The following is a 72089-nucleotide window of genomic DNA, read 5'->3' as shown; positions in this document are numbered from 1 at the left end:
TATTTAAGAAGATTGAAACGGATGAAAAAACCAGTTGAAAATTATTTTTCTGAAGTATGATATGTTTACATATCGCTCACTCCTTTCAACAACGTCACATATCAAAAAGGTTGATTTTTCAGGAAAATGTTTTTAAAGTTTAAGAATATGATAAAATGTATTGAAAATAAATATCAAGCCACTTGTTAAACTTTTTACTGTGCAACAGATCTTTTTAGGTAACACATATTTATTTTTTTCTCTATTTGAAAAATATTTAGTACATTAAAAAAAAAAATTAAACAATCCCTTTTCTTCAAAATGCAAAAACAACACTTTCTGCCCTGTAGCGGGTAAATAGTGTTAAAAATATGCCGCTTTTGCTGGGATATAGTGCATTTTCTGAGTATTCCGAAAACATGCACGACTAAAAATTGATGATTTTTGATATATAATGTTGTTGAAAAAGTCAGCGATATATTTACATATGATGTAAAATTAATTACAGATGCATTATTTAATAAACCTTCTTTTTCTTCTTCTTCTTGGTGTAGGGCTTGTGGCCTGTTTTTAAGAGAGATTAGCCTCCTGCGATGTCCATTCCCAGCCATCGATCTATCTCTTTGTTGGTCTGCCTGGGAGTCGTTGCCCGTACAGTGCGATGTGGGGGAGTCTGGATTGTTCCATTCTCCTCACATGCGCATACCATTGTCTCCTTCGTTGCCTTCCCTGCCTAACGACATCTTCGATCTCGCATATTTCCCTGATTCTGGCGTTTCTTATTCTATCTCGAAGACTCTTGCCCGATAGGGTTCTTAGAGTCTTCATTTCTGACACTCTAAGCGCGTGTCTTGTGCCAACGGTGTCCGATCTACTTTCGATCCCATACGTCATGATGGGTCAGACACAAGTTTTGTAAATCTTCATTTTGCTGCCGATCTTCATCTCAGGATTTTTACATATAGAATTTTAAGGCATCCTGAAATGGCTGCAGCAATCTCAGGATATTTAATAAATGTTGATCATAAAAATATCATAACATTGTGTGTCTGGGTTTTCCGGAAGTTATTTGTACATTTTTCGACATTTCAATATTTATCATTCTTCTTTAAACCCTTATCCGCACCCCAATGGTGCATAGGGTACTGTATCAATGGTTATCTTGATCTTTAACACATGAAGGAAAGGTGATCAGCCCTCCCCTTCAGGTACCAGTCCAGGGTAATATTGAATAAATATTAGAGTGAAAAGATCACTCATTTATTTAAACCCCCCCCCTGGGAATCGAACCCGGGACTTCCAGAACGGTAGCTTAACACGCTGACCGTTACACTACAGAATAAATAAAATATTAATAAATAAAATGAATTCTTAAATACTTCTGTTATGTTTATTAAAAGCAAAGAATGCAGAGATAAGCATTATCGATAAAATTAAGAAAGGTACGTTAAGATGGTTTGGGCATGTGAATGAGTGAGAAAAGGAAAGTTAAACAAATTTATGAGGCTAGTGTGGTTGATCAAAGAAGCAGAAGAAAACCGAAGAAAACTTGGCGTGATCAAGTATTTTAAATACTCGAAAGTGGTCAGGTCGGGAGTCGAAATATTTGACGAGTATATATGAGAAGATGTATGAAATTGTAAAAGGCCAAGATTGTGTGCAATTTCAGATTGGAAGCGGCTTGGTAAAATATATGAAGATAGTTTATATAACTGTATAACAAATAAAGAAATCATACGGATGGAAGATAAATACTGTCAAAATATTTGTCACTAAATAATATTATAGATACAACTCGAGTAATTTTGGTTGGAAGATATTGCTTCATAGCAGTAAGCCCGCCGATGTACAAACATTTCTTTTGTACAAAAGATATAATATAACAATAACAAAAATCATTACAAAAAATAGTTAAAAATATTTTGTATTACAGAAATATCTACAGGGTGGCGCAAAATTCATCACCCCATCGAAAAATGTTAAAATTTTTCCAAAAAGCGTAGTACGTCAGTCACATTTGGCATTTTTGAACTAGACAGCTGCAGTATACAAATAAATTTATCAAACGGGCACAAATGTGTATCAACACTGGCGCCAGCCACTTGACGGATATCGTATTTTCCACTTAACGGAAAAAAATTTAAGGTCCAAATAAAGATGTCAATCACTCAAAATCATTTTTTTGTATTTAGTAAAAAAAGGCAATGTTAATGAAAATCGGATGATTAATTTTATAAAATAAAATATAAATAAAACCCTTATCTGCACCCCGATGGTGCATAGGGCACTGTGTCATATAAACGCAATGTTATCTTGATCGTTTACACATGAAGGAAAGGCGATCAGCCCTCCGCTTCAGGTACCAGTCCATGGTAATATTGAATAAATATTATAGTGAAAAAATTACTTTTATTTATCTTACCCCCCCTGGGAATCGAACCTGGGACCTCCAGAACGGTAGCCGAGCGTGCTGACCATTACACTACGGAGGCGGACAAAAATTAATTTTACGCCACTTTAAATCTGTTTACATGTTTGATTCACTAGTGTCAAATATGATTGACGTACAACGCCATTAGCAAAAATTATGGCATCTTCAGATAGGGTGATTATTTTTGCGCCACCCGTACTACGCTTTTACCATATTATAGAATTAAAACCATTTATTTATAATAATTCATTTATAACATCTTGAGAGTGTCAAAATACTTGTTCACAAATCTGGATTATCTCCGATAATAGGAGTTATTTTTCGTATTACTTTTAAATAATAAAAATGAAAATGATATTTTATGTCGTTTCTCTTGTGTGTGATTAATATAATCCAGGATTTGGACCTCACATACTAATAAAAGAGTTTCTGCTCAATAAAAAGCTTCCTTTCATCTCACCACTTTTCATGTCAATAATGGGTAGAATTGGGGATCGTTACACTCGTGTTAAGTGATCACTTAAATCAGCCTATGACGGTCGTAAGCCCCGTAAATGCCCAGACTTCCATATTCTTCTTCATCTTTGTTGAGATATCAAAAAATATAAAAAGTCACATTTGAAATGTTGGACTTACTGCCTTTTTCCTCAGCACCCAGACATTGGTCTTACACCACATATTAATAATATTAATATACACTTTCGTACATATTACCAATTTTAGCGTTTACCAAGTGTTGCCAAATGCAGTAATACTGCGTAGTTACCTCATTTTGAGCTAATTACAAATATAAAAGTAATTTCGTCATAGACAGTCGAAGAACGACCTGTTTTGTTGGTTTTAATATTCTTCCGATTTCGAAATACGAGTCTTATTGTGCGTTTTATAGACCGCAAATTGGAGTTGGCGTAGTATGGTTGTGACGCAACGCTCCGAGTGAATCATGCTCACTTTGGAAACAGCCCAAACCACTATAACTCGGAAAATATATTAGTTTTACTAACGTAAAAAAAATCTCTATGTAGTCCAATGTTCCTAATAATAAATCTATGAATAACACTCTCCTTATCATTCATCGTTCGCGTTCTGTAATACCATTTTTAAAAACACTCCTTCATAACTAACGGTTTCGGAATAATTATTCCATCATCAGATCAATTTTTTATTAAAATGAAATTGTTACGGTCTGACATTTGTACAAAAATAAAATTTCGAAAGAGAGAAAGAAGACAAATGAATCACAATCGGAATGTTTTTATGGCTTAAAAGTGGATTTTTAGGGCGTAAAAGTTGAATTTATTTATTTTTGTATTTTTTTACATGGGGACCTTAAAATTTGGGGGTGATATTAAACATAATGTTACACGTGTGTAAAGTGATCACTTAAACCAGCCTATAACGGTCGTAAGCCCCGTTAATGTCCAGACTTCCATATTCTTCTTCATCCATGTTGAGATGTCAAAAAATTATGTAAAAAATAACTCCTGATTGGAAATAATCCAGATTTGTGAACAAGTATTTGGACACACTCTAAATGTTGAAAATAAAGTTCATTTAGTAATTTCATATTTTTATATGTATTTTATAAGAGAAATAAAAAGTTCTACTGATTAATGTTTTATTTTATTTTTATTTTATTATTATTAGCTCTACCACGCATTGCTGTGGCTCGTCTGGTCAGATAAAAAGAAAAAAAGGAACATTGAAAAAACATAAATCTTTAAGTTTTTCAGAACATATTTTTTATTATCTTATCTATTTTTTAAAGTTAATATATTTTTCCTCTGAGTCAACCGCCTATGTAGTGTTTGTCTCTAATGTATATTATAACAGTTCATAAATTTTTATATTGCACAAAAAATGTTATTTTTTTTAAAAAGATGGTTAAAAAATATTAAAAAAGAAAACTTTTTAAACACAAGACAAAAGATAATAGGATATTTTCTTTAATATGGCGACCTAATCACTGAACATAATTATAAAGAGGAATATCTGTTGCACAGTAAAAAGTTCAATAAGTGGCTTGACATTTCTTTTCATACATTTGATTATATTTTTAAACTTTTAAAACGATCACCTGAAAAATCAGGTTTTTTTATATGACGTTGTTGAAAGGAGTGAGCGATATATGAACCAATTTCGAAACTTTGTTCTTGAATGATTAGAACTTCACTAGAGACGTCTATTGGTGAGATGAACAGAAAGTCTTTTATTAGTATGTGAGACCCGAATCCTGGATTATAATCGCTCAGTTTTCATACATCCAATGAATGGGTGTTAGTAAACAATGAATTATTTTATTATTTATTGATTCGGCATTAAGTTTGTGGAATGACATGATTATTTTAATTAAATTAAACACTTGACTAATCCACTGAATCTGTTACAAATAAAGGTCAAGTCATGAATAATTTAGAAATATATAAAAATTTAAATTCAGATAAAACAATAATTAATAATATACTGTTTCAAAATACGTCACCATTATAATCAATGTTTCCTTTTACAAAAAATGTTGTTCCTTAACCCCCCTTCCTATATTTATTAACCTTTATATACACCTTAATATATTTTTATCCGCTAGTTTTAATTTGTACCAGAAGATGAAAACAATTGTCGTTTTCGAAACTAGTCGTAAATAAAATAAAACTCAATTCAGTGGATTATTCAAGTGTTTAATTTAATTTTAAAAATGAATTATTTTGATCAAATTCAGTCAAGGAAGCCATTTTACCTAGTATTACGTGTCGGACTCATCAGTGAAACTATAATCGGTGAATATAAAACAAGAAATGTCAGTTTGGGAAGAAGTTCTGTGCAAATAGGTACCAGTGAAAATGTGAATGCGTTTCCTCACGCAGATCTTTAGTTACGCTCTGTTACGCTGGGCCAATCTCGTTACAAAATACCTGGTAATTTTGCTCAAGTAACAGTTTTTCTTTTATGACAGGCGTCACAACTTGAGATGAAACGCATGCAGTGATGGGATTCAAAAATTTCAAGAACCGGTTCGCCCTTTAGGCGAGTGTTTTTTGCCTAGAAATTTCACTCATGAATTGCATGAAATTATAGTTACTTTAAACATAAAGAGTAAATCCACTCACGAGTAGGCTTAGGCTATGAAACTTAAAAAATTGAAGCCTGAGTAAGGTCGTGATAAGCGGTGTTGCATAAGCCGTAGATAGATTTCAGAGTCACTTGGACGTTAGGTAATTCAAAAAATAAATAAAAAATCGCTCTTTAGGTACTACCCCTACCACCCCCCCCTTTAAAAATTGTTTTTACATTATTTATTGTGTTTTATTCTGCACATAAATAGAAAATTCACATAATGACTGAGAATGCTCCGATTATCATAGTAGGTACAGATTAAATAGCCAATTAAAAGTAACGTAATAAAGTTGTAGAATATTATTTTTTGACATCTCATCAAAGATGAAGAAGAATATGGAAGTCTGGGCATTTATGGGGCTGAGGACCGTCATAGGCTGGTTTAAGTGATCACTTTACACACGTGTAACATTCACCAATTCTACCCATTATTGACAACCACACTACTCAAATTCTTGGAAGTTCTATATATATATGAACCAATTTAGAAACCTTGTTCTTGAATCACTAGAACTTCACTAGAGACATCTATTGGTGAGATGTAAAGAAGCTCTTTATTAAGCAGAAACTCTTATATTAGTATGTGAAGTCCGAAACCTGGATTTCAATCACACGCATGAGAAACGCCAGAAAATACCATTTTCATTTTTATTACTTAAGCTTATAATTTGACCAGACAATTTATTTACATTATTTTGAGTGTGTCCAAATACTTGTTCACAAAATCTGGATTATCTCCAATTACAGGAGAAATTAACTCCTGTAAATGGAGATAATCCAGATTTTGTGAACAAGTATTTGGACACACTCAAAATGTTGTAAATGTTGTAGAACATAAATTATAATATATATAGAAGCTCTGTAACAAAGTAGGTATCTACATCCTACATGAAATAATATTTTAAAAAATAATGAAAAAAGTATAGAAAAGAAAATAAAAAATAATTCAGTGAGTTTTGTTTAAACACTTCCGAATTGCCTTTTGGTTGTCGTCTGCATACTTTGATTTTCCTTTTTTAATCCTAGTGTCATCAGCTGTGTCGTTACATTTCCTTAATCAAGTTTATACTGATGCAACTGGGTCCCAGGTATCTAATGGGACACCTATCAAATCAATCGTGCTCTCAAACGGAATATTGTATGACAACAAAGGGTTAAGGACCGGTTCGGCGAACTATAAAAATTTGTAAAAATAGTAACGCGTTTATGAAAAGCAAACTAGAAAAAAATCCTTATTACCGAGAAGAATTAATATTTACCCCATTTGGGGTAATTTACCCCTACCACTGTGGTAAAAGTAGAAATGCCTAGTAGATTAATTAAATTAAATATTTTTTGTAACTATATTGAATATAAAAATTAAAATTTATTTCAATGATTAAAGAAAACACTTCGTTTTTTACCACTTGAGTTTTATTATGGACTACATGTTTCAGAAGTTAAACTTCCATCATTCTGGTCTGTATAATAACTAAAATATAAAACTGTTCTATAAATAAGGAGAGAGGAAAGTAAGGGGAAGGGGTTAGTCAAGGGATGGAGTTTGAAAACAAAGGAAAAATGGAAAGCAATGGTGAAAATTTTTGAAACAATATATTATTATTAGAATTATTAAATAATATATTGTTTCAAAATTCTTCACCATTGCTTTCCATTTTTCCTTTGTTTTCAAACTCCGTCCCTTGACTAACCCCTTCCCCTTACTTTCCCCTCTCCTTATTTATAGAACAATTTTATATTTTAGTTATTATACAGACCTGAATGATGGAAGTTTAACTTCCGAAACATGTAGTCTATAATAAAACTCAAGTGGTAAAAAACGAAGTGTTTTCTTTAATCATTGTAACATGTCTTACCACAAAGTTAATGCCGAAACAATAAATAATAAAAAATTATTTGTTTAAATTAAGAGGTATGTTAAGATTGTTTGAGCATGTAAAACGAATGAGTGAAGAAAGAACATCATAGATTACATAGACACATAAGAAAATTTAGGCACACTTAAAATATTGTGAAATTTTAAGAATTTTTCCATTTTCTGTAATGCTACCGGTACATACTTAAATAAATGCAAGTAATATATATTTTTTAACAGAGCATATGTTACATATCTCTTTAATCAACGCAACGCTCGCTTAAGTGTATTTAAACGACTGGATGAGTGTAATTAAATGAATAAATGTTTTAAATTAATTTCACTTTCGAAAAATTTGCACAATAGAAATAATTGGACCTATCGAAACGTTGCTCAGTCAAAAAAGACATACTTCACATAATTCACCCAGCGTGAATTATCACAAGAATTGTGTACGCAAGTTATGTTATTTTATTATTTTTAATTTTTTATTTATCTTTTGCAGTCACCCAGTGAGAAAATGTTTCTGCCAGTGTCAAAAGTCTTATTTTAATACTTATTAAAAACAAAATACTAATTACTGGCAGTGCACAACGGAGTCCTGGTTCTAACTCTAATGTATGGAAGTGAAACATGGAGTTGGCAAACGAAGGATGAAAGTAGACTGAATGCAGTCGAAATGCGATCTCTCAGAAGAATGTGCGACAAAACGATGTATGATAGATGTGCGAATAGTGAAATAAGAAAGGAATGCAAAACTGAGATAAGCATTTTCGATAAAATTAAGGTGTGTTGAGATGGTTTGGACATGTAGAACGAATGAATGAGGAAAGAACGGTAAAACAAATTTATGAGGCGAATGTTAGTGGGAAAAGAAGCAGAGGAAGACCGAGAAAAACATGGCATGATCAGGTATACCAAATACTTGAAAGTGGTCAGGTTAGGAGTCGTAACAATCGGCGGGTATGTATGAGGAGATGCATGAACGTGGAAGAGGCGAAAAAAGTTTGCAAGGACAGAGTGGTGTGGCGCTCTATTCTCTCTGCCTACCCCTGCGGGGAAGCGGCGTGATGGTTAGTTAGTTAGTTAGTTAGTTTTATTTATTAAAAATAATAATAAAAAAATGAGATTACAAAAAATAATAAAAAAAATAACTCCTATAATTAGAGATAATCCAGATTTGTGAACAGTATTTGGACACTCTCAAAATGTTGTAAGTATTTTTTTAGTCCATGCATTTTGGATACCTGACTGGGTTCTATTTTATTTAAATATGTTAAGCAGCTGGTTGATTTGGGTATAGGAAATGTATTGGAAGGACTTTACTCCAAACTAAGTTATGTCAATCGGCTCCGCATGTATTTTGTTGTGTCCTGGTGTAATATAATGATGAATTTCTCTGATATTAATGATTATTTGTGATTGTAATCATTAGTCATCGGTGTAAAGTTGTTCTTTAAAAAGAAACGCACGGTCTAATTATAATGCATGTACTCGTTGCACACCAGAGAATTTAATAGCGTGAGTTCGACACCCGGAAAAGAACCAAATCACGAAAGTGCATTCGCAATAAAGTGCACTAAGCAGATTGACAAGTTTGCGAACATTACCAAAAAAATAGCAACAATCTTATATTTCTTCTTCTTCTAACTCCTATCCGCACCCGATGGTGTAAAAGGGACTGCATCACAATGACGCAGTGTTATCTTGACCGTTACTTACATGAAGACAAGGTGATCACTTCCGCACTTCAGGGACCAGTTCAGGGTAATATGAAATAAATATTTTAGTGTAAAATCACTAATATTTATTTTCAACCCCACCGGAATCGAACCCGGAACCTTCAGCACGGTAGATAAACACGCTAACCATTACACCACGGAAGCGGACAGATATATCATACGGACCATCTCAATACACCTTTCTTAATTTTATCGATAATGCTTATCCCAGCCTTGCATTCGTTCCTTATTTCATCATTCAAACTTCGTCAAATTTGAGAAGGACATTATCGACTTTTTGACTATTTTAAATTTTATATCATAAAACGGAAAAAAAACTCCAAAATGTTATTTTTATTGTGCATTGCACAGCGAATGTTTTAGAATTTAGTACGTAAACCCTGATGATTTCAAGATTTTTGTCGAAACCGGTTGGATGAAGTGTACCACTAAAAAGTGGTTAAAACAAAGTTGTTTTATTTTATAAAGTTTATAAAATGTACCACAGAGTGTATGCAAAAAAACTTTCAAGAAATTAAATGAAATTACTTAAATATATTATAAAATAAAACACATAAATCAAAATAGGTTTCATTGTTCAACGCAGTGTTTGTTGTGGAGAAGCGCGTAAGTGAAATTATTAACACTCCGTTTCTGTTAAAATGATGAAATTCGTTCGCGTTTTTGACCATCCGAATAATTTATAATTTTTTTCCAAATTTAATTAATCATTATTAAACATACATGATGTTTTATTTTTGTGTCGCTTTTTCACCATAACTGTACATGAGTTTATTGAAATATTAAATATTTTATAGATGCATCACATGTAGGTACATAGTAGTAAAAACATATAAATGTAAAATATCGTTTATGATCCAGTAAAATCTTCTAAGATTATCTTTAAGATTTAAAAGAGAACAAATTTTATATAGATTTTTATTCGGTGTTTTTTTTAATAATTCGGTAATTTTTTTTTAATTTATTGAATTCAAGTTATGTGCTAAAAATTAGTATTTACTAAGTTAAACTTAAAGTAAACATGAATAGATTTTACCACAAAGTGACTGCCGAATCAATTAATGATTTTTTTTTGTTTGTCTACATATTTAATATTCATTTTCATATTGACTGTGCATGGATATACAATATAATATATCGCTCACTTCTTTCAACAACGTCATATATCAAAAATCGTCAATTTTCAATTGTGCATGTTTTCGGAATGTCCAGAAAATGTACTTTATCCCAGCAAAAGAGGCATATTTTAAACATTATATTTACACGCTACAGGGCAGAAAGCGTTGTTTTTGCATTTTGAAGAAAAGGTATTCTTTAGTGATTTTTTTTAAATATACTAAATATTTTTCAAATGGAGAAAAAACATTCAGGTTTTACCTAAAAATATCTGTTGCACAGTAAAAAGTTCAATAAGTGGCTTGATATTATATTCTTAAACTTTAAAAACGATCTCCTGAAAAATCATGATTTTTGACATATGACGTTTTGAAAGGAGTGAGCGATATGTAAGACTATTTGTTGCAATAAAGTACATATGAGGCTAGTTTCATTTTATTTTTTATTTGTTATATTTAAAAATGCGAATAATAAAATAAGCTTGATAAACCTGATAAATGAAACCATTTGTCATCGAGTTTCTGACGTCTTCGTTCAACGAAAACATAATCTACATTTATATGTATATATGTTATAAATATGTAGTTTTTATCATTTTAAACCAGAACATATGTGACTTATCAAGATATTGGGGAAAAAACTTAGAAATATTAAGGAAAAGTTTTTTATTATATCAACTTATCATATTTTCATGGTGAATGTCATTTACAACATTTTGAGTGTGTCCAAATACTTGTTCACAAAATCTGGATTATCTCCAATTACAGGAGTTATTTTCATATTATTTTTTGACATCTCATCAAAGATGAAGAAGAATATGGAAGTCTGGGCATTTACGGGGCTTACGACCGTCATAGGCTGGTTTAAGTGATCACTTTACACACGTGTAACATTCACCAATTCTACCCATTATTGACAACCACACTACTCAAATTCTTGGAAGTTCTATATATATGAACTAATTTAGAAACCTTGTTCATGAATCACTAAAACTTCACTAGAGACATCTATTGGTGAGATGTAAAGAAGCTTTTTATTAAGCAGAAACTCTTATATTAGTATGTGAGATCCGAATCCCGGATTATAATATAAGAGTTTCTGCTTAATAAAAAGCTTCTTTACATCTCACCAATAGATGTCTCTAGTGAAGTTTTAGTGATTCATGAACAAGGTTTCTAAATTAGTTCATATATATAGAACTTCCAAGAATTTGAGTAGTGTGGTTGTCAATAATGGGTAGAATTGGTGAATGTTACACGTGTGTAAAGTGATCACTTAAACCAGCCCATGACGGTCGTAAGCCCCGTAAATGCCCAGACTTCCATATTCTTCTTCATCTTTGATGAGATGTCAAAAAATAATGTGAATGTCATTCATTCATTTATATTTATTTTAAATAAAATATCCCCCATAAGCATTGTAGATATATATATGTTGATATACAATATACACTACTGTAAGTAGTTAATTTTACTGTAATATAGAAAATCTACTACACTCTATGGCTAATTTTTTTATTTTTATTTTTTATTTCTTAAGTTACAGTAAACAACACATTTATTTTTAAATTCTTACACATTTTTTCGTTCTTCATACATTCTCAGGCATCTCATTATACATTTTCAAACCTTTATACATTAAACAATTTTGCGACTCGGCTTTTTTCAATAATGGCAGTCGTATTTTATTCTTATTTCTAGTAATATGTTCATGAAATTTTTGCTTAAAACTATTTTATCCTTAAAATATTTGGGTAATTTATCGTTAAAAAAATTATGTATAGAGATCAGTATATTAAATTTTAGTCTCTTTTTTAAAGATAACCAGTTGAGTTCTTCTCTTATGTTTTCTATATTATTTTATCTATTTTTCTTAAGTACTATTCTCTTTAATTTATTTTCTATAATCTCTAATTCTAATTAATTACGTTATAATAACTAGTAAAATATTAGTAAGCAGAGAAAACCCAGATATGTGAACATGTATTTGGGCACACTCAAAATTTCGTGAATCATTTTGTTCTATTAATTACCTTTCTTACGATAAAATAAAAAAAAATTGTACTCACTAATTTGGATTCTTTTTAACGAAATTTTCAAAGACACGTTGTATTGGTACATACCCTAATAAGCTATCGGACCTCGGTTTGAAATATGTAGGATCAAATGAATTTAACCTAACAACACCACATAATTGTTTTTATGTACGAGTATGTCTTACTGTGTATTATTCAATATCAATTATCATATTACTTCTCGTATAACCGCAAGAAATCTTTAGTTTAATATTTTTTTCACAATTTTTATGGTGTTTTTCAATTGTAAATTAACCTGCATTGAGTGTTGCGTAAATTATTATCATTTTTATCCGCCTCTGTAGTGTAGTGGTCAGAACGCTCGGCTGCCATACTGGAAGTCCCGGGTTCGATTCCCAGGGGGGGGTCTAATAAATAATAAATATTAGTGTTTTTTTTCACTCTAATATTTATTCAATATTACCCTGGACTAGTACCTGCAGTGGAGGGCTGATCACCTTTCCTTCGTGTGTTAACTATCAAGATAACACTGCGTTTATATGATGCAGTGCCCTATGCACCATTGGGGTGCGGATAAGGGTTCGAAACGAAACGTTTCCTATGGCTTATCGTGTAATCCGGAATGTATCCTATTCGGGAGATGTGCTCAGAAGAGGAAAGCACAAGCTACTGCAATTGATCATCAAAGGTAAGGTCGAGGGTTGAAGAGGGGTCGGAAGAAGGCGGATATCCTGGCTCCATAATATACACGAGTGGACAGGAGAACGGAGCGTCAAGGAGCCGTTTCGGACTGGCCAAAATAGGGACGCATCCTCATAAGTAATAGTCAACGTCGGGGGGACTCGACACGACACGTAAAAAAGAAGAAGATTGTACTTTTACTTACACATATAATAATAATAATACAATACGATATATGTTGAGATAAGCATTATTGATAAAATTAAGAACTCCTTTCTTCCTTGGGTAATATATCCAAAATAAAACGTCTTCTTAGGACATTATCAAAAACTCTAATAGAGTGTTTGATAATGTCCTAAGAAGATGAAACGCGTCACGTATTAACATATACATAAATAAATGTAGAATTCAATCCAACAAACCTTAGTTTATTTTGGATAGATTACCCAACAATTCAATATGGAATTCTACCAACTGTCTGCAGTTACAATAAATATCCTTTCTTTCTGTTGAGATGGTTTAGAGATGTGCATCGAATGAGTGAAGAAAGAACAATAAAACAAATTTATGTGGTGAATGTGGTTGGCAATAGACGCAGAAAAAGACCGAGTAAAACTCGTCATTATCGAGTATTTCAAATACTAGAATGTGGTCAGGTCAGAGGTCGAAATAATCAGCAGATGTGTATGAGGAAATGCATGAATGCACAAGGGGATTTTTTTTTGTAAATAGAGATTGGTGTGGTATTTTATTCTCTGCCTACCCCTGCAGTTAAACGGCGTGATAGTTAGTTAGTTAATAAAAGATGAATTTTTAAGATATTTATAAACATTATATTTATCATATTTTTATGGAATAGGCGTATGCTTTACGTGGATATACAGTATAATATAATAGTATTACTTTAACCAGAAAAATATGTGACAATATATAAAATAATAAACAAAAATATGTAACAAAATATAAAATAAACAATCTCTATTTAAATTCAATTTTCTTATACAAAAAACATATTCAGTGAACCACTATTAAACCATGTAATACATTTATATGATTTATTCTTTTATATAAACGATAAATTTAAATGCTGATTTAATTGATGAAAAATATTTATTTAAACACCATGAAAAGTGAGCTCAAATAAAATAAAACATGAGGTGCGCTCTTTTCCACTCGTCGGTATCTTTTCCAAATGTTTCTCAATTTTTACAGATGTATAACGTTAAAAATGAATTTATACGAGTATTACCTCCCACAAAGTTACTTTGGGGTAGTATCAATTCATTTTTAATTTAAGCTTTCCTTGATGACTTTAAAAAAACAATGGTTTTACCCACTTGAGTTATATTTATTTTATTTAACAGACTAGTTTCGGAAACTACAGATGCAAATCTTTGGGTCTAAATATAAAAACAATATAAATTATTATCTGATAATTGTGTTTTCTTTTCAGTTTCATCATCTCTTACCTTGTTTGTACTTTTTTTTGTAAAAATTGTAATGACTAACTAAAACAAACAAAAAAACCTATGAACTGCACGGCTGTCCAAATTTAAAACACAGTAAGGGATATTTTTTTGCATTTTTGGACTAAGTAGAGTCTACTTAGTCCATAAATGCAAAAAAAACCTACTACAAAAAATGTCCCTTACTGTGTTTTAAATTTGGACAGCCGTGCAGGTAAAGGATAATTGCGAGCGATGTCAAAAAATAAGGAGCGTTACAGATCGAGTCAAAAATCGAATGACAGGATATTTTACAGGTAAACTGTGGGGAAAACGTAAATGCGGGTAATAAATGTAAGAAAATATATCGGGACTGAAATAATTACACAAAAATGTCAAATCCGGGTATCAATCCGAATTATTTTTTATCTCTTTTCTTATTACGGTTGCCTCAAATCAGCTTAGCTCAGTGTGAGATAGGGGTTGTATATATGATGATTAGTAGCTCACAAGTTGTCATTCGGAGTTGACGTATTTGCTACGCAATGCACAATGAAAACAAGATTTAAGAGTTTATTTAAATCATATTTTTTAAATTAGTAGCTCACAAGTTGTCATTCGGAGTTGACGTATTTGCTACGCAATGCACAATGAAAACAAGATTTAAGAGTTTATTTAAATCATATTTTTTAAATTAGTAGCTCACAAGTTGTCATTCAGAGTTGACGTATTTGCCAAGCAATGCACAATGAAAACAAGATTTAAGAGTTTATTTCAATCATATTTTTAAATTAGTAGCTCACAAGTTGTCATTCGGAGTCGACGTATTTGCTACGCAATGCACAATGAAAACAAGATTTAAGAGTTTATTTAAATCATATTTTTTAAATTTGTAGCTCACAAGTTGTCATTCGGAGTTGACGTATTTGCTACGCAATGCACAATGAAAACAAGATTTTAGAGTTTATTTAAATCATATTTTTTTAAATTATTAGCTCACAAGTTGTCATTCGGAGTTGACGTATTTGCTACGCAATGCACAATGAAAACAAGATTTAAGAGTTTATTTAAATCATAGTTTAAATTAGTAGCTCACAAGTTGTCATTCGGAGTTGACGTATTTGCTACGAAATGCACAATGAAAACAACATTTGAGAGTTTATTTAAATCCTTTTTTTTAAATTAGTAGCTCACAAGTTGTCATTCGGAGTTGACGTATTTGCTACGCAATGCAAAATGAAAACAAGATTTAAGAGTTTATTTAAATCATAATTTTTTTAATTATTAGCTCACAATGCACAATGAAAACAACACTGAAGAGTTTTTTAAATAATATTTTTAAAATCATATTTTCATATGGTGTACGGAGTGCGTGGAAGTTTTTGGTAAGAGAAGGGTAATTAACTATGAGTATTTCAATGTTATACAATTTAGTACATAAACTCAATAAAATTTCTAAAAAAATAAAATGGCGATATTTTCTGGTGGAATCAATTGTTGAACACTCTCCAAACTGTATTTTGCACATTGAATAATGTCAACATTGCTGTTTTCAATTGGTTTATATTGTGGTATGTTAATATAACACTCTCCTTATCATTCATCGTTCGCTTGGTAAAAATAATCTCGAAAAATAGGAAATAAGCAAAGCAATTAATAAAGTCTTGAATGTAATTCGCAGATACTTTGTGGCACATTTTATCCACTTTTTATTGCTACACTTTATAAAACCATAAGGAGTTTTTTAAATCATATTTTCATAAGGTGTACGGAGTGCGTGGAATTTTTTGGTAAGAGAAGGGTAATGCACTCTGAGTATTTCAATGTTTTAGAATTAAGTGCATAAACCCTGATGATGACAAGGTTCTTGTCGAAAGCGGTTGGATAAAGTGTACCAATAAAAAGTGGTTAAAACAAAGTTGTTTTACTTTATAAAGTTCAATTAATAATGACGTAATAAAAATAAAAATAAAACCCTTATCCGCACCCAATGGTGCATAGGGCACTGCGTCATATAAACGCAGTGTTATCTTGATCGTTTACACATGAAGGAAAGGTGATCAGCCCTCTGTTTCAGGTACCAGTCCAGGGTAATATTAAATAAATATTACAGTGAAAAAATCACTTTTATTTATTTTACCCCCCTTAGGAATCGAACCCGGGACCTCCAGAATGTAAGACCGTAACAATTTCATTTGAATGACCTGGTAATCACGAATAATTGTTTTTTAAAGTGGTACTACACAAAGTGAACGATGAATGATAATGTAAGTGTTGCTCTTCAAACTTGTTAATCGCCTTTTTTTGAAATATGAAGTACGTATCATTTTATTAATTAATGCTTAAAATAGCATTTCATTTATTGAAAAAGTATAATTGCATAAAAACAAACACCATGTATTACAGTACCAATTTTGATATAACTTATGCGCGTTTCTTTGTAGCGATGCACACACGATACCGCATGCCTGTTCCATTCTGAAATCTTCAAAAAGAAAATAGAGATTTGATACACATAGTAAAAATGGTAAAACCATACTAATGTTGATAATTTTCAGTACTTTCAGTATCGCGAGGCTTTTTTGCGAAGTGTTGCAATTTTCCCAGTTGGAACTACAACATTTTGAAGAGCTGTGTTTGCGACATAAAAGGCTGGAAATTCTAGAGTTGATCGCAGTCGAGCGTCATCAGTGCTAGAAGCCGCACCGCTTGAAATTCGTTCCTCCGGCAGCCTAGGCCAGTTTCATCAAGTTTTCTCAACCAAAAGGTGCTTATTACCAAACAGCTTTCTTTGTGTGTTTTACCCGAATTCTGTGTTACCTTTAGTTTGATCATTTGCAATTCTCGAGTGTTTTAAGTTGTATTTGTTTGTCGTGCTGCTTCGAGGTGAGTTTGAAAGTATATTACGAAATAAGGAAATGTACGGGAATTTGTACATTATTGCAACGCTCGCTTGGAATTCAACGTTTTTGCAATATATGACCGGTGCGCGCCTATTTCGAAGATAATTCCATAGATAATGTTTTTTTCTATTAAGTTCTGAGATAAATATCTCATAAATACAGCCAAGAATGAAGTAAAACTCAACAAGTTGATAATCACCAATCACCGAGATGATTTTTTTCAATATAACTTATAATTTATACTTTCATCAATTGATTCGGCAGTCACTTTGTGGTAAAACCTATCAATTTTTTAATTTAAGTTTTACTCAGTACGATGTTTGAAAATGATCTGTCACAATAGATTTTTATTTAAAGTGGTATGTACTAGAAGTAATAAAAATAAGTAAGTAAAAATTATAATTCATATATTAAATGTTTAAATCAAGCACTGATTTTTAGAGTCTACTAAATTGTATTTTATTGTTAAAAACACATAAAAATTAAATTTGTAACAATTGTTTCGACCTATTATGGCATTTTCAAAGTAAGGTTTAAACTAAAAATTAGTTTGAAATGCCATAACAAGGCGAAACAATTGTCACAGTGACTTTACAAATCAGTGTTTGATTTTGACATTTGATATATAAATTAAAATGCAGTTCTTTAAATTAAACGCCAAATCTATAAATAACTTTTAATACCATACAGCATTATTAACTTTGTGGCATATGATAGTGGAATAACACTCTTTTAATAATTTGTTTTACAAATTATGTCAAGAATTATGCAATACTTTGGTAAATTTAAATAAATTTATAATTACGAATCATTAAAGTGATTTTTTTCAACATTATACATACTTATTAACTTTTTATGTATTTTTAAAGTATTTTTTATTATGTGGCTTATCATCGTAAAAAAACAAACTATTTTTGATGTTATTTTTTGACATCTCATCAAAGATGAAGAAGAATATGGAAGCCTGGGCATTAACGGGGCTGACGACCGTCATTGGCTGGTTTAAGTGATCACTTTACACACGTGTAACATTCACCAATTCTACCCATTATTGACAACCACACTACTCAAATTCTTGGAAGTTTTATATATCGCTCACTCCTTTCAAGAACGTCATAAATCAAAAAACTTGATTTTTCAGGAGAACGTTTTTAAAGTTTAAAAATATAATACAATGTGTTAAAAATTAACATGAAGCCACTTATTGAACTTTTTACTGTGCAACAGATCTTTTTAGGTGAAACCTGAAGGTTGTTCCTTCATTTGAAAAATATTTAGTTTTTTTAAAAAATAATTAAACAATACCTTTACTTCAAAATGCAAAAACAACACTTTCTGCCCTGGAGCGGGTAAATATTAAGTTAAAAATATGCCTTTTTTGCTGGGATATAGTACATTTTCTGGGCATTCCGAAAACATGCACAACTGAAAATTGACGAATTTTGATTTATGACGTTCTTGAAAGGAGTGAGCGATATATGAGCCAATTTAGAAACCTTGTTTTTGAATCACTAGAACTTCACTAGAGTCATCTATTGGTGAGATTTTTGATGTTTTTTCAAATTCTATTATGAATTATGCAATGCTATAGTAAATTGAAACGAATTCAGGACAACCAATCACAATCAATATGGTCACCCACCAAGTTGAAGTCAGCAAATCAAATTATTATTGTTGCATACCTGTAATTTCAAAATAATATTTCTTTACAAGGTTAATGAACGACTCGTCACGGGTACTGCCTAGTGTAACGTTCATAAAAATATAAACCGTGTAATAAAAATAAATAAAATAATAATAGTTCAAATTGAAGATTTTGATTTTGATAAGATGATACCTTATTTTATGTTTTTTTTTAAAGCATCATTTCTTCTTCTTCTTCTTACCCTTATCCGCACCCAATGGTGCATAGGGGACTGCATCGTATTGACGCAGTGTTATCTTGATCGTTAATTGCATAAAGGCAAGGTGATCAGCCCTGCGCTTCTTGTACCAGTCCAGGGTGATATTAAATAAATATGAGAGTGAAAATCGGCCATATTTATTTTGACCCTCCTGGGAATCAAACCCGGGACCTCCAGCACGGTAGCCAAACGCGCTGACCACTGCGCTACGGAGGTGGACAAAACATCATTTACTTTGTATCAAATAATAGTAAAATAACACTCCATAATTAAAATATAACCTTTTTTTAAATCATTATATTTATCATAATTTTTATTTTATTGAAATTTTTTTTTTTTTAACAAAGTTGTATTTCAATTATAAAATGGAAAATCACAAAGTTAGTGCTTCAAATCTAAATTGTAAATAGCGCTCTTTTTATGATAAGTTTTACAAATTTATAATTTATATTTGAAGCACTAACTTTGTGATTTTACATTTTATAATTAAAATGTTACTATGTTTTAAAATCACTATTTATAAATTATAGTGATTTTAAAACAATGTTACATTTTAGTTATATATTTACGAATTCAGTCAATATTTAAGCAGTACTTAAAAAAAACTAAATAAATTAAGAATAATAAGGTGATTTTTTTACTTATCAATAAGGTGATTTTTTAAACAGTACTTAAAATGCCCATTTTTTGTATTTTAAAAGCATTAATTATTTTGTGGTATGGTAATACAACACTTTTCTTATCATTCATCGTTTTAATACTGTTTCAATACCTCTTAAAAATTCTACTTTACGACTGCCGGTTTTGGAATAACCATTCCATCGTCCGGTCAACTATAGACTATAGTTTGCCTGATGAGGAAATGGTATTATATATGTATTGATGTAGGGTTATGACGTATTTTCACGGAATTGAATTCCCATCATATCAAGCATATTCTCAACTGATGGCACTACCGTCAGCCAATATTCCACGTCTGAAAATTACGACTAACATACGAAAGGATTCCGTCAACATTTATATATCTTTGAAAAATTGATGCAATAATGGGCAGATGGTGAACGTTACACAAGTGTATAAAGTCATCACTTAAGTCAGCCAATGGTCAGTTTGTTAGACCTGGAATGTTCGTACTTCCATTTTATTTATCACAAAAACGATAAATACTCCATCTAAGTTGAGACACTTATACCATTTTCATAATTTAAAGCTTTTACAAAATCAATACAACACTGCATCAATCGATTTAAGTATTCTGTGTACCATTGTTATAGTAAGGGTCAAAGACTATGTGTATATGTGTGTGTGTGTGTGTGTGTGTGTGAGAGAGAGATAGAGAGAGAGAGAGAGAGAGAGATATATTTGATAGTGCAAAATAAATATTGTATTTTGATGAGGGTGCAAATTTTTTGATGCGTTTGCAAATTTAATAGGAAATATAATGAGTGTTAAAAATCGTATATTCACACATTACACATCAGGAAATAAATCGCGTTCTTATTAAATATATGATTACATATGCGTTTTTACCAGCATTTGGCATATGCGTTTTATTGCAAAGTCAAAAATAATGCTTGCAAATTAATTTAATTACTCTCTGAAATTTTAACTGTTACCAAGAGAAATCAAATACACTTTCACAAGTATCATACTATGAACCATTTTCTTATATTTGCCAAACAGTTGCTAAATATATCACCTAACAAACCTTAATAATATTTCAAAAATAATAATATTAACCCTCATCCGCACCCGATGGTGCATAGGGCATTGCATCACATAAATTCAGTGTTATCTTGATCGTTAATACATGAAGGAAATGTGATCAGCCCTCCGCTTCAGGTACCAGTCCAGGGTAATACTGAATAAATATTAGAGTGAAAATTCACTTGATTGTCTTCCCTTCATGTGTTAAATAAGATCAAGATAACATTGTTTTTACATGGTGCAATGCCATATGCATCATTGGGGTGCGGATAAGGGTTTGAAGATGCTTATTGGGTACCAAAACTCTCATTTTCTATAATACCTAGACTTCCATAATCTTCTTTATCTATGTGGATATAGCTCACTCCTTTCAACAATGTCAAATATAGAAAAAACTTGATTTTTCAGGAGATCGTTTTTAATGTTAAAGAATATAATGAAATGTATTAAAAATAAATATCAAGCCATTTATTGAACTTTTTACTGTGCAACAGATCTTTTTAGGTAAAACCTGTATGTTTTTTCACCATTTGATGAAAATAAACTGTATATTCAAAATAATAATAAAACAGTACCTTTTCTTCACAATGCAAAAACAACACTTGTAGCGGGTAAATGTTAAGTTAAAAATATGCCGCTTTTGCTGGGATAAATTACCTTTTCTGGGCATTCCAACAATACGCACAACTTAAAAATTGAAGATTTTTTAAATATGACGTTGTTGAAAGGAGTGAGCGATATCGCTCACTCCTTTCAAGAACGTCATAAATCAAAAATCGTCAATTTTCAGTTGTGCATGTTTTCGGAATGCCCAGAAAATGTACTATATCCCAGCAAAAGATGCATATTTTTAACTTAATATTTACCTGCTACACGGCAGAAAGTGTTGTTTTTGCATTTTGAAGAAAAGGTATTGTTTAATTATTTTTTGAAATATACTAAATATTTTTCAAATGGAGAAAAAACCTTCAGGTTTCACCTAAAAAAAACTGTAGCACAGTAAAAAGTTCAATAAGTGGCTTGATATTTATTTTTGACACATTGTATTATATTTTTAAACTTTAAAAACGTTCTCCTGAAAAATCAAGTTTTTTGATTTATGACGTTCTTGAAAGGAGTGAGCGATATGTCAAAAAATGTATGTTTTGTTAGCTTCCTGAAAAGTTTTTCAAGATTCCAATATCCGGATAACATACACAGTGTTATGATTACAATAATCCTCCTTTCTACATAATTTATTTCCGTATCTACTCGATGCATGCAAGCACGATTTAAAATAGCGTGTGGATTTACACCAAATTAATAAATCATAATTCATTAACAATTTCCAATGAGGTCTTTAAACCGCTAAAGAAGTGTTCAATTAGAAAATTTTCAGACGAGTTTCACCTAAAATATTCATAAAACAAGAGCGATTGCGTGTGAGTGCATTATGCTCACTTAAGCAAAGAGTCTTATGTTGAGTTGGTCATATATCAATATATTAAAAGCATTGCCTTTTATTTTATGTCGGCTACCGTTCTGGAGGTCCCGGGTTCGATTCCCAAGGGGGGTAAAATAAATATAAGTGATTTTTTCACTGTAATATTTTTTCAATATTACCATGGACTGGTACCTGAAGCGGAGGGCTGATCACCTTTCCTTCATGTGTAAACGATCAAGAAAACACTGCGTTAATATGACACAGTGCCCTATGCACCATTGGGGTGCGGATAAGGGTTTTATTTATTTATTTATTTATTTATTTTAAAACTGGAAAATCATTCGAACCAAAACTGCTTACAGCCATCATTTATTTAAAAATCTTCTCTTCATTGTTCATATATAAATATATTAAAAACAACATTTTGAGTGTGTCCAAATACTTGTTCACAAATCTGGGTGTCTCCACTTAGAGTTAAATAAAATAAAAGGGTCTCTTCTAAATAAAAGCTTTCTAAATCCAATCATGGATGACTGATGTGAACTCAATCATGGAACGTCATTAAAATAAATTTCCAAATATTGAAGTTGTATGGTTGTCAATCATGATTAGAATGGTGAATGTTACACGTGCGTAAAGTGATCACTTCACTAGCCTATATGTGGCCGTAAACCCTGTAAATATCCAGTTATCTTTATTTTTCTTCATCTATGTTGAGATGTTAAAAAAATAAAATAAATGAATTTGGCAAATGAAAACCATTTAACTATAAAGTATGGTAATAAAACACTCTTCTTATCATTCATCTTCACTTTGTGTAATACCACTTAAAATGTGTAATATTACTTTTACACAATGTGATCGTTGAATGATAAAGAGATTGTTAAAATAATTTATTTTAACGATTTGTACAGTATATGTACATATGTGCATTGCTTGTTGCTGTCTTCAACCAACCAAAAATACATTAATGATAATGATACAGAGAAATATTGCAGGTAAAAAATGCTGATTAAAATGGAGCCAATTGAGTTCAGCGTATTCATTTATGTTCAATATCCACTTTTGAATGATACGCCAGAAAGTATTTTAATATTTACATCATTAAGAAATAATTAAACAGTATTTTCTGACATGTTACAGTAAACTTTAAAGTAGGTTAGCAAGCAGCGCGCATAACTTCCTCGATTTGCTCTAGATAGAAGTATCGCAATGATTGTACAATATTTCTCCAAGACACGGACGTTCCGGAAGAATTATTCCGGAAGCCGGAAATGGAGTAATTACCTAATCCGTTTTTTAGTTATAATTTCCCTAACATTATTATTTAGTGGTATCTTTAATGATAAAAATATAAACTTTATAAAATTAATTATCATCAGGGTTTTAAATCAAAATTTATTTTAAATCACAAACATTAAAATACTTACCAGATTTTTATGGAAGTGTGAGGAAGTTTTTGGTGAGAGTATTTTAATGTTTTTGATTTAAAATAAACCCTGATGATGACAAGGTATTGTCGAAACCGGTAGGTTAAATTGTATTAATTAAAAAAAGTGGTGAAAACAAAGTCAATTAATTTTAAAAAGTTTATAAAATGTGCCAAAAAGTATCTGCGGAAAACATTAAAAAAATAAAAATATAACTTAAAAATATTTTGAGTGTTTTGAATTTCTGTTCACTTATATTCTGGATTTGAACCATTAACCTTTTCATAGCCGCAAATAAATTACGCCGCAGTGCTCAACAGGCCAAGTATTTTTTTGAAAAAAAAAAGTTGTCTAAAGTTTTTTTTTTGTTGTTTTTATTGAATCATAATTTACTTACCAAACATTATATCCCGCATCGATTGTTAGAGTTTTATTCTTGAAGTTAAACCAGTTTCAAATTTTCAGGGTTGTCACACTAAGTCGCACACGCAAGTTTTTATTAAATTTAATATTAACACACAACTATTATTTATCAATGGAATATTTTAAAATAATAAGAAAAACACAAAAAAATTGAGCAAAATAAAAACCCCTGGCGTTCAAAACAATCGATTAAAATAATCAATATTTCAAGTGGTTTGAGTGGTAGCCCTAATGACATCTGTCAACTGTCAGCTGAAAGTGATACCGATAAATCACTTAAAAGTATTTAAAAACTTTATAAAATATTTTGTGACAACTTCAACTGAAGGCAATGTATGTTCCGTTTTTGACAGATTGTCAATATGAGTTAAAACTGCGGAGTAATACGTCATCAAAAGTACTGACGAGATATCTCGTCTCTGGCCATACAGGCACTCCGCCATTTGCCGAGATATCTCGTCTCTGGCAACCATCGGGTTAATGAGTTAGTTTGAGATATCAAAATTTGTTTTATTGACTTTTCAACATTTCGTTTACGAAGACAAAGTAGTGTGGCGTTCTATTCTCTCTGCCTAGTTCTGCGAGAATATGGCGTGATAGTCAGATAATTAGTTACTTACGTACGTGTTTTTTCACTCTAATATTTATTAAATATAACCCTGGACTGGTACATAAAGCAATGGGCTGATCACCTTTCCTTCATATGTTAACGATCGAAATAACACTGCGTTTACATGATGCAGTGCCCTATGCACCATTGGGTGCTGATGAGGGTTTTAAGAAGAAGAAGAAGTTATGTGCAAAATCTGCTTAAATATTTTATATATACATAAATGTACATACACATAAATGTTCATATGAAAATAATAAATATTTTATTTATTGATTCGGCATTAACTATGTGGAATGACATGATTATTTTATTAAAATTAAACACTTGAATAATCCACTTAATCGAGTTTTATTTTTATTTACGACTAGTTTCGAAAACGACAGACGTTTTCATCTTCTGGTACAAATTAAAACAAAATTTAATTATTCAATTTTAATAAAATAAAATAATAAATAATACGAAACAATATAAGTCAAAGAGGTCCAAATGATCTCATCACATTGAATGTACGATTCTAAAACTTATTTAATAAAAATTAACGTTACTTATTGTTATCAGCAAGTATTAATACACAAACGTTAATTTAACACTAGTTTAATTTACAATAATCATAACTATTATATTGTCCGCCTCCGTAGTGTAATGGTCAGCACGCTCGGCTACCGTTCCGGAGGTCCCGGGCTCGATTCCCAAGGGGGGTAAAATAAATATAAGTAATTTTTTCACTGTAACATTTATTCAATATTACCATGGACTGGTACCTGAAGCGGAGGGCTGATCACCTTTCCTTCATGTGTTAAACGATCATGATAACACTGCGTTTATAAGACACAGTACCCTATGCACCATTGGGGTGCGGATAAGGGTTTTAATAATGTTTAATAATTATATTAACAAATAAATTAGAAATATCCTAATGACATAGTCATTGTTAAATTCATTCATTACCAATTTTGCAAATAAAGCAATAAAATATTAAAAATATGAAATCTTTCTAGTATGAAAAAATCATTAATTTTCCTTCAATTTAAAATATAAATTCATTGTTCCTAATGAGTATTTTCCAGTGATCATTTTGCAAATAAAAATATAAAATCTTTGTACTAGTATAAAAGCAATCATGAATTTTCCTTTAGTTTGAAATATAAATCCATTGTGCTTAATGAGTAATTTCCAGTGATTATCGGTTTCTTTGAATTCGCGACGTATTAAGCCTCTGTATTATTGACTCTTCTCGCGTCATACAGGTGTCAAAGCTCGTCAGAAAAACCAGTTTTTTTTCTTCTCTTCAATTTAATGACCTAGCTACGTGTATGAAAAACAGCACCAAAGTTACGTTTTAACTATGAATTCACTTATCTTTCGTAAATTAAACATTATGAAGATTTCAAATTTTAAAAATATTTATCCCATTTTTTAATAATTACATTATTTTTTATTGATTTTTTTTACAAAATACATATTTAAATCATACAAAATAGTTGGTAAATATACAATACATTTCAAATATAACGTTTCTACCTCTTAAATAAAGTAGATACTTGTGTTTAGAAAAGGAGTTTGTATTACAATTTTTTTTTAACAAAGTAAATTCAAATAAGTAATAAACAATGTAAATAAAACATTTAAAAATATTCTTTGGTATAGAGTCTAGGTAGGGGTGAGTCTTATATTTTTTTAATTTTTGTTTTAAAGATTTGATAATTTTCTATAGATTTTAAGTTTTCCGGAAGTTTATTTTTAAAAAAATTACCTACGTACGTATAATGGTTTAACATTAATATTTTTTTTTCAAAACGTATTACACACATAAGTCGTATTTATTTTCTTTGTTATACATATTTTTCTATTTCATAACAATATTTATACAATATTATTACAATTTCTTTGTTAAAAATCTGTATGGTGTTGCTGTGAGTCGTTTTAAACATTATTTGAAGCTTTGTATTTGAAATCTCATAAGTCATGTCAAAAGGTATTTTGTTAGTGCTCAAATAAACGTCTTTTACATAAGTGGTGTAGAGTAGACGAGATATATTTCTAATAGCTCTATTTTGTACTAACATTGTAATTGTGAAAAGATGGCGCAAAATTAATCACCGTATCGGAAGATGTTATATTTTTTTGCAAATGGCGTCGTACGTCAATCATATTTGACAGTACGCTCGCTCCTTTCAAGAACGTCACAAATAAAAAAACTTGATTTTTCAGGAGAACGTTTTTAAAGTTTAAAAATATAATACAATTTATTAAAAATAAATATCAAGCCACTTATTGAACTTTTTACTGTGCAACAGATCTTTTTAGGTTAAACCTGAAGGTTTTTTCTCCATTTAAAAAATAACTAGTTTTTTTTTTTTAATGAAACAATACCTTTTCTTCAAAATGCAAAAACAACTCTTTCTGCCCTGTAGCGGGCAAATATTAAGTTAAAAATATACCGCTTTTGCTGGGATATAGTACATTTTCTTTGCATTCCGAAAACATGCACAACTGAAAATTGGCAATTTTTGATTTATGATGTTCTTGAAAGGAGTGAGCGATTTGTGAACTAGACAACAGCAGTATACAAACAAAATGATAAAACACATGTGTGTATTAACGCTGGCGGCAGCCACTTGACGGATATCGTTTTTTCCACTTAACAGAAAAAAAATGCAAAGGTCCAAATAAAGAATTCTATTATTCAATTTTTTTTTATTTAGTAAAAAAGTTATTTAAAAACAAAAATTAATGATTAATTTTGCTTCACCTAAAAATTGTTTTTACAAACGTTTAATATGATTGACATACATCGCCATTTGCAAAAACATATTTCGATAGGGTAATTAATTTTGCGCCACATGTATCATGGACAAAGTCACCTAGGCCAAGCCTTTGAATCATGTCATCTTTCTGCAGCATCTATGAATTTTGGTCTTCCTCTAAGATGTCCTTCGAGGAAGATCCATGGCGATTGCATAGTTCACAATATGATCAGGTTCTCTACATCATATGTGCCCATACCATCTCGATCGCCTTTCCTCTACCTTACTATTGACGTCTGTCACACCCAGGTTTTTACGAATGCGTAAACTTTTTTTTTTTTTAAACTATCGTCGAACTTTGTCATATTTGTTATAAAATAGGCTTAAGCAATAAATAAATAAATGTTTTTATACTCGATTAAATAATTTTATTAAAAACAATATTTTGTGTGTCTCCAAATACTTGTTCACAAAGCTGGATTATCTCCAATTATTGCTTTTATTTTTTATCTCACCAATAGATCGGCTGTCCAAACTCAAAACACAGTAAGGGATTTTTTTTCTAGTACGTTTTTTTTCATTTTTGGACTAAGTAGAATCTAGTTAATCCTAAAATGCAAAAAAAACGTACTACAAAAAAATGTCCCTTACTGTGTTTTGAGTTTGAACAGCCGAGAAATCTCTAGTGAAATTCTAGTGATTCAAGTACAATGTTTTGAAATTGGATCATTTATCTAGAATTTTCAAGAATTTGAGTGTAGAATTTATGAATGTTACACGAGTGTAAAGCGATAACTTAAACCAGCTTATGAAGGTCGTAAGCCTTCCGTATTCTTCTTCATCTTTGATGAGATGTCAAAAAATAATATGAACTTTATTAAATATAACGTTTCTTAATTAAATTTATCCGTAATTGATCTTCTTCCATTACCGACAACATAGTAGGATTTCACAATATTCATAGCGAGGCTGACTCTTGTATAGAAAGTGACCGTTTAGCAACCTCGACATTATTCTTGTTACCTGGACCGAGTAATAGATAATATCACATCTCTATAAATTTATTTATAGAGTAATTACATATTTTATAAAAATACTTTAAAAATATAAAGAATAAATGCGTTTTTATTGATTTAAGATTAAATTGAATACAATACGAATCTTAATATCGTATTTCGCTCACTCCTTTCAAAAATGTCATGAATCAAAAATCAACAATTTTCAGCTTTTAGAATGCCCACAAAATGTACTACATCCATGCAAAAGCGGCATATTTTTAACTTAATATTTACCCGCTACAGGGCAGAAAGTGTTGTTTTTGCATTTTGAAGAAAAGGTATTGTTTCAGTATTTTTTTTAAATATACTAAATATTTTTCAAATGGAGAATAAACCTTCAGGTTTTACCTAAAAAGATCTGTTGCACAGTAAAAAGCAACGTCAATATTCAGTTGTGCATGTTTTCGGAATGCTCAGAAAATGTACTATATCCCAGCAAAAGCAGCATATTTTTACCTAATATTTACCCGCTACAGGGCAGAAAGTGATGTTTTTGCATTTTGAAGAAAAGGTATTGTTTAATTAATTTTTTTTAATATACTATTTATTATTCAAACGGAGACAAAACCATCAGGTTATACCTAAAAATATCTGTTGTACGTGAAAAAGGTCAATAAGTGGCTTGATATTTATTTTTAATGCATTTTATTATATTTTTAATCATTAAAAACGATTTAAAAAATCAGGTTTTTTTGATATTTGATGTTGTTAAAAGGAGTGAGCGAGTGTATATTGAGGAAAAGACTAGAATAAATGCGTGTTTACTGATACAAAAGAAAACAATCAAAAATGTCACTTTGATGTTTAGAAAAAAAAAAACAAGATAACATTTTCATTTTAATATACTTATTAGTTGCCCAAGAAAATTTTCTTTGGCTGTTTATGTACAAATATTTAAAATATATTCACTTTGGGAACATATTTTGTATTTTTATGCTGTGCGAGGGAGTTTTCTTGTTCACTTTTTTTACTTTAAACTATGTATACGTTTGAAGTATTCATTAAGTTTCATTTTTAGAATGTTTGCGTCTTTTATATTTTTAATTTCTAAAGGGAGGCTGTTGAAATTTATATTCCCAAGTATACGAAATTTTTTTAGTAGGTTCTGTTTTGTATTGTATATGGGTATAGTAAAATTATTTTGATATTTTTCATTTAAGTTTTACTTATTAAATACCACTTTCATATAATATAAAACTTTAATTAAAAATGTGACTGCAGAATCAATGAATGGTATTTTTTCCATATCTTTGGGCAATGTTTCTAGTTTTTATTGATGATTTAAGAAGTTTTCTTTTAGAAGTTGTATAATTGATGTTTGTTGTGGATATATTCTATTTTGTGTACTGAGAACTTTGCGAAAAGGGTTCAAATAAATAAATAAAAATAAATAAATCCATTTAAACCAGTTTCATAAGGTTCTAGGTAAATGACCCTCAGTCAAAGAGACTGGAAAGAAGGTATAATGACCTGAGAGAAGGACCTGCAAAGGTCCAGAAAAAAAGTGTAAAATAAATTTAAGGATAATGATAATTTATTATATTTAACCTTAAAAATATATATTTTTTAAATATAATCCTACTAACTCACTAACTAACCATCACGCTGCTTCCCCGTAGGAGTAGGCAAAAAAATAGAACGCCACACCAATCTGTCTTTGAAAATAACCTTCACCTCTTCCACATTCATGCATCTCCTCATACGTACACGCCGATTGTTCCTACTCCTGAACTGACCACATCCAAGTATTTGAAATACTTTATCATGCCAAGTTTTCATTGGTTTTCTTCTGCTCTTATTTTAAACTACAATAGATTTGCTAAAAACTATTCTTTATTCACTCGTTCGTTCCACATATCCAAACCATCTCAAAACTCCTTTCTTAGTTTTATCGATAATGCTCATCTCAGCCTTGCATTATTTTCTTATTTCACTATACGAACGTCTATCGTGCAACGTTTTGCCCCACATTCACCCGAGGGAACGTAATAAATACAAAATTAAAATATATACGTGCACCCATTGAATATGTCATATATACTTATTTTTAGATTTGCGTTTTGTACTGACATTTCTTGGTGGAATTGCAAATTATATTTTATGATAAAACCACAACTATTAGCTTGTTCAACATTTATTTTATTTGTGTGATTAATGACTTGAGAAAATTTGAGATTCAACCTGCCGATGGTTATGCCTGTTGGAAGAGCTACCGCTATGTTGAACAATATCACATTGGATATTGTTCTGTATGATCTGTTCCACGAGTCCGAAGGAGTTTTCCGAAGCGGGATTCTTCTACACATTTAACAAGAGTCTTCTTGCTTACTTTTTAATTTGTTTTTAAAATGTATACGCCTCAAATGTTACTTTGTAATGTATGTATTGATTATTAAATAAATTGAATTGAATTGAATTGAATTGAATTTTGAACAAAATAACATTAAAAAAATAATAAAAAAAAGCTTCTTATCATCTCACCAATAGATGTCTCTAGTGAAGTTCTAGTGATTCAAGAACAATGTTTCAAAATTGGTTCATGTATATAGAACTTCCAAAAATTTGAGTAGTATGGTTTTCAATAATGGGTAGAATTGGTGAATGCTACACGTGTGTAAAGTGATCACTTAAACCAGCCTATGACGGTCGTCAGCCCCGTAAATGCCCAGACTTCCATATTCTTATTCATCTTAATGAGATGTCAAAAAATAATATGAAAATAATATTTTTTTATATAGATTGATTGGTACTGTACTAGGAATATTGCATATAATTTAACAAAAAACACATGTCACGATTGTATTTGAACCCTTTGTGAGATTCAAAATTGTATGTAAATGCATTATTTTTATTTTTTATACGAATGAATCACCTGCAGATTTGTTATGAACAGTCAAAACGACGTAAATTAGATTTCGTAAGCACTAAAAAATATATATAATATGAACATACAAAGGTATCCTTGAATTGAAACATTTCAAAAACTGGTATTATGTGGGCCAATGTCATTGCGTTTCTGTAAACGAATAAGCAAATTATATTAACATCTCAACAAAGACGAAGAAGAATATTGCGTCGTGGTTTCGTGGCTAGTGTCGCAAACTCTTGAGTGAGAGTTATTCGGTTCGAGCCCACTCTACCACAATATGATACCTATTTTTAATAATGAGCCGTTTAGGTTCACAGAAATAGTAAGAAATTAAAGCATTTTTAAAAATAATTTAAACACAAATATAAAATTTTTTTCAAATAAATAATTTTTGATATTTACAAGGCTTACGACCTGCCTTAGGCTGGTTTAAGTAACATACACAAGTGTAACATACACTATATTCTTCCTATGATTGACAAACACGATACTAAAATTTCGGAAGTTGTATTTATGCTTCAATTGACATCTTCTTTCACATGCTACATCTCGTCACCATCTATGGTTGCATTTTGTAAGTATTTTAAAAATTAGTAGCGACCTTTATGAAAGGTATGTGAGATTTTTTCCGATTTATTTTACATACTAGAAGACGCCTAAAACAATGACTTTCATAACACCCTCCATATCATTCATCGTTCACTTTGTGTAATACCACTTAAAAATACACAACTTTATGAAGAACAATCCCATCATAAGATCAAATGTAGTCCGAAACCCAAAACCGGTAGTAATGAAGTAGTGTTTTAAGTGGTATTACACACAGTGAACGAAGAATGATAATGAGAGTGTTAGTTTACCATACCACAAAGTTAACAATGCTTTTAATATATATAACTCATGACTTAACTACTCTCATATTTTGACAAGGAAAACAGTACCAAAACATAAATCGGATGGCAGTCTATCAGAATCTTTTACACTCTCTCCATTGTTTAATATAAAAGGAACCATACGACTCCCTTGTAAGACGCGATGCCATAAAAATTTAGAATACGTGGAATGGTTCATTAATTTTGAGAAACGAAAAAACTGAAATTAGTTATTTACAGCCTTTTTAAATAACGTTAATACAGTACGTTAGTATAGTAGGCTTTCTTTTTTTTTAAAGAAAATATATTTTTTTAAATGGACCTATGAATGGAAATTAAAAGATCCTATAACGGAACTGAGAATATTGCAGGAGCTTTCAGAATTATCTAACTAACCAAATAACCAACTAACGATTTTCCAATACTTAATTCGAATAAAATATCGTAAAAATGTATATGACGTTCGATTTAAGGGGCCGTTCGGATTAAGAAGACTTTTCCCTACAAATGTATCGAATAAAAAAATATGTAAAGAGATTCCTTAGATAATGGGGCATTCTATCCTCTCTGGCTATCAGTGTGATGGTTTATTAGTTAGTGAGTTAGCTAACTAACCAAATAACGCTTTTCTAATACTGAATTCAAATATAATACAGTATTTCGTTTTTAAAAATGTATATCGCTCAATCCTTTCAAGAACGTCAGAAATCAAAAATCGACGATTTTCAGTTTTGCATGTTTTCAGGATGCCCAGAAAATGTTCTTTATATCAGCAAAAGAGGCATATTTTTAACTTAATATTTACCCACTACAGGGCAGAAAGTTTGGTTTTGTATTTTGAAGAAAATGTATTGTTTAATTATTTTTTTTTAAATAAACTAAATATTTTTCAAAATGAGATAAAACCTTGAGGTGTTGTTACCTAAAAAGATCTGTTGCACAGTAAAAAGTTCAATAAGTGGCTTGATATTTATTTTAAATACATTGCGTTATATTTTTAAACTTTAAAAACGTTCTTCTGAAAAATCATTTTTTTTATTTATGATGTTCTTGAAAGGAGTGAGCGATATGGCGTTCGATTTAAGGGACCGTTCGGATGAAGGCAACTTTTCCCTACAACAATCTCTGCTTTCACTACGCCGCTATATGGAATTGCGAGTGAAACGCGACAAATAAGACTAAATACAGAACATTTCGTACCAAGAGCGACACAAGGCAAGGCGTTCACTTTCCGTCACACTTCGCTTGTGCCAAGAGAGTTTGGTAACGTTAATTCAGGCGGTCTACTGACGAGGTAATGACGGTGTAACCTTCACCTCAATAACCTCAGTCGTCACGGTTTTGTCTCGTTGGCGATTATATCAATCGTAAATTATGACGTCGTAAAATCATAACGATTTTTATATCTCAACATAGATGAGTTATATCTCAGCATAGGAGTCGAAACAATCGGCTGGTGTGTATGAGGAGATGCATGAACGTGGAAAGGCGAGGAATGTTTGCAAAGACAGAGTGGTGTGGCGTTCTATTCTCTCTGCCTATCCCTGCGAGGAAGCGGCGTGATGGTTAGTTAGTTAGTTAGTTAGATGAGTTAGAATATGGAAGTGGATGAGGTATTTACAGGGCTTATGACCTGAGAAAGGCTGGTCAAGTGATCTTAAACTTTTCTTGAATGTTTTTCGCAGATACTTTGTGGCACATTTAATAAACTTTATAAAACAAAACAACTTTGTTTTAACCACTTTACCACAATGCTCAAAACAAGCATTTTTCTCGTTTTTTAAATCACATTTTCATATAGTGTACGGAGTGCGTGGAAGTTTTTGGTATCGTAAGGGAAAGGTTATTAACTATAACCTCACTATGAGTATTACAATGTTTTAGAATTAGTACATAAGCCCTGAGGATGACAAGGGTCTTGTCGAAACCGGTTAGAAAATGTGTACCAATAAAAAGTGGTTAAAACAATAATAATAATAATAATAAAACCCTTATCCGCACCCCAATGGTGCATAAGGCACTGCGTCATATAAATGCAGTGTTATCTTGATCGTTTACACATGAAGGAAAGGTGATCAGCCCTCCGCTTCAGGTACCAGTCCAGGGTAATATTGAATAAATATGACAGTGAAAAAATCACTTATATTTATTTTACTCGTCTTGGGAATCGAACCCGGGACCTCCAGAACGGTAACCAAGCGTGCTGAACATTACACTACGGAGGCGGACAAAAAACAAAGTTAAAAACAAAAACAAGGTTTAAACAAAGTTGTTTCATTTATAAAGTTGATCTTAAACAGCCTATCTCAGGCCACATTCTTCTTCGTCTCTATTGTGATGACATGTATATTGAGATAAAAATCAATCCTTTTTTACTCGCACCATACCAGTAATTTAAATTTGGAATTTTCAATAAGTTAAAAGGTAACAAAATAAATAGCATATAACGTAGAAAGCAGAATTGAAACAAATATATTAAAAAACAATATATAGAGTTATTGAATTTAGAGTAGGGTGGTTGACAATCAAAGTTTTATTTATTTAATTCAAACATGTTACATACATAAGTCATAAATACACACAATATTCCCAATGAGTAATTTCTATTTCTCTTTTTGGGACATGGGATTAAGGTTAACAAGACTGGAACACAAATAATAAAGTAACAAAAAATATATTTTTTTAAATAACCAAAACTAATACATGGCAAAATACAAAAACAAAAAACAGGCATAATAAATAGGCATAAGAAGCATATTATAAAGAAATAAATGAGAAAAATATAAGGTAAGAAGCATATTTAAAATAAACAAATGAGAAAATATAAAAAATGAATGGTAAATGCTAAGCGTGTATAAAGTGGTCATTAAAACCATCCTTTGACGGGTTGTAAGGCTTTTAAATATATGACTTCCATATTCTTCTTTATGTACCTTTAAAAAAATATTAAAAAATAATGTTTTTTCGTGTTAAACCCCATCCGACGTGAATTAACCTATAAGTCGTCAGCAAGCTCCAAGTTTCTTACATGAATTTCTAAATACGCTATTAAATAACAATGACAGATGTACCTTAATGTTTTTTGCTGTCATTATTATATATTTTTTGCAACATAATTTTGTATTCTTACAAAAAAAAAGGTTCATGACCTCGGTGACATTGCTGGAGGTCAACATAATTATTTGTGATCAAAATTATTGTTCGTCGGATATTTTGTATGAAAACTAAAAATTATTATCAACATTTACTTTTTTTTTCAATTTAAGATTGACTTGGTAACTTCCATTATTTCTTAAAATGTATTGTGTCACGTGTTTTGATGTTTTTTTTGTTTTTATTTTATTTGTTCAGGAATTTTACAGTTTTACATTTAAAAACGTATATAATAAAAAATAGTTACATTAATACAAATCAAGCCAATTAAACAATTCCAGATTTATGTTATAATTACTTTTAAAATATTAAGAGATAAAAAATAAAAATGAAAAAGAGTGGGAGTGTGTGTATGTGTGTGTGAGGAAGGGAGTAAGATCATTGTCAAATATAAGAAATAAGGGTATTTACCGAGTAAAATTTAAATAAAAAAGGGATAGATATTACGACAGTAAAAAGACTTAAATTCAAAATGTCGGGCTTTGGTTTTTCAAAGCAAAACGAGTATTTTGAGTCTAATTTTATCACGAGGATTCACTACAGTTTAAAGTATTTGAAATAGTTGATCACGCCAAGTTTTCCTCGGTCTTCCTCTGCTTCTATTACTAACCACATTTGCCTCAATAATGTTTTAGTGTTCTTAATTCAGTCATTTGATTCACATGCCCAAACCATCACAACAAAACCTTTATTTTTTATTTTTTATTATTCAAGTACAAAAAATTTCATAAAAACTAGCTAACTAACAGGCAGTCACAGGAATTAAAACGCAACACCAATCTGTCTTCGTAAACAATCTTTGCCTCTTCCACATTCATGCACTTCCTAATACATGTAACAAACGCTGACTCTGACGACTCCTGATCTGACCCCTTGCAAGTATTTGAAAAATATCATCACTTTTATAATATTATTAAATTTTTATACAAACTAAAGTTTGCGTTTGATGATATTCGAATTGAAAATTAATAATTTTTCACGATAAACATTTTTTCACGATAAACAAATCATTTTCAATTTTTCGTATGGAATCGCTAGAAGGATTTCAAAGTTCGTCCGACTAATCGAAATATTTATTTATTTAAACTTTATGTACAGAAATGAAATAAGTAAATTGGCGGGATCATTGCAATATCTTATTTATAATAAAACCAACCAAAAACAGACAAGTGATATTGATCAAAACGTTTGATAACATATATAGCTGTTTGCAATTAGAAGGTAGATAGTACATGAACATTTAAAAAAAACATAAATTTCAAAAGATGACAATAATGATGCAAAGAAAAAGGGGATTTTAGGGAGAGAGATAGAGGGAAAAACTAAGGGAGGAGGTTTGATGGACAGTTAGGATTCTAATTATAAATAGTAATGTCTCAGACGTTACTTAAATGTTATTGGAGAATAGAAATATCAAGCTGAAAGGAGTGAAAAATCTTTTAAATGTAAGTAATTTCTAAACATCTCAAATTTTCCTTGAACTTGTTGACATGTACCAAGTTTTGTACATATTATTTGTAACCAAAGTACAAACACGTTTTTTTAAAGGAATATACCGAAAATTCTCTACTTTTAGAGGCTTATCTGCAGGTATAATAAGTTGGAATATGTTAAACATACATCACAAACACCCAGACCAATTTAAAAGAATCGTAGTTGAATTTATTTCGCAATTGGGGGAAATCAAACCCGCGATGCCAAGAAATATAAGCGTCTCTGCTAAATGAAAAAAACTTACGCAAATCATTCATAGATGCTGCAGCGAACTCACACATGAAGAAATTAGTTAATTATTAGATTATTGTATTTGCTGTCAGGTAAAAATACCAATTATCTTTTATTTGAAATTTATATACTTAAAGATAGTATAAATACCAATCCTTTTTTACTCGAACTAAGTCTGACTACGAGATTTTTTAAAATTTTAATTTGGAATTTTTAATGAGTGAAAATGTAACAAAATAAATAGAGCACAACACGGAAAACTGAACTGAAATGTTTTTAATTAAAAAATTTAACGTAGGTATATTCGAGTGCGGTTGTAAATCGAAAAATGATGAATGTTACACTTTATAAACTGATCACTGAAACCAGGCTATGACGGATCATAAGCCTTGTAAATACCTAGACTTCCATTTTTTTTTCATATACGTTGAGATGTCAATAAAAAAACCTGTTAAAAATAACTTTTTAGTGTGGTGAATCCAGAATTTGTATACAAAAAATAACGTTAAATAATTTTAATTACCCCTAAGCAGAGAAACCCAGATTTTTTAACAGGGATTTGGACACACTTAAAATACTGTGAATGTCTTGTTGAAATAAATATAATTTTTTAATATGTTATCATCAAACATCAAGGACCAAGAGTTTTTTGAATGTCCACGTGTTTCTTGACTGTCAACTTACATATCCTTTTTATCAACCTTGAATTTCGAATGACGACATTCCTCGTTGTTACATCTTTTCGGCATATTATTACAACGAAACACGTGTTCAATTATCGGCCTTTTAAAGCGATTAGAAAAGTATCAGAAAAATGCCTTTGAATTTTTATAGATCGCTATGTCAAAATATTTACATACTCGTAAAGTGAATGGACAATTGTGACAAAAATAAAAAAAATGATTATAAATAAAATAATAAATGAAAAAAAAAATAAACGCCTTTTTTCATTATTTATATATTTTCAGTATTATTCGTATTTAAAGTTTTTACTTTGTGGTTAGTCATTTTTATTTTTTATTTTATAAATATATAAATATATCTATAAATAAAAATAATTAACATACATGAAGAAGAATATGGAAGTCTGGGCATTTACATGGCTTACATCTCACTATAGATGTCTCTGGTGAAATTATAGTGAATTATCATTTGTATTATTTTTTTTATTATTTACATATATTATATACATTTATTTAAAAGAACAATTATAAACATGATTGAAAAAAAAATTGCAGAGACTCACCAAGCTACTTTGTGTGTCTTGCCGGTGGAGTTCTTTTTATATACTAATAAACAGACACAAAAAGAGAGAAATATATATATATATATATATATATATATATATATATATATATATATATATATATATATATATATATATATATATATATATATATATATATATATATATATATATATATATATATATATATATATATATATATATATATATATATATATATATATATATATATATATATATATATATATATATATATATATATATATATATATATATATATATATATATATATATATATATATATATATATATATATATATTTATATATATATATATATATATATATATATATATATATATATATATATATATATATATATATATATATATATATATATATATATATATATATATATATATATATATATATATATATATATATATATATATATATATATATATATATATATATATATATATATATATATATATATATATATACCCATTTACTATTTACCCATTCCTTTATTTTGCCTTTGTTCCATTTTTTTCAAGCTTGTTTCGAATTTCAACAATATATATAGAAATTCCATGAATTTCGAGTATTGTGGTTGTTACTCATAGGTAGAATGGTGTATGTTACACATCTGTAAAGTGAGTACTAAACCAACCTATGACGGGTGACAAGTCACGCCAATTCTCCATCTATATTAACATGTCAATATGTGCATATATTAACTGACGTTGGTGTTGATCCTTGCAGGTAAACAACCAGCCCAAAGATGACTCTGGTACAACCGTCGACTGAGATGTCCTCCATGATCCAGAAGGAGTTGAATGAGAATGTCTCCACCAGGGAATCTGACCTGCAGCACATCAAGGAATGGCTGGAGAAGCAGCCTCACCTTCCCAACTCTTGGGGTAAAAAAATATATTTAATAATACAATACTTCAAGACATTTTTCTTTCTTCTTCTTCAACCTTCAGTTTTTACTGCTTGATATGGGCATCTACTAATACATAAGCTTCTAGGCTTCCTGACAGACCTCTCTTTCAAAGCAATTTTATTTTAAGAATTATGTTTCGATAAATATAAAACAAAATTGTATTCTGATTGTACTGTGATTATTTACATTTAATAGCTTTTAATTTCTCTATCACTGCCAATCTAAATAAATTCAAGTTTATGAAACCATCACCAAGTTTCTGGAAGTGCCCCAGTGTAGGCAGTGAAAGGGATTATAAGGTAGTTAGTTCAGTTAGTCAGCTAAATTTGATTCCAACCTGACTTTGGCCGGTATTCAGATGGCTTTACAACTCCAACCAGACCAGAACAGTGCAAAGCATTTTTTCTTCTTCAACCTTCTGTCTTCCACTGCTGGATAATAAGCCTCTTCTATATCCTTCCATTCTCTTCCATATCCTTCCGTTGTTTTGAACCAGCTAACTCTTCACTGTGGTTCCAGTTCTGATGTTGTTTTCTTATTTTTTCAGACGATGCTCGCCTGATGACCTTCCTCAGAGGCTGCAAGTTCTCCCTCGAGAAGTGCAAGAGGAAACTGGACATGTACTTCACCATGAGGGCTGCTGTGCCAGAATTCTTCAGCGACAGAGACATGGCGAGACCAGAGCTCCAGGAAGTCTTCACCCTGTTGTGAGTGGATCACCTTCATTGGTAGCTTAGTCCATCTGTTTCAACAACTTCCTTGGGGACCTTGGATCATCCAGTCCGGATGTGTATTTAACCCTTTAGTTACCAAAATTCGATATGTCTCTATCGAGGAAAACTGAATCCGTCGGATCTGACGTCATAATTTATAAATGTATCAGGTACATTTATAATAGTACTTATGACCACTGCTGACAATTCGTCGGCAGTTCTCGTCAGAACTTCGGGACGCGGATCTGGCTTGGGAGGATGCAAGGGAGCTGGCAGCCGACAGAAAAGCCTGGAGACAGTTTGTGGACTCCATATGCTCCACCTAGGGAGCGGATATGGTTAATAATAATAATAATGTAAAGGATTCCTTCAGGGTTGTACATATTTTTTTCCATTCATATTATTTCAAAAACAAAAGTTGAATATCGAAATTAAGAATTATTCACATCTTACAATGTGTTGCAAAATTACAAAAATTTCAGTTACAAAAATACTTAAAAATACACATTGTTTGACAAACCAATATTGTTTCCGCGAAAATTAAGTTGTGTAAAGCTGTGATAGGCTACAGATACATTTTTACGTATCACGGTTAATAAAAAATATGCAATAAATAGATGAAAAACCTAAATTTGTGAACAAAGATTTGGACACTTTAAACACAAGGAGTAGAAAATAGTAAAATAGGTGTAAATACAAGATATTTTTTTAATTAGGCAATATTTAAAAAAATGTAATTAAGAAATACTAATATAACTAAAAATAAAAACGAGTGCAGTTTTTGCCTAGAATTTTCAATCATGAGTTTTTTTTTAATTAAAGTAACTTTAAACATAAATACCAAACCCACTCACAAAAATAAAAAGGCTTTAAATACGTAACTAAGTAGGAACATAAGCGGTGTCGCATTAGCCGTATCTACATTTCAGAGAACGTTCAGAGGACGTTAGGTAATTCGAAAAACATATGTCGCTCACTCCTTTCAAGAACGTCATAAATCAATAACTTGATTTTTCAGGAGAATGTTTTTAAAGTTCAAAAATATAATACAATGTTTTGAAAATAAATATCAAGCCACTTGTTGAACTTTTTACTATGCACCAGATCTTTTTAGGTAAAACCTGAATGTTTTTTCTTCATTTGAAAAATATTAAGTATATTTAAAAAAAAAATTAAACAATACCTTTTCTTCAAAATGCAAAAACAACACTTTCAGCCCTAAAGGGGGCTAATATTAAGTTAAAAATATGGTTCTTTTGCTAGGATATAGTACATTTTCTGGGCATTTTGAAAACATGCACAACTGAAAATTGACGATTTTTGATTTATGACGTTCTTGAAAGGAGTGAGTGATGTACTTGCAAATCAAATCTGTTTCAACTTACGTTACTTACCGATACGTTTATTATATCTATCATATGATTAATGGTGCAACATATAATTTCAAGTTGAACATCTATCTATTTTAGTAAAATTTCATTGATGTTTAAAAACCAGTTTTTTTCATCCTAAATATAAGTCAAGGTTTCAAATTCGTATGGGCGGATATTTAACCATGAATACCGTTCTTGTTACCTACTGTACAAATTATTTTTTGTATCTAATAATAGTCAGCCTCCGTAGTGTAATGGTCAGCACGCTCGGCTACCGTTCTGGAGGTCCCGGGTTAGATTCCCAAGGGGGGTAAAATAAATATTAGTGATTTTTTCACTGTAATATTTATTCAATATTACCATGGACTGGTACCTGAAGCGAAGGGCTGATCACCTTTCCTTCAAGTGTAAACGATCAAGATAACACTGCGTTAATATGACACAGTGCCCTATGCACCATTGGGGTGCGGATAAGGGTTTTTTTATTATATCTAAACAATATACGAATATTTTTTGTATCTTTTACATGAAAACTACTTCTTCCAAGTCTTTCATGTCACTTTTTAGTTAAAGTGTAGTATATTTTTAAATTAATCTTTAAAATATGGGGTATCGCGTGATGTTAGTTCATCTTTAATACAAAATAATTATAAAAATGGTGCCTTTATGGTATCAATTAACATTTTTTTGAAAAATATTTTCATAATAATTTTAGATATTTTTGAGTTTCACATAGACATTAAATCGTGTTGGTAAAGTAAATAAAACTTACATTTTTGTGATGATACCCAAAAAACCATATAAAAGCGATTGAAAGAAATTAGGCCATTTGTTTTATCTGTTTGAAAATAAATAAATTATTTAATCTTCTAACCCTTATCCATACCCGATAGTGCATAGGGCACTGTATCATATAAACGCAGTTTTCTCTTGATCGTTAACACATAAAGGAAAAACGATCAGCCCTCTACTTCTGGTGCCAGTCCAGCGAAATATTGAAAAAATATTTGAGTGAAAAAATTACTTGTATTTAACTGACCCCCTCTAAGAATCGAACTCGGGACCTCCAGTATGGTAGCTGAGCGTGCTGACCATTACACTACGGAGGCAGACACTTTTAAATGTGCCATATAAATAAAACAAAATACCTTGTAAAGATGAATAATATATTTCATTTTCAATAACAATTTTTCACCTTGATCAAATACGGAACTAACCCTATTAAACCAAATAATAATCTTAATAAAATTAAAGCTGCAATTATTTTGGGCGAAGGACATCTCAATAAAATTCTACTAAGTTCATTAAAACTAATCATAATTATTTTAACTAACCAGCTAAGTAACCAGTTGCTTAGTCAATATAAATATGATAAGTTTCAATGAACCTAGTTAAATGTTATTAGGATGTCCTTCGCTTAAAATGCTTGTAGTATTCAGTTCAGTTAGATTAAACTGTTTCAAAATATGTAGTTTAAAAGAAATTTCAATTCATTAATTTATATAAGCACTTTTAATCTTTTAATATTTCAAATATATATATAGTACTCTTTCATGTTCCGTTTATTATAATCTCAAATAAAATGTATACCCACACACGGGCCATGCCTTTGTGGGATTTTTGTTGTATTAATAAAATACTTTTTTCCTTATAATTATAGTAAACATATTGTGCAATGCAAAAAAAATAAGGAAACTAAAAAACGAATTCAATAATTTATTGTGTTTTTTTTTATTATTTCAGGAATATGCCCCCACTACCAGGGCTCACCCCGGAAGGCCGCAGGGTCGTGATGATGAGAGGTACATTGATTTATCATATGATTTAATTCCGCCTCCGTAATGGAATGGTCAGCACGCTCAGCTACCGTTCTGGAGGACCCGGGTTCGATTCCCAGAGGGGGGTCTAATAAATATGAATGTTTTTTCCCCTCTAATATTTATTCCATATTACCCTGGACTGGTACCTGAAGCGGAGGGCTGATCACCTTCCCTTCGTGTGTTAACGATCAATATAACACTACGTTTATATGATGCAGTGCCCTATGCACCATTGGGGTGAGGAAAAGGGTTCGAATTAAATTAACTTACAGATTCACTCCGCTCGGTATATCGCGTGAAATTTGCAAAACTCTAAAACTACCATATCTCTCACTCCTTTCAAGAACGTCATAAATCAAAAATCGTCAATTTTCAGTTGTATATGTTTTCGGAATGCCAAAAAAATGTACTATATCCCAGCAAAAGAGGCATATTTTAACTTAATATTTACCCGCTATAGGGCAGAAAATGTTGTATTTGTATTTTGAAGAAAAGGCGTTGTTTAATAATTTTTTTTAATGTACTAAATATTTTTCAAATGGAGAAAAAACCCTCAGGTTTTACCTAAAAAGATCTGTTACACTGTAAAAAGTTCAATAAGTGGCTTGATATTTATTTTTAATAAATTGTGTTTTATTTTTAAACTAAAAAAACGTTCTCCTGAAAAATCAAGTTTTTTTGATTTAATAGAGAGAGAATTTTTCAGAGACTGAAATATCGCCAATTTTCAGGAGCCAACAAGGATGTGGTGACGCCCAACGTGCCCGAGGCGCTGAAGGCCGCCCTCATGATCGGCGACATCCGTCTGGCCGAGGAGTCCATCGGAGTGGCGGGAGACGTGTACATCCTGGACGCCTCCGTCGCCACCCCCAACCACTTTGCCAAGTTCACCCCGACCCTTGTCAAGAAGTTCTTGATCTGTGTGCAGGTAAAACTACCAACCGACATTATTCACTCAACGAAAGAATGACGAAAAAAAATTTTTTTTCACAACATTTTGAGTGTATCCAAATACTTGTTCACAAATATGGATTATCTCCAATTATAAGAGGATTTTTCATATTCTTTTTGACATCTCATCAAAGATGAAGAAATAATAAATAATATCGTAAATAAATTATCTGGTCAAATTATAAGCTAAAATGATAAAAATTAAAAGGTTATTTTCTGGCGTTTCTCATGTGTGTGATTATAATCCAGTTGTCAATAATGGGTAGAATTGGTGAATGTTACACGTGTGTAAAGTGATCACTTAATCCAACCTATGACGGTCGTCATTCCCGTAAATACCCAGACTTCCATATTCTTCTTCATCTTCGATGAGATGAAAATAACTCATTTAATTGGAGATAATCCAAATTTTGCGAACAAGTATTTGGACACACTCGAAATGTTGATTTTTGTTTATTTAAATGTCATTTTTCAAAACTCATTGTGACACGTGTTTTGATGCATTCCACATCATTTTCATGTAGTGGACAGATGTCGTGTGGTCATAAATTTATATTTGTTTTATTTATTTAGAAAAATAACAGAACAGTAACATTTACATCAATGAGTAACAAAAAAATGTAATTGTAACATTCCATATACAAAATTTCGCATATATCGTTAAATATAAATACCTGGAAGAGGGGCGGGAGGGAGGAAAAGGGGAAAAGGGAAAGATCAAACCTCAAGTCCAAGACAAATTATGGGAAAATTGGGGCACATCACGTTATAAATATCGACTTAATATGTACTATGTACGCGATCGCAGTGCTGACAATACCGATGTCGATAATGGGTAGAATGGCGAATATTAACCCTTTCCGGTCCATAAAAAAAAAAAAAATCCACCAGGTCCACAAAAAATTTACAGCATTACAGGGTTAAACAATACATCCAAGTTTTTTTTTTAAATAAAACTACACTTGTGTTAAAAATTTACTTTTATTTTGAATGTATACAATCTTGTCTCTTATTATTACATTTTACACTAAATACGAGTGAGAAAATAATATGTGTGCTTGTATTTTAACACTAAACTGATAAAGAAAAAAATGTCGAATGACATTCGACATTGGACCGGAAAGGGTTAAGCGTGTGTAAAGTGATAACTTAAACCAGGCTTTGATAGGTTGTAATCCCTGAAAATACCCTTCTATATTCTTTTTTATCTATTTTGAGATATCAATAAAAAAAATTATATTTACCGGTTTCAACTTTTATTTAAATCAATATTGAAATACATAATTTGTCTTAAGAAAATACTCCTTTAGAAAAAACATTAAAATTTCACATAAAGTGACCAAAATTACGTGGTTTAATTATATTTGTCCGATTTTCCTTATATTGAATCACAATATTTATGATTTGTCCTGTGTTGACAATTTTCCTCTATTAGACCGGTTGTATGTAAGTCGATCGTTAAACCATGTGACGCGCGTAATTTATCATTGATTTACGCAAAAACAAAAGGAGGATTACGAATTTCGAATGTATTTGACGTATTTTACGCTTAAAGGTTTAGAAGCTCATTATTTTTTTTTTCAGGAAGCCTACCCTGTGAAGTTGAAGGAAGTCCATGTCATCAATGTATCTCCTTTGGTGGACACCATCGTGAACTTTGTGAAGCCTTTCATCAAGGAAAAGATCAGGGAACGTGTAAGTAACTCAAAATCAAAATAAAGAGAGGCTGCTCAGTAAAAGCTTTCTTCATCCCACCATAGATGGCTGTTGCGAACTCGCACATACCGTTTAACGAGTTTAGACAATATATGTGGAGGACCTCACCAAAACGTTACATTTCTATTCTAAATGATTTTAAGTAAATAGGAAAAAATTGTTACGTTTTGGTGCGATTTAATTATTTCATATTATTGTCAATCATGGGTGGAATTCGTGAATGTTACACGTGTGTAAAGTGATGACTTAACCAAGCCTATGACGATCGTAAGCCTTGTCAATGCCTCAATGCCCAGACTACCATATTTTTCTTCATCTATGTTGAGAAGTCAAAAATAATGTACAAAATCAAAAGTAACACGATTCTGTCTCAGCATGTTAACTTTCTCGAACGTGTTAATACGTCTCGTTCAAGAAAACAACAACAAAAGTAACATTAAAAAAATATTTTAAAAAATTTAGTATGTCCAAATACTGGTTCACAAGTCTGGATTATCTCCACTTTTTTTGACATATTAAAACATGCATTTAGATGAAGCAGAATATGGAAGTCTGGGTATTTACAGGGCTTTTGACCCCAGAAATATTGGAAATACCCAAAATTATATTCTTTTTAACCATATTCTTCTTCAGAGTTATGGGAAATACCCAGACTTATATTCTTATGGACCATATTTTTCTTCATCTATTTCGAGATGTTAGCAGAATGAAGGGATGTTCCATTTATATTCTTTTCAAACTTATATTCTTTTCAATAATATTCTTCTTCAGAGTTATGGGAAACACCCAGACTTATATTCTTATGGACCATATTTTTATTCATCTATTTTGAGATGTTAACAGAATGAAGGGATGTTCCATTTATTGATCATTTTACGATTTAAACAACCCTTACTTAATATGAAGCTTTCATGATAGTACATCGTAATGATGAAATTTGAAATATTCTTCCAGATCTTCATCCACAGTGACATCGAGTCCCTCTTCAAGCATGTGCCCAAAGAGATGATGCCAGAAGAGTATGGTGGAAATGCTGGGTCCATTGTTGACATCAACAGTAAGTTAAAAATATTTTTATCTTTATATTTAAAAATATTAAATGAACCAAATGATTTCTTGAATGTTTTCCGCAGATACTTTGTGGTACATTTTATAATATCTTTATAAAATTAAGAGACTTTGTTTTCACCACTTTTTTTTATTCATATAATTCAACCATAGGTTTCAAATATACATTATCATCATCAGGGTTTATTTTAAATAAAAAAGAATTATAATAAAATAAAATAAAAAACATTAAAAATTTTAGAATACAAAAAAAACTTCCACACTCTCCATAAAAATCCTAAATGTAACATTTAGGATTTTTATTTTTATTTTATTATTTTTTATGTTTAAAATAAACCCTCATGATGACAATGTATTGTTGAAACCGGTAGGTTGAATTAGATGAATAAAAAAAGTGGTGACTAAAAAGAATATTAATTTTATAAAGAAACGATATGACGCTATATTACTTCATTTTTAAAGCGTCATTTAATTAGTGTACTGTAAGAATTTGTTTAATAATGTAAACAAAACTAGTTTCAACGACTACCGATGATTTCATTGACAGATGACAATACAAAAAGTTTGTGCTTCCTTAAAATTATAATTAAATCACATTCAAAGCCTTCTTCCTGCATCCAAAATTTCATTCTTTTTTCTTTTAAAAGAAAATAATTGATTAATTATGTTTAGATAAGATTTTATGTACCATCTATTTCATCATACATCTAGTCATACATGCTATCCAGTTACGTAAACTTTTGACAGTACCACATTTTAGATTCTGATAGATATTGAAGGTTTTTGGCCATCCTCGTATTGTTATCCCGGTCACATTTGACAAATATACGTTCTTAGTCATTTTCTCATAATCCATACGCTCCACAAAGTTAATGCCGAATCAATAAAAAATATACATCGTTAATCTTGCATTCTATTGCATTTTTCTGTAATATCCTTAAATTATTTTTTTTTGACTTCCAGATGCCTGGAAAAAGAAGTTGGAAGGCTACAGCGCCTGGTTCAAGGAGCAGGAGAACGTGAAGGCTGATGAGAGCAGGCGTCCTGGAAAGCCCAAGACGTACGATGACCTCTTCGGCATGGACGGAAGCTTCAGACAGCTCGTCATAGACTAAATCAACACCATGTATACCTCAAAGATTCAAAAACTGTTGCGTAATGACCATCCTACAAAAAACAAAAGCAAAAAAATCACTATCGTTTATGCACAATTTTTCACTTCGCTAAAAAAATATGTTTTTAGATTGTCCTAAGTAGTCTTTTTTAATTATTTTTTTGTCAATTAAAGCTGTTTAGTTTCATATTTTTGATTCAGAAATCGTTGTAGCTCAATTTTTCACTAAGCTAATAAATAGCCTTTAAATATTTTACGAAAAAATATGCTTTAAATTGTTTTGATTCAATGTAGACTGTTTTATTTTCTGTAATTGAGTATTTTTTTAAATTTTAACCATCGTATTTGCAACATTTAACTTGGCAAAAAATGGATTTAAACATTGTGCAAAGACATTAAAAAAGATTTTTTTATTTTCTATTGGTGATTGAGTTAATTTTTCTATGGATATGACTTTTAGATGGCTCTCGTGGCATCGTTTTTGAATTCTCTTAAAAAATTGCGGTTTTTAATAAAATCTCTAGAAAACCAATGAACATAGCGAAAAAATTTAAACTTTTTTATTTTGAATTTGATGGTACTTTTATCATATTCACATCAGGCTTTAAAAATAAATAAAAAGGATAAAAATATCACCACAACGTTTTTGGATTTCAACACCGTTTTTTTTATGTCATCATTAAACATTTTTATTTTTGCTCAATGCACTCATTGTGATCTTATGAATCGATCTATTTTATACTTAATTTTAAATATTTTTAGTATTTTTATTATTATTATATGCACTCAAATATTTTCATAATATTCTTTGTTTATTATTATCGATATTAAGAGCAACTTTTTATATTTTTGTAATTCATTTGTTTTTCATATGTGTAATTATTCAAATTATTGTTACTTCATTCAAAATTTATATATTTAGAGAATTTACTTTTTTTTATATTACCTATTTATTTCAGCTTCATTTTTGAAATTTGACTTCACAAATATTTGGCAAACACGTAAAGACATCTTGTACATAAAATATATATTTTGATAACCTTTATTTGACGATTTTATTTATTTTGTTATTCATATATCTCTCCATTTCCTTTCCCAATCAATTTGATTATCAAACATGATCCAATTGAACAACGTAAAGAAGATAATGAATGAATGAAAAAAAAACTTTTATTTATATTTTTTTTACAAAAAATGTAGTAAAGTTAGTATATAACCCCTCACCGAGATTTTTTGTCTACCGGTTTTGAGACGTACCCGTCTCTTCATCAGGACAATCACTACAACAGCGTGCGAACTAACAACATAAAATAGTAATAATTTCTACATTTTGAGAACTCCAAGATTTAGAAAAATATAGAACTCAGGTGAATTAAAAAGAAAGTTAACACTCTCCTTATGATTCATCTTTCACTTCGCGTAATATTTATTTATTTTTCAAAACATATTACATACATAAGTCATATATATAATATTCCCGATGAGTGATTTCTATTTCTCATTTTAAGACATGGGATTAAGGTTAACAAGACTGGAACACAGATAATAAAGATTTTTTTTAATAACCAAAACTAATTCATGGTAAAATATAAAAACAAAAAACAGGTATAATAAATAGGCATAAGAAGCATATTTAAAATAAATAAATTGAGAAAAACATAAGGTAAGAAGCATATTTATAATAAACAAATGAGAGAATATAACAAATGGGAAAATATAAAAAAAAAGTAAGGTAAAAACAAAATAAGAAAAAATGACTAAACACTACATGTATATTTTCCATAAAGTATTTTTCAGATCATTTTTTTTAAACTTAAAAGTTTACCACAAAGTCAACGATGAATGATACAGAGAGTGTAATGGTAGGGACTGACCGGAGCATTTCGGCGTAAAATAACGTAGTAACATTGCTCGCGGCGAGCATCAGCGAGCATCCGAAACTATGGATGGAGCGCTCGGCTCGCTGTACTGACTATACGAATGCTCGCATCGTAACGTGTTACGTTACAACGAAATGCTCAGGTCAGTCCCCACCATTATATAGCAAAGTTAACAATGCTTTGATTGTATAAAATACTCGTAAATTGAAACAAAAACATGGTTTTACTTTTTTAGTTTTTTCTTAAGGTAATCATTTTTTTTTTCATAGAATAAACATACTTTCGTATACAAGTGATAAAAAATATTGACTATGGTGAAAGAATCTTCTAAAATGGTTGTTTCTCGTTGGAAGGGACAAGGTGATTTAATAAAAGTCTAGGTGTAACATTTCAATAAACTCCCTAAAGAAATTTTTAAAAAAGATGATATAAAAATTCTACAGAAAAAAATTAAAGCTCTATTCATTTACTCTTGAAAAAATATAAAAAAAGACTATTATATAACATTAAACTATGAGTGTAAGTCCCTCTCCAAGCACAAGAGCACAGTCTCTTTTATGGAGAGGTACAGCGAATCGAAATATAAAAGTTCTCCATGTGTATAAATGATTCAAATGTATTATGTTATAAATAAAAATGTAAATATATTAAATAAATAAATTTAAAAAAATATTTTATTGTTAAACTTTTATACTGTAAATTGTTATTGTATCTATTGTTCATAATGAATATAATCTAATAACAAATAATAATAAATAAAAAAAATAGGTTTAACATGCGAGTATTTCGGCTCAACACAGGCCATGCCTAAAGAGACGTAATACATATAGTAAAAAATATGTATGTATCTATTAAATAAATAAATAAAATAACAATAAATGTATTTAAATATTCCTATCTGCATTAGGTCATTTTCTTTTCATTAATATTCCTCAAAACTGTGAAGTAGGAGAAAGAAGCCTTCAATACCTGAAAAATATCAATAATATTTTAATAATCCAAAAATTGATGCGTTTTTTAAATTTTATTGTATTTTCGTGAAAATATTTTCTCATGAGTCTATTTCTCATCAGTTAAATAAATATACTAGTTTATATATCATGGGTATACTGGAAAAAACGTTAATTCTAAAATCCCTGTTTGAGTAATTCCTGTTATTTAAAGCTTTTAGCCTGAATAAAATACCTGCTATTAAACTCAAAGTTGAATTTACATTTAAAAGCACATAAATATGACATTTTAAACTACTTAGTGTATTTAGCTAGTTTATAGAACGTTGCAAACTTTATTAAATGCATACGTCAAAATTGCAAATTTTCAAGTTTAGGTTTTTTTGCCAGTATACCTACGATATTGTATTCGATATATTCTCTCTACCAACCCCTTCAGGAAGGTTATAAGACTCAAATACTCGTATTGTTTAATAAAAAAAAAACAAAAAACGACAATTTTAGTTTATTAGCACGAGGACGGGCGAAAAAGACTTTTCACGATCAGATTATACAGAACCTAAAATCTAGTGATGTCAAAAGCCTGCGTAATCGGAGGGCATGTGTGCTTAGGTGTATGGGGATGTGAAGGAGGCGAGGGGTGTATATCAGGACAGAAGGGTGTGGCGTTCCATCCTCTCTCCTACCCCTGCGGAGAAACGATGTGATGGTAGAAGCAGTAAATCTTTCTCAAAAGTAGTCGTATTTTGCCATGTTTTTTTTATTTTTCGGTATTTATGTTGATTTATATACACTCGTGTATATAAATCTATGTCTACAAATATATATATATATATATAAATAAAATAAATATATATATATATATATATATATATATATATATATATATATATATATATATATATATATATATATATATATATATATATATATATATATATATATATGTATATATATATATATATATATATATATATATATATATATATATATATATATATATATATATATATATATATATATATATATATATATTGTATATACATATAAATATATGTGTGTGTGTGTTACGCTGTAAGGAATGTTCAAGGTTCAACACCTTTTCTCGAGTTATAAAAATTCACAGCAATGTTTATTGAATTAGTAGCACGAAAACAACAACAATAAAATCTGACCACTCAACAGGTTTTTTTTTTATGTGAATAATTTGAAGTAGGGTTCTTTATACAGTTCAAACAAGCTTGTAAGTTATTTTTATAGATGTCACTAGTCTCTACAATCTTCTTACCATTGATCAGTAAAGCGTTAAGGCTCAGTATTCAATAGCCCGCGACTTGATTTTCTTCAAACCCACGTAACATTTAACGGAATTGAGTTTTTGTGCTTTAACACTATTTTTGGATTGAAAAAATTATTTTCTACGAAAAAAAAATGTTGTGGAAAAAATTAGTTATTTTTAAGTAAATTGAAGTTTGAAAAACATGTTCTTATAAAATGTAATTCCAATAAATATTATTTAAAAAGGCTATTCGCGCAGCCGGTCTCATTCTGAATTTTTACGTTTGAGATCTCACCCTTAAAAGTACAATATCCAGTGTCAACCAAATAAGAAATTAATAAAAAAATAAAACTGCGTAACAAAGTATGCGGATAAACAAAATAAAAATCATTTTCAATATAAAAGCATTAATAATTTATTACACTGCTGATTTTTCTTTCTCAAACATATAACTATTTTGCGTGGCAAAATATAAAAATAATTTACGAATTAGTAACTTAAAGGTACATTTGCAATGTCGCTCACTCCTTTCAACAATGTCATATATCAAAAATCGTCAATTTTCAGCTGTGCATGTTTTCGGAATAACCAGAAAATGTACTATATCCCAGCAAAAGCGGCATATTTTTAATATAATAACTACCCGTTACAGGGCAGAAAATGTTGTTTTGGCATTTTGAATAAAAGGTATTGTTTAATTCTTTTTTAAATAAGTATATTAAATATTTTTCGAATGGAGAAAAAACATTCAGGTTTTACCTAAAAATATCTGTTGCACAGTAAAAACTAATTATCTATTTTTAATACATTTTATTATGTTTTTAAACTTTATTAACGATCTCCTGAAAAATTAAGCTTTTGACATATGACGTTGTTGAAAGGAGTGAGCGATATGTCGAAAAATCATGCATGTTAATTTTTTGGTATAACTATTTTTTACACATAAAAATACTTTATAAAATTACTTCATAAAAATAAGAATAATTAATGTGTTTGGGTAATTTATCATTTTCTGTAACTTTGTTACGTCCAAAATATTTTCTCATGTTCAATTAATTACGTTTGTTTTCTTAATAGCCGTTCTTAATTAATCAAAGTTACAAAAACATAGATTAGTCTGTTGAGAAAAATTAAAATTATTTATGTATCTGTAACCTTGTACTGATCTCAAAATAAATAGAGCTTGGTAACACAAAAATTTACATAAATCAGACAATATTCAGAAGCGGTCATAGTTTATTTTAAAAAAAAATTGACATGTCAATATAGATGAATAATAATATGGATGCCTGGATATTTTCAGGGCATAAAGCCCTGTCATAGGCTGGTTAAGTGATCACTTTACACACGTGCAACATTCACCATTCTTTTTTTTTACAACATTTTGAGTTGTCCAAATACCTGTCCACAAATCTGTGTAATCTCCAATTATATCAGTTAATTTGCATTATTTTTTGACATCTCAACATAGATGAAGAAAATACTTTTTATTTTAGCTAATAATTACATCAGTTAATTTATTTACAACAAACAAGCTTAAATTAAAAATGACAATGGTATTTTCTAGCGTTTCTCAAGTATATGAATATAATTTATGATTCGGACATCACATACAAATTAACGAGTTTCTGCTTAATAAAAAGCTTGCCTTATCCCGCCATATATGTCCCTTGTGAAGTCTTTCGAGTTCAATAACTGTGTATCAAGTTTGATCAATAGTCAGTGATCAGTGTCGGGTTGTGGTCCCGTGGTAGTGTCGCGTACTCTTGAATCAGAGTTTCTCGGTTCGAACTCACTCTACCATAATTTGATACCTATTTCTAATAGCAAGCCGCGTAATTAGTATCGAAGAAATATAAATAGTATAAAAAACATAAATTAGAATCCTAAAATATGAAAAATTGAAGAAGTGGAACTCAAAAAACTGATCTAAGTCGTAGATGTTCGGGAAATTCATAAAAGTGGAAATATCTCAAAAACTACTGCGGCACTTTTACTGAGGTCATATTTTCATTTTTCGGTGAGTCATAAGCTGGCCTAACACCCCTTAAAAGGAATACGTTGAATTATGGGACACCCTGTGTACATACATATATCTAGAAGTTCCAAGAATTTGAATAGTGTGGTTGTCATGGGTAGAATTGGCGAATGTTACTCGTGTGTTAAATGATCGCTTAAACCAGCCTATGACGGTCGTAAGCCATGTAAACGCCCAGAATACCATATTCTTCCTTATCTCTGTTGAGATGTATGGTATAAAGGAGTATTTTTTATATTTGGATATAATTCAGATTTGTGAACAAGTATTTGAACACACTCAAAATGTTGTAAATAAATTATCTGGTCAAATAGTAAGCTTATATAATAAAAATGAAAATGATATTTTCTGGCGTTTCTTATGTGTGTGATTATAATCCAGGATTCGGACCTCACGTACTAATAAAAGAGTTTCTGCTAAATAAAAAGCTTCTTTTCATCTCACTAATATATGTCTCTAGTGAAGTTCTAGTGATTCAAGAACAATTTTTCAAAATTGGTTCATATATATATAGAACTTCCAAGAATTTGAATAGTGTGGTTGTCAATCATGGGTAGAATTGGTGAATGTTACTCGTGTTGTAAAGTGATCGCTTAAACCGGCCCATGACGGTCGTTAGCCCTGCAAATGCTTAGACTACCATATTCTTCTTCATCTATGTTGAGATGTCAAAAATAATATATTCACTATTCTACCTATGATTGACATCTTACCCTTAGTAACAATGTTTGCTTGATTTTCTAAGTTTGACAAGCAAGCAATGTTTGTTTGATTTTCTAAGTTTGACAAGCAAGCAATGTTTGTTAGATTTTCTAAGTTCGACAAGCAAGCAATGTTTGTTAGATTTTCTAAGTTTGACAAGCAAGCAATGAGTTACAACTGTGATTTTCAAATGATAGCGGACAGACATAACTTTAAATAAAACGTTAATTAGATCTGACGGATATTATTTAATAAAGCGACCCTCATTATGCACCATTAGTGCATTTTTGCTTATTCCTAACCTGTTTATGCAAGTAACCGACAGTCTAGCTCTCTTTGAATATGTAATACATTAAAAAAAACTGTCATGTAATATTTTATACTTATATAACTCCATTTTTTTTAATATATCCTGTGCCAGCTAACCTAAAATACGACTTAAAATGTTTTCTTTTATGACTCAAAAAATGTATAAAATGACAATATGGCGTTTTTTTTGTTAACTTAAATTTTTTAATCAAATAATACCTGGATTTTTTTATGCTTTTTACTAAATCAGAAGAAATGGAGTCCTAGTTTTAACCCTATTGTATGGAAGTGAAACACGAGGTTGGCAAAAGAATGATGAAAGTAGCGTTCTCTCAGACGAATGTGCGGAAAAACGTTGTAAGATAGATGTTACGAATGGCAGTATTAGAATGCAAGGCTTATTAGCATTATAAATAAAATTAAGAAAGGTGTGCTGATATGGTTGGGTCATGTGAATCGATGAAGAAAGGATAGGCAAACAAACAACAAACAAATTTTTGAGGTGAATGTGGTTGGTAATAGAAACAGAGGAAGACCGAGGAAAACTTGGCATGATCAAGTATTTTAAATACTTGAAAGCGGTCGGTGAGGAGTCGTAATAATCGGCGTATATGTATGAATGTAGAAGAGGCAAATAAGGTTTGCAAAGACAGAGGGCAAGACAAGTTAGTGTGGCGTTCTATTTTCTCTGCGGGGAAGCGGCGTGATGGTTAGTTAGTCAGTTAGTTTTTAAATAAAAACACGTGATTTTTTTTAATGGTAAAATTTGATTAATTTTTAACTTACCGCTACAAGGTTCTCCAAATTCAGTTTGTAAAAGGATCCCCCAGAGAAGAAGACGGGTTTCGATGCTCTCATGATTAGAGGAAGAAGAATCCTGAACGTTTTCCTATCCATCACATGCCACGTACTACTGCAAGCCACCACGGATACCATCTCACTCTGAAAACATGATGAAATATCGCTCACTCCTTTCAACAACGTCATAAATCAAAAATTGTCAATTTTCAGTTGTGCATGTTTTCGGAATGCCCGGAAAATGTCCTATATATCAGAAAAAGCGGCATATTTTTAACTTAATATTTACCTTAATTGATTCGGCAGTCACTTTGTGGTAAAATCTATCCATTTTTAATTAATGTTTTACTTAGTAAATACCACTATTTCTTAAAATCTATTGTGACACTTGTTTCGATGCATTCCGCATCATTTTTTTCAAATTTTCAAACACCGTACGGTGTTTGAAAATGATTTCAAAATGAAATCATTTTGAAATCATTGATTTCAGATGAAAATTTCAAACACCATACGGTGTTTAAAAATGATGCGGAATGCATCGAAGCACGTGTTACAGTAGATTTTAAAAATTAGTGGTATTCACTAAGTAAAACATTAATTTTTAAAAAATGATATTTACCCGCTACAGGGCAGAAAGTGTTGTTTTTGCATTTTGAAGAAAAGGTATTGTTTTATTATTAGTTTTTAATATACTAAATAAGCGACTTGATATTTTTTAATTTATTTTATTAAAACTTCAACAACGATCTCCTGAAAAATCAGGTTTTTTGGTGACTCGTTGAAAGGAGTTGGCGATTTACCATATCAGTTCGAAATTTTTAGTATTGTGGTTGTAAATCATTGGTAGAATGGTGAATGTTTTACACGTGTGTAAAGTAATCATTTTACAACATTTGTAAATGTTGTAAATAAATTATCATGTCAATTATCATATTTACAACAAATGTTGTAAATAAATTATCTGGTCAAATTATAAGCTTAATAATAAAAATGAAAATGGTATTTTCTGGCGTTTCTCATGTGTGTGATTATAATCCAGGATTCGGATCTCACATACTAATATAAGAGTTTCTGCTTAATAAAAAGCTTCTTTACATCTCACCAATAGATGTCTTTAGTGAAGTTCTAGTGATTCATGAACAAGGTTTCTAAATTGGTTCATATATATAGAACTTCCAAGAATTTGAGTAGTGTGGTTGTCAATAATGGGTAGAATTAGTGAATGTTACACGTGTGTAAAGTGATCACTTAAACCAGCCTATGACGGTCGTAAGCCCCGTAAATGCTCAGACTTCCATATTCTTCTTCATCTTTGATGAGATGTCAAAAAATTTTATAATCATTTTAATTTATTGAGACGTCAAATATGAAATTATTAGTACATATAAAGACTTACCTTAATTTTTACTTCATTCCCAAAATAGCATAAAATAAAAAGGTCGACGACTGTCATTACTCCATACTCTAAAAGAGTCATCTCGTAATTCTGAAAAAAAAAATTTTGGAAAAATTTCTTTGTAGGTCAATGAACCATTTATATATTGACAATACACGATAATTTAATATATAATACACCCGCAATTATTCAAATAAAAATAAAACACTATAATTCCACAATTTTATTTTATCTATTATTTCGGCATTTACTTTGTGGTAAGACATGTTGAAATTATTAAGGAAAACACTTGTTACTAACCCCCCCTTCCCCTAACGTACCCCTCTCCTTAGTTAGTTATTTATTATGTTTTAGTTTACATTTAGACCTGAAGACGGATGCTTAGCTTCCGAAATTAGTAGTCATAAATAAATTCATGTGGTAAAAAAACAAATGTTTTCTTTAATAATTTACCACATTTTTAGTTAATAATATATTAATTAATGTTCATATGACTTGTTTCGAGAACTACATATCGCTCACTCCTTTCAAGAACGTCATAAATAAAAAAAAAAGATTTTTCAAGGGAACATTTTTAAAAGTTTAAAAATATAACACAATTTATTAAAAATAAATGTCAAGCTACTTATTGGACTTTTTACTGTACAACACATATTTTAAGTAAAACCTGCAGGTTTTTTCTCCATTTGAAAAGTATTTAAAATATTTTTTTTTTAAATTAAACAATACTTCTTTAAAATGAAAAAACAATATTTTCTGCCCTGTAGCGGGTAAATATTGAGTTAAAAATATGCCTCTTTTGCTGGGATATAGTACATTTTCTGGGCATTCCGAAAACACGTACAACTGAAAATTGTCGATTTTTGATATATGACGTTTTTGAAAGGAGTGAGCGATATGTATTTGTAAAATAAAAAGTTTTACCACAGAGAAGACGTATAATATGAAACAGATCAAAAACGTCAGCTCAAACATTTTGACCAAGGATATAGGACTGCAAAAATTATTGAAGGACTTGCAGTAATCCAGGATTTCTTGATGATGGATTATACAATCTCTTATAACTTTATTTACTTCCTTGTTGTACTCCTCATATGCATCTGAAAATATATAACAGATTTATTTATTTTTTACATTTTTTACTATCTACAACATTTTGAGTGTGTCCAAATACTTACTTGTTTGGACACACTCAAAATGTTGTAAATAAATTACCTGGTCAAATTATAAGCTAAAATAATAAAAATGAAAATGATATTTTCTGGCGTTTCTCATGTGTGTGATTAATCCAGGATTCGGACCTCACAAACTAATATAAGAGTTTCTGCTCAACAAAAAGCTTCATTTTCATCTCACCAATAGATGTCTCTAGTGAAGTTCTAGTGATTCAAGAACAGGGTTTCTTAATTGGTTCATATATATAGAACTTCCGAAAATTTGAGTGGTGAGGTTGTCAATAATGGGTAAAATTGGTGAATGTTACACGTGTGTAATGTGATCACTTAAATCAACTCGTTAGCCCCGAAAATGCCCAAACTTCCATGTTCTTCGTCATCTTTGATGAGATGTCAAAAAATATGATAAATAATAAATGTAACTCACATTAAAAAGATCAATAAAATAAACGAATATTCGTTTAATGCTCTCCTTAGCATTCATCATTCACTTTGTGTAATACCGCAAAATGAATGATGAATGAATTTGTTTACTTACCAATTTTGCTGATATCAATAATTCTATTCGTTTTCCATGCGACAATTTTACGAAGTTTTTTATTATTGTGACCATTTTCTTCGTTACTTCCAACAGTCTCCAAGCTTCCATGCATTGAGTTAACGGCTAACTTCAGCCTGGGGTCTAAAATTTTAGAAACCCCATTCTGATACTGGTTGAACTCGTCTTCGGGCAAGGTGCAACGATTATTTCCCCTTAGATCGTATCCTGTCAATTTTACCAAGTCGGAAATAGGAAATCCTCTCTTTCTTAGCGCGATGAACCGAATATTTCGAAGACTGCAGCAAAGGATGTCAAATTGCCCGCAGATCAAAACACACTCTGATAAAAATAGAATCCCTGAAATACAACATAACGTTATTTCTTAATTTTATTATCAACATAAATTGTATACATTTATTTATATAAGTTGTATAAATTGTATAACATATTTAAAAAATATATTTTGCAGAGACCCACCAAGCCACCTTGTGTGTGTTGTCGGTGGAGTTCTTTTTGAAAACATTTTACATTGTTTTCAACCATTTTAACCTAATTATACAGACAAAAAAGAGAGAAAAAATTATGAATAAATACATTTTACAACTTTCATAAAATTAACTCTTGACCATTTCCTCATTCCTTTATTTTGCCTTTGTTCCATATTTTATTTTGACCTCTAACATCCGTCGGCAACAAATTAAAAATGTTCGGAACGATATATTGCAGTGTTCGTCTCCCATATTTATTGTTAATTCTTGGGATCAAACATTCAGTGTTTGTAAATCGTGTATCATGGTTGTGTACTAAAAGATTTCGAAATTTTCGTCTAGTTTGTTGTTCAAATAGACTTTTAATATGCTTTATTTAATATTATCATTATTAATATTAAAATCTCTTATTCTTTCTGGCTCTATCCCAACTTATCATCTTTGCAGACTGCTGGGATCGGATCTCCTCATCTTCAGGTTTTAGGTCCTTCTATCATAGACAGCGTCACCTAAGCATTACCTTCGAATCATGTTTGCTTTCTGCAGCATCCAATAATTTTTTGGTCTTTCTCTAGATTTCTTTTGAGGAAAATCAGAGGGAATAGAACGCCTAGCCTTTCAGTCTGTGAAAACAATCTTCGCCTCTTCCACATTCATGCATTTCCATATTCTGACTCTTGACCTGACTTCTTTCAATTATTTGACATAGGTACTCGATCATGCTAACTACATTCGCCTCACGAATTTGTTTTTCTTCACTTATTTGTCTATTTTACAATCAGTCACTTACCGAAATTGGAGTACACCATGGCAATCATTAGTTGTCCGAAAAATTGTAGGGCAAACACCATCTCATATAGCGGCGACATCTGTATATTTATGGGATACCATAACTTTATAGGAAGTACCCTTACTCCATCAACAACTAAAAAAATAATTAAATAATTATGATCGAGTTGATACAACGAAACCATGGAAGGTGTTATCTGAGTATGGAGTAAGCAATAAACTTATCCAAGGCATTGCAGCCTTGTACGAGCCAATAACACAGCACCACGCATTAGGGTAAGTGATTCATTTTCATCCCGGCTTAACATCTTTAAAGTGTCAAACAGGGATGTGTAATGTCGCCTAGGCTGTTTAATCCATAGATGGATAAGTGCATGAAAGAGCTGAAAGGTTTAAATGTTGGAGCAAGAATGAACATTTTGACTGTTTGTTGCCTTTTCTATAATGACTATGCTGTTCTTCTTGCCGATAGCAGAGAAGAATTGCAGACGTAGGTGACAAAAGTGTGTAATTTGTACAAAGAAAGTACACATTTGCTAACTTTTTTCATATTCATCTTTTTGAATTTTATTTTCTGTTAAAATCAAATATTTATAGTTTATATTAGCACTTCCAATCTTATTTTATTTCTAAAATCTATCCTAATTCTTTCCAGTGACCTTTTCTTATAACTTAAATAAAATGTATACCCATACATATAAAATATGGTGATAGGCAAAAAAAAATAAAGAAAAAACGGAGATATTTACGGGGATGTTTTAAAAAGTTACAAATAATTTATTTATACGTTTTTCGTTACTGGTTTTTACAGTTTTTAGAGTTTTCACTCATGAATTACATGAAATTATAGTAACTTTAAATATAAAGATTAAATCCACTCACGAGTAGGCATATGCTATGAAACTTAAAAAGTTGAAGCCTGAGTAGGGTCATGATAAGCGGAATTGCATAAGCCGTAGCTAGAGTCACTTGGACGTTAGGTAATTCATAAAAAAACGTTTTTGGTTTTACCTGGTGTGAACAGAGGCACAAAAGCCCAATGGCTAGCCGTGCATACACAGCTGAATGTAAACATCGCACTCATGAGTCTTGCACGATTGAAGGATGATGTCATATTAAGGACTGTCAGGCCTCTACCTGAACGGAAACGGAATGTCTTGTCCAGTCTTTCCAGCAATTCAATGATTTCCCTCCAGTTGAACTAAAAGATCACCAGATTTGCGAACAAATATTTGGATACACTCAATATATTGCAAATAAATAACCGCTCAAAATATTATGTGAATGACATGCTAATTATTATTTTTTTAAATGAACACTTACATATGTTTTGAATATTGAAAGCATCAACTTTGTGGATCATATTGATATATTATTTTGAGAAATAAAAAAACTTTGTGTGTTGATCCACTCACATTTTTATTAACCAACTAGTTTCGGCAACAACCTGTTGCCCTCTTCAGGGTTTTATTTATGACTAAATAAAACCAGTAGTTTAGTCATAAATAAAACCATGAAGAGGGCAACAGGTTGTTGCCGAAACTAGTTGGTTAATAAAAATGTGTGTGGATCAAAACACAGAGTCTTTTTATTTCTCAAAATAATATACTTACATAAGTGTTTATTTAAACATATGCTTATTTACATTTTCGTTCTATCACTTATAATATTATACCACTTTACGAGTTTTATTTCATTACACACGACTAGTTTCGAAAACTAGTCGTGTGGAATAAAATAAATCTCATGAAGTGGTATTGTACAAGTATTTTTTTTAAAATAAAGATGGTGAAAATATTATTGTTTATTTATTTTTCAAAACATATTACATACATAAGTCATATATTTGTGGGACATGGGATTAAGGTTAACAAGACTGGAACAAAAATAATAAAGTTACAAAAAAGATTTAAATAATACATGGCATAATATAAAACAATAAACAGGTATAATAAAAGCATTTAAGAATAACATAAGGAAAAAAGCATATTTAAAAGAAACATGATAAAACATCTGCTTAATAAAAAAAATTAATGTTTTTAAGCGTCTCAAAGTATGTAAAATAATTTGAGAAGAATCTGACATACATTTCATAAGGGTCCCAAAAAAACTTACACAACAATAGATGGTGCCAAAAACTAGTATGTGAAAGAAGGTGTCAATTGAAGCTCCACACTACATACTTTACTTCCATACAGAGTTGCAAACATTCTACAAATTTCATTGATTCGGCAGTCAACTTGTGGTAATATCTATCTATTTCTAATTTAATTTTTACTAGGTAAATACGATGTTTGAAAATGAAGCGGAATGGATCGAAACACGTGTCATAATAGATTTAAGAAAAGGTGGTATCAACCAAGTAAAAATTCTAAAAAATACCTGGAAATACAGGAGTAAGATCAAACAAGTGGAGTAGATGACAGTCACAATCATATTCAAGCTGAGGCTCAAAATATTCCCATCCCAACCGATCAGTCCATCGGCGATGGAGAAAACGACAACATGGACGCAAACCAAATTGACAAACAAGAAATACAACAGATTGACAAACTTCAAGAAGCGATTGTCAGTTTTGATGAAAATCGGCAGCATAGCCATTGTTTGATGACAAGTGATGATGAGTCTTGTGTATTCCTTTATTTCGGGATCATCGTCATCAGCAACATCATCGTCTAATTTTGGATACTTGGGCTTTTGTAGGTTTTCATCAGATGCCTTAGCTTGGCGACGGATGGTATTTTTATAGAGTTTTCGATAACCATCGACGGTGTCCATTTTTTTAAAGTGCTTCAGCGATGGCTGTATTTATATTTCCTTTTTAGATAATATCACTTTTATGTAAGTGTGATTAATTGGAGAAATTTGTTGGGCGGCTAGTATTTATACCATTTCAATTGTTTTATCAATGATACAGTATGTTCAAAAATAAACTTATTGTTATTTCATTTATTTAAAATTTAAATTTGACTTCTTAAATTTTACATTTAATTTAATTTAAGTTTCGACTTCTTTATACCGGTGCGTAAAAAGTGTTATATATTTTAATATATAACACTTTTTTATGTACCGGTTTTTAGGCACCGGTTACGTAAAAATATTTTAACATTCAAAAGTCATAATATATTAGACTTTTAAAAAAAAAAATTGTTTCCGTCACCGCAGTGTAATGGTTAGGGCACCTAGCTACTGTTTTAAAAGCCCGGTTTCGTTCCCGGGAGGAGTCTAAATAAACAATAATGATTTTTCACTATCCTTGATTAGTATCGGATTGATTAGTATGACTAACTGCATTGATGTTTATTTCCTTTATTTATTTATATATATAAATATATATTTATACATATATATATATATATATATATATATATATATATATATATATATATATATATATATATGTATATATATATATATATATATATATATATATATATATATATATATATATATATATATATATATATATATATATATATATATATATATATATATATATATATATATATATATATACATATATATATATATATATATATATATATATATATATATATATATATATATATATACATATATATATATATATATATATATATATATATATATATATATATATATATATATATATATATATATATATATATATATATATATATGTATATATATATATTTATATACATATATGTAATGCTCAATAAATTTATCTTCAATGCTCGTTTATATACATTTAACATTGAAAAATAAATATATTAAAATGAATAAGAACATCTTGTATACAAAAACGACGAAATATTCATTACACATAAGTCCATATTTGAAGTTTGAAACTAAGTTGGGACTCAATTTATAATTACATATACTGTGTAGAAGTGTGACAAAGTTGTTGGATGAAATATTTAATTCCTATGTCGAGAAACTTTACAAACAGTTTTAATTGTCACCTTGTTTGTCAAACTAATTAATTAATTAACCACTTTGCTGCTTCCCCGCAGGGGTAGGCAGAGATAATATTGAAGAACACTGTCTCACTCTGTATATGCAAACAATCTTCGCCTCTCCCACATTCATGCATCTATAAATCAATATCCGCTGATTATTCCGACTGCTGACCTGACCACATGCAAGTGTTTGAGACACTCGATCACGACAAGTATTTTTCGGTCTTCCTCTGTTTTTATTTCCAACTACATTCGCTTAATTTTTTACTGTTCTTTCTTCTTGTTCCGTGTCTGTCTGCTGTGCTGGTCGGGGTTGTGGGCGTCTGTGTACCGGCCAACGTCGAGTCAGAATCGAATCAAGCTGACTAATTGAACTAAACACTAATCCCTTTCACTGCCTACACCGGGGTACATCTACAAATTTTGGTGATGGACCTACAATCTTGTATTTATTTAGATTGGCAGTGACAGGTATACTGAAAGCTTTTAAATGTAAATTCACAGTAAAATCGGGATACAATTTTATATTGTTACACATTTTCAATAAATTTCGCAACTTAGTTATGAAAAAAATAATTGCTTAGCAAGAGCAGATCTGTCAGGAAGCCTAGATGCTTCTGTATCAGATCTGGGCATGTGGTGGGACAGATTTCAGTATGTTCTTTCTTCACTCATTTGATCCACATGCCCTAACCATATCTTATATATCCGCCGATTATTACGACTTCTAACCTGACTACGCCCATGTGTTTGAAATACACGATCATGTCAAGTAATCCTCGGTCTTCCTCGCTCCTATTTCCAACTTCATTCACCTCATACATTTTTTTCCTATTTTTTCTTCGCTCATTTGTTCCACATGCCCAAACCATCTTAACACAGTAAGGCGAAGATTGCTTGCAGATACAGATTGGTGTGGCATTTTATTCTCTCTGCCTACCTCTTCGGAGAAGTGGCGAAATGGGTAATGAGTTAGTTTGTTAATAAATCGTTTAGTTATTAATAAATGAATTTTTATATTTCCGTCGTAATTCTAGACCAATGGAGTCTGACAAATATCGCTCACTCCTTTCAATAACGTCATATATCAAGAATCGTATATTTTCAGTTGTGCATGTTTTCGTAATGCCCAGAAAATGTACTATATCCCAGCAAAAGAGGCATATTTTCAACTTAATATTTACCCGCTACAGGGCTGAAAGTGTTGTTAATGCCTTTTGAAGGAAAGGTATTGTTGAATTATTTTTTAAATATACTAGATATTTTTCAAATGTAGAAAAAACCTTTAGGTTTTACCTAGATTTGTTGCACAGTAAAAAGTTCAGTAAGTGGCTTGATATTTATTTTTAATACATTGTATTATATTTTTCAACTTTAAAAACGTTCTCCTGAAAAATCAAGTGTTTTGATTTATGACGTTCTTGAAAGGAGTGAGCGAAATACGTACCTAATTGAAAAATTATTATATCTATTAAAAACGGGCATTTAATTTGTCATTAAATTGTCGTTAATGGAGTTTTCAATGAGATAAGTATTATAAATGTCCTTTTTAAATGTGTATTTTCCTGTGATAAAAACATAATTATGATGAATTCATTATAATATGTAATTGCTTTTGCTGAAAACATATTTTTATTGTAATTAGTTCCAGTACCAAGAATATCCTTGAATTATTGTATTATTCCCAACATTTTTAGTGTGTCCAAAACTTATTCACAAATCTGGATTTTCTCCACTTTTCTAACTCGAGTTATTTTCACCTTTTGACATCTCAACATTGATGAATTAAGATATGAAAGTCTCAGTATTTACAGGGTTTATGACCTGTCAGGCTGGTTGAGTGATCACTTGACATTCGTGTAACATTTTTTAACTACTCTAGTTTGATAATGCCCTAATAGAAAAACAAGTTTCACCATTTTTTGTTTGTTAATTTATTAAATAAAATATACAACATAGCAGACTTTACCAATGGATTTAAGTCTTCTAAATTGTATATAAAATATTTTTTAATAAAAAAAAAATGAAAATCAGTATTTTTTTTTAGTAAAAAATTTGTGTTTTATTTTTTACACAAATATTTAAATTTCATACTATTTCTGCGAGCCTAAGCGGGTCATTATTAGAAAAAGGTACCAAATTGTGGTAGAGTGGGTTCGAACCTAAAAACTCTGACTTAAGAGTCCGCGACACTAACCACGGGACCACAATCAGACACAATTTAATTTTGTTTGATTTTAATATTAAAAATATAAATTACTCAGTTCTACAAATTAAACGCCAAATCAATAAATAATTACTAACATCGAAAAAACTTTTGCAGGTACTTTTAATCTCAAAAGATGCGAATTCACATAAAGCTATTTGTTTTAAATTATCAATAGTAATAGAAAAACATATATCGTAATTGGAATATAATACCTAATCATAAAAATTTCATTGTCGGTCTAACCTTGACTGAGAAAATCGTGATAAAATGTACTTTTAATTTGGGTAAAAGGCAAGACTTGCTAAATCTATTGTGTATAATATTAAAGCATATCATAAAAAATAAAAAAAACCTTGTATGAATTTTCAGCATGAATTACATATAACACATAAGAGGTTTATCAACATTGACCCCAAATACGTTAATACACGTTTTTTGAATAAGTAATATAATACGTTCTATCCGCTCTTTCATAAGGTAGCTTTATTTATTTTTACTTCATTTTCACAGTTTTATTTTTTGTTTTAAATATCATTTTTTTAAATTATTTTTTGACGTCTCATCAAATATGAAGAAGAATATGGAAATCTGAGCATTTACGGGGCTGACGACCGCCGTAGGCTGGTTTAAGTGATGACTTTACACACGTGTAACATTCACCAATTCAACCCATTATTGACAACCACACTACTCAAATTCTTGTAAGTTCTATATTTCGCACACTACTTTCAACAACGGCATATATCAAAAAAATGATTTTTCAGGAGATCGTTTTTAAAGTTTAAAAATATAATAATATGTATTGAAAATAAATATCAAGCCACTTAATGAACTTTTTACTGTGCAATATATTTTTTTAGGTAAAACCTGAATGTTTTTTCTTCATTTGAAAAATATTTGGTATATGTAATAAAATAATTAAACAATACCTTTTCTTCAAAATGCAAAAACAACACTTTCTGGCCTGCAGCGGGTAAATATAAAGTTAAAAATGCGCCGCTTTTGCTGGGATATAGTACATTTTCTGGACATTCCGAAAACATGCACGACTGGAAATTGAGAATTTTCGATATATGGCGTTGTTGAAAGGAATGAGCGATATATGAACCAGTTTCGAAACGTTGTTCTTCTTCATCTTTGATGAGATGCCAAAAAATATTTAGAAAAAAAAAACTCCTATAATTCAAGATAATTCAGATTTGTGAACAAGTATTTGGAGACACTCAAAATGTCGTTTTTTTAAATAAAAAAAACGTAAAAAAATTTCGTAAAAAAAATTAAAATAACTTAAGATCTCTGCTAAAAATTCATGGTTTTAACCATAGATGTCTCAATCAAAGTTTTACTTATAAATTATAACATACCATATACTTTAAATGGAGCATATATACAACATTTAGGAATTTGCAAAGTGCGGTTTTCAATCGTGAGTAAATAGTGAACTTTACACAGGGTGGAAAGAGATCACACAATGACAGGTTTTCTTCTTCTTCTTCTTCAAGAGTCCTCTGTCATCCTCTGCTGGATATAGAACTCTTCCGTTCCAGCAACCGAACGAAGAAAATGGAAAAATATGGGTACGGAATGACAGGTCTTAAGACAGAAAAATTCCTAGACTTACATATTCTCAACTCAACAAACTTCTTCATGTATGTCGAGATATAAGTAAAAATATTAATATATTTTTTTAGACTAGAATTATATAGGAAAAGTATTTCTGATAATTCTTTGAAGTACAAAATAATATATTTCATAAGAACTTTCTTGAAAAACGTGCCATTTAAAATCTTTTGTACAGCATTATAAAAATTGTGTATGAATTCAATGTAAGAAAAATTTCAAGAAACTCTACAAAGGGTTTGTATTGTTGTGTCATAAACTTAATGAAAAATGATACTATTTACTTTATTAATTTTCTTAGACGTTTTCATTCTTGGAAGTGATTATTTTTATTTAAGGCACTCTACAACTTGTTGAATTACATAAAGCACTCTGTTAATTTTTTTAAACTACACATTTTAATGTCTCAACATAAATGAAGAAGAGTATGGAAGGCTGGGCATTCACAGGACTTATAGGCTGGTTAAGTGATCAATTTACTCGCGTGTAACATTCATCATTCAACCAATGATTGACAAACACACTACTTAAATTCAGGAAGCTACATAAATCCCTTAATTAACATCATATTTCACATGAGTTCTTGACACCATCGAAAATTGAACCATTTTTAATATTATTTGGTAGAGACCTTCATAAAATGTATAGAGTATTATTTTATTTGAGCAGTAACCAAATTTCGTGATCAACGACATATTCAGACTGGTGTGAGTCTAGACAAAATTTTATGTCTAGCCTTACACCATGTTGTATACACAACAAGGTAGAGGTTGAAAACCATTGTTTTATTTTTTTTGACAAAATGAATCAATTCAAATTATTTAATCGTAAGTATTGTAGTGTAAGATTAATAAAATATCGCTCACTCCTTTCAACAACGTCATATATCAAAAACTTGATTTTTCATGAGATTGTTTTAATGTTAAAAATATAATAAAATGTTTAAAAAATAAATATCAAGCCACTTAATGAACTTTTTACTGTGCAACAGACCTTTTAGGTAAAACCTAAATGTTATTTCTCCATTTGAGAAATATTAGGTATATTGAAAAAAAAAATTAAAGAATACCTTTTCTTCAAAATGCAAAAAAAACATTTTCTGCCCTGTAGCGGGTAAATATTAAGTTTAAAATGAGCCGCTTTTGCTGGGATGTAGTACATTTGCTGGGCATTTCGAAAACATGCACAACTGCAAATTTACCATTTTTGATATATGACGTTGTTGAAAGGAGTGAGCGATATAATTTATTGTAAATTTTTTATGAATGATTTTCATTTTTACGATCAGAAACGGAGCAAATTTATCCGCTAGTGGAACCTCTCCTTAAATGCAATTGATCACACGCACATATAAGCAAATGCACGCTCGAACAATGCAAACACACTCCGTCGATGTCAATCGCATTTAATAATTGCATATCATTCCAGTTCACATTAGAAAGTCACCATTAGTATCCGTCCAATGTCTGAGGGTCTCGTCACGGACAATGCGAAGGAATCACTTCTTTGTTTGCTTATCCTACAACAGATCAGAACAATTGTTGACATGCGCGTCAGATTTGTTTATAAAATAAACAATTTGTGTAAAGCAATTAGTGGAAACTTGTGCACATTAGTGCCCGGAAGTTTGCATATTAGTATTATTTTCTAAAGCTTGTATTACACGGAATCAGTATAGCTATTATTGTACTGAAGATTTGAAGGATCGAATCTGAGTGTCAAAATATTTTTTTTCTTAAAGATTCTCGAATTGATATGATACATGTATATATCGTAGATGTCTGAACATCCCATAAAGTTATCAATTAACCAACCCATGACAGTTCATAAGGCCTATATTTATAGGGAAGTCTGGGTATTTACCCATATTTCCATTTTTTTAAATTATCTAACTTCCAAGTGACTATGAAATCTAGCTACGGCTTATGCAACACCGCTTACCATGACCCTACTCAGGCTTTACTTTTTAAATTTTATAATAATAATAAAACCCTTATCCGCACCCCATTGGTGCATAGGGCACTGCTTCATATAAACGCAGTGTTATCTCAATCGTTTACACACGAGGGAAAGGTGATCAGCTCTCCGCTTCAGGTCCTCCCAGTCCAGGGTAATATTGAATAAATATTACAGTGTAAAAATCACTTATATTTATTTGACCCCCCCTGGGAATCGAACCCAGGGCCACCAGAACGGTAGCCAAGCGTGCTGACCACTATGGAGGCGAACTTTAAATTTTATAGCCTATTAATTTTTTTTTATTATTTTTTGACATCTCATCAAAGATGAAGAAAAATTTTCTTCATCTTTGATGAGATGTCATAAAATAATATGAAAATAACTCCTGTAATTGGAGATAATCCCGATTTTGTGAATAAGTATTTGGACACACTCAAAATGTTGTTTATAGCTTATACCTACTCGTGAGTGAATTTACTCTTTACGTTTAAAGTAACTATAATTTCATGTAATTCATGAGTGAAAATTCTAGGCAAAAGCACTCGCTATCTCGCTAGAGGCATGAGTTTATATATTTCATTGATTCTAAGTTAGCAGTGAAGTTACTTAGGTGTATGATTCCCAAACTTCCATATTTTTCTTCATTTACATATGCTGACATGTCAAAAATGTAAGGATGATACATTTAGGCATCTTTTTATTGAAATATTCTCAAATATTTATAAAATTGTGAACAATTTTTATTTTTAATAACGAAAAAAATAGCTAATTGTTTTTAGTGACTTGTCTTCGTTATGTTCAAAATTTTAAAGATTAATTTTCGTTTACGTATTCTTCAAAAAATTGATTGGTTTTCATCCTTGCATTATATATAGGGGACATTGTATTATATGTAGGGGACCTTGGACTGTTTTTTTTCAAAGTCTCATTAAATGGTTAATTGACATAGTACGTCAAAGTACGTACGTCGTTTTTTTGCGAAGATTTACACAGATGTCCGTTGGAAACCGATGGCTCAAGGTACGGACCTGTCCAAAGTATAGTCCTCTCCCCTACAAAATTCAAATATTCGAAGAAAAAAAAATCTATCGAGGAATCCCTGTACTGTTTTTTTGTGTATGTGTTGTAAAATGACTTTGTTTTTCTCACTTCTTTATCTTCCTTTTCTTCGCTAAGCTATATCACAAAGAATGAACCCCATCTTAAATCTAAAAAAAGAACTTTTTTACATATTTATTTTGGTATATTTTTGTCCAGTGTAATACGAGTTTTTATGTTTGATTATAACCTACGCTATACGCTGTATAGTTTCTGTTGAAATATTATAAATTTTGTTTGCGTTGAATGATAAATTATGATTATCTTATTATTTCAAGATATTTAATTGTATTTTCACAATTTTCAATGCTGATTTGTTTGCATTAAACCATGATTTTTTTTTTTAATTATCTACCACAATGTCATTTCAATGGTCACCGGATATAATATAGTTTTAAAAAGTCATTAAGAATGCTGATTTTTTTGCAATTATAATGGACAATAAGAAAAGAAGTCACAAAAGTCATAATGGAGTCATTAAGAGTCGAATATCTTTCGAGGCGGCCATTAAAAAACAATATTTGAATATCAAAACTCCATAGCAGCGAGCGATTTTTATGCTAATGACGTATTTAAAAAAATATATTGATATACTGTGGTTTTTTATTGATATTTTTTAATGAAGTTGATTGCAGTTTTGATCACATTAATTTTGGATTATTATCGATATCTTAACATAGATGAAGAATTTTGTGACACGTGTTTCGATGCATTCCGCATCACTTTCAAACACCGCATGAAAGTGAT

At 30.4% G+C, this 72089-nt stretch overlaps 2 protein-coding genes across 2 annotated transcripts in view; both read left to right on the top strand.

Annotated features, from left to right (window-relative positions):
• The window catches only part of LOC148301173 (uncharacterized), a 10196-nt gene extending 8328 nt beyond the window's left edge, over nt 1-1868 (top strand). Inside the window, exon 5 of the mRNA XM_088273706.1 lies at nt 1-1868. This exon is cut by the window's left edge and continues 180 nt beyond it. Within this exon, the coding sequence (XP_088129832.1) occupies nt 1-38 (38 nt within the window). The 3' untranslated portion in view covers nt 39-1868.
• A 15200-nt stretch (nt 1869-17068) lies between these two features.
• On the top strand, nt 17069-48791 carry LOC148301172 (alpha-tocopherol transfer protein-like). Its single transcript, XM_088273692.1, has 8 exons — nt 17069-17162; nt 39232-39389; nt 39963-40122; nt 43245-43303; nt 44053-44249; nt 45857-45967; nt 46943-47045; nt 48020-48791. Exons 2-8 carry the CDS (start codon nt 39251-39253, stop codon nt 48169-48171), a joined length of 921 nt encoding a protein of 306 aa, XP_088129818.1. The 5' UTR covers nt 17069-17162; nt 39232-39250; the 3' UTR covers nt 48172-48791.
• Nucleotides 48792-72089: the final 23298 nt, after the last annotated feature.

The sequence above is a fragment of the Brachycentrus maculatus genome, unplaced genomic scaffold, assembly GCF_059751285.1.
Source record: "Brachycentrus maculatus isolate JH-2025_06_01 unplaced genomic scaffold, ASM5975128v1 h1tg000597l, whole genome shotgun sequence".
NCBI lineage: Eukaryota > Metazoa > Arthropoda > Insecta > Trichoptera > Brachycentridae > Brachycentrus > Brachycentrus maculatus.
This window is presented reverse-complemented; position numbering and strand designations above follow the sequence as displayed.

Bases quoted from the DNA above. Each gene is read 5' to 3' on its own strand.
- LOC148301172 (XM_088273692.1), top strand. From the start codon at position 39,251: ATGACTCTGGTACAACCGTCGACTGAGATGTCCTCCATGATCCAGAAG. The intron at 40,123-43,244 runs GTGAGTGGATCA...TTATTATTTCAG, and splicing joins CAGGAAGTCTTCACCCTGTT to GAATATGCCCCCACTACCAG. The intron at 45,968-46,942 runs GTAAGTAACTCA...ATATTCTTCCAG, and splicing joins AGGAAAAGATCAGGGAACGT to ATCTTCATCCACAGTGACAT.